General features: G+C 45.7%; 2 protein-coding genes across 2 annotated transcripts; both read left to right on the plus strand.

The window, feature by feature from the left end:
* The first annotated feature begins 25,031 nt into the window (after positions 1 to 25,031).
* Positions 25,032 to 39,231, plus strand: tlcd4b (TLC domain containing 4b). Its single transcript, XM_034539421.1, has 7 exons — positions 25,032 to 25,459; positions 28,328 to 28,480; positions 30,381 to 30,470; positions 33,940 to 33,998; positions 34,511 to 34,605; positions 34,696 to 34,769; positions 34,866 to 39,231. The coding sequence occupies exons 2-7, from the start codon at positions 28,335 to 28,337 to the stop codon at positions 35,212 to 35,214; spliced, it is 813 nt and encodes a 270-aa protein (XP_034395312.1). The 5' UTR covers positions 25,032 to 25,459; positions 28,328 to 28,334; the 3' UTR covers positions 35,215 to 39,231.
* Positions 39,232 to 44,473: 5,242 nt separating this feature from the next.
* cnn1b (calponin 1, basic, smooth muscle, b) lies at positions 44,474 to 51,606 on the plus strand. Its single transcript, XM_034539458.1, has 7 exons — positions 44,474 to 44,753; positions 47,777 to 47,898; positions 48,025 to 48,091; positions 49,170 to 49,307; positions 49,414 to 49,530; positions 49,812 to 49,958; positions 50,470 to 51,606. The coding sequence occupies exons 1-7, from the start codon at positions 44,550 to 44,552 to the stop codon at positions 50,710 to 50,712; spliced, it is 1,038 nt and encodes a 345-aa protein (XP_034395349.1). The 5' UTR covers positions 44,474 to 44,549; the 3' UTR covers positions 50,713 to 51,606.
* Positions 51,607 to 52,757: the final 1,151 nt, after the last annotated feature.

A 52,757-nucleotide genomic window follows, 5' to 3' on the forward strand; every position in this document is an offset into this window, starting at 1 on the left:
GTGTCTCTCTATCTGTGTGCCCAAAATACCAGCGTAATGCCTTGTTACCAACTGGTATTGCTAACGATGGCTAAAAAGGGCGTAGCCTTTTATGGAATTTAATGCAATGCAGCGCATGACATGAAAAAGAGCCATGAGTGTATCTCCCGTATCCACAGATCCATCCACACATATCCTACATAACCTATATAAGCACATAGATATGCATGCACCAATACACTCATCATAATCCACATATTCTGTACATCTAAGTGTTTACACTCAAATAAAACCATTTTGAATTTGCACATGCATTGCATACATGGCAGAAAGCCCCTGTATGAAACATACAAAACAAAAGGCATTACATCATAATTACATTTTTAGATGTCGTGTGTACATTTTATATGTTACAAAGGTTTTGTCGCTACGGCTTTACAAACACCCATATTTCCAAATTCAGCTTGTTTCCCCCCAGTAGAAATAATGTACACCGTTACAATAAAAATAACAATTTGTGTTGTAAAACCTTCTACAATGCACAAGCATCTTTATTTTAAGACAACGCAACATTGTCCCCGTCAGCTCGTTTTCCCAATTTCTCCCGTTTTGCTACTTGAAATGACTTAGTTACAGTTACAGAGTGTGGTTTATTTTCTAGTCTGTCTTAAACACTTCCTGTCTCGTCTTTTTGCCCTTTACTTACATATTTGTCCTGGTGCAGGTACCCAGTATGTATTTTAGTCATGCTCTATAGTATATACGATGAAGTTACAGAAGAATTATTGTCTTTTCCTCCTGCACTGGAACATTTATTTCTACATAGAAACCGAAGTAGAAACTGTGAGCACCCTGTACTGATGTCGTCAGATATTGCATATTATATATTGTTGGACGACACTTGTGGAAAGTCTTTATCTAGTTGACGGGTGGAGCGCGCTCGATTTATTCAACGGCTAATTTGTCTATTTTCAAAGCTATTTCAGGGGGCCGAATATACAAAGTGCACCTCAGCTCATTTGAAATTATTTTTAAATATGTCAACCAGGAAATGTGTTCATTACACAACTGCGCCCGGCCAATTCTTCCAACCACGTTTTCACTTGTCTGGGTCTGAAATGCCACTCGGATGTAATAGACAATTCAAAAGCAGTTATGTGGAGATTGTTTTGTCCTTTTGTTTTTTGATGGGATAAGTCACCTTTATGAATCACGCAATCATCGGACAGTAACTGTCACTGTTTGCATTCAAAATATCGACCAAGCACGTGGTCGTAAGCCTCAGACTTTTGCACATGAAGCAGTTAGGCAAGTTCAAGCTCTCAAATTAATTAATTATTACAAGACCTTAAGGGGGTTGCAACAGGACAAATTAAGGACTGATGTTAATGTTCTTTTTTTGGTCATTGGTTTCCTGGGGCAGACGGTAGAATTAACCATCTTGCTTCCTGGGATTTCTTTGATTTCATTGCGCTGATCAGATACGGTGTCAATTCCTTCATTCGGTTGAACGTTTGATCCAATCAGCCTCAGTTGTTCAAAGTGACGCAGGTGAGTCTTAAGTCTGCCTACACGTGTGTTAAGATGAAACCTGCTGCGACGCTGAACAGGAAAAAAGGCTAAGGAGCATTTAATAACCCAGGACTGTTCTATGATGTGAGCTGACGGGTATATTTAAAGCTCGGGGAAGTAATGTATTCGAGAAACATGTTGGTCATCATCAAATGCTCTCACAAAACTAAAATAAATGTGTTACTTTCATTGGAAAAGAATTAGCAACATTTTGCTGGTTATCCAGCATACGTGCCCGAGCGTTTACCTCTGTAAGTAAGCCATCGCAGTTCAAAGGTCACGTTAGCGGCTCTGTCCTGCTCTACATTAGATTTGTATAAGATTACGTTACTGCAGAAACACAGTGATTAGTCGTCATCGTAGACCGGTTGGTGGACTGACATTTTGAAGCCTTGTTCCGTTCTCGTCGCCATCTTGTTTTTTTCCCCACATCCAAGAAACAGAAGTTACCATATTTGAGATGTGGAAGAGTTACGTAGTGGCGCCGTATTCAGTCTGGTAGCGGCAGCAATCTGTAGACATGCCCGCTCTAATGCACACCCTGCTTTATGGTCTACTTGACATCATGCTCTATTGTCGAAGACTTGAAACTAGAGGTTGAGACCATAAACTCATGTTTACAATGTTTACTGAGGGAATAAATCAAGAGAAAGTAGAGTCACTTTCTCATAGACTTCTATACAATCAGACTTATTTTTACAACTAAAGGAGTGCTCCCTGCTGGTCAGTAGAGAGAATGCAAGTTTAAGCCACTTCTGCATTGGCTTCACTCGGCAGAACAAGAGGTTGCCGCCTGGTCGTCATCCTAAAACCCTTCAATTTGAACAGTAAAAGTTAAAAAAAATACTGTTTAAAAACACGAAAGTATAAATTGACAATCCATACACATGCAATGAAATAACAATGCTGCTCTTCTACATGGACGACATCATACCCATAGCCGTCGTTTGCATATGTAAAAGCATTTTAAAATACTATGGCTGAAAACAGCTGAAAACATGGAAAAAGTCTATTAGAAACGTAGCAACAGTAAAATATAGCAAACGGTCAATTAAATAGCGGCGTTGCTATGCCTCCAGGCCGCCGCCCTCACAGCCTGCTGCCGGACCAGATGAGACCAGGCAGCGTGAGTGGGGGTGCATCACACCTCTCCTACAGCTCTGCGGACTCCCCATGTGTCCTTACATGTACAGTGGTGTGTAATGTATGTGCCTTTCACTTTAATCTCCACTGTCACTTCAGCCCGGGGCAGACTTTGAGCAAAAGGGAGATTTCTATTCTCAATTCGTCTCCTGTGCGAATGGCTCCTTTTTTCTTTCTTCTTTCCTATTTTCCAGTCCCCTCCCTCCCGCCAAGCCCCATATTCTTGTCGCCCGGAGAGGAAGGTACGGGGGGCCGCGACCCTGTCCTTATTCCCCCTCTCTCTCTCTCTCTCTCTCTCTCTCACTCTCTCTCTCTCTCTCTCTCTCTCTCTCTCAAACATTGCACATTCAGAGTGTGTGGGGCAACAGAGTGAAGTAGGCCCATTGAGCCGCGGTGCTCCTCCCTGCATGAATGTGTGCGTTTTTCGGAGTGAATTGAGCTTGACTTTGAGTCCCCACGAACCCCCCCACCCCCCAAACCCCACACCCCCTCCCTTTCCATAGCAGGTGGCGCCACTGGCAGCGGGGCAGAGAGAGGGCTTTGATTCATAAGCCAGTGGGCTCAGTGCATATTCAAACCAGGGCCTTTTGTTTGTGTTGCCGCGGAGGCCCGAGTCAGACTTGCATGCAGAGAATACAAATCAGACCTTTGACAGGAGCAGTTAACCTGCCGCTAAATATAGCTGCCCTGGGTCTGAAAGAGATGGAGGGAGCACGGAGAGAGAGCAAGAGAGAGAGAGAGATGGAGGGAGGGAGCGCAGAGGGCGGGAGCGATGTAGAGAGCGAACAAAGGGAGAGATGAGGTAGGGCGAAGAGAGAAGTGAGCATGGAACATAAAGAGCAGAGAAATGAGGAGTCTCTCTCTCTCTCTCTCTCTCTCTCTCTCTGCGTCCTTTTGGTTTCCTCCACTACAGAGAGCGTGGCGGCTACAGGCGGAAGCTGTGAAGTATACACAGCCCAGAGACGCCTGCTGAGGGACGCGTCGACGTATACGTAAGAGCCTGTGCGATGTGATGTGTGTTGAGGAGGGCGAGAAAAAAAAGAAAAAAAATGAAAGGAGAATAAATAAAAGAGAAACACAGGGCGGGGGGAGCACAGTGGGGAGAGTGGCAAATGAAAGATAGGGAGAGTCTGTTTAATAAAGCAGCAATCTTTGAGGGAGCGAGGGCGAGGGAGAGAAGGAGAGGGAATGAGAAATGTGCTCATACCAGGGGGGATCTGAGCAGACTGCAAATGAGGGAGGTGGGGGGGGGGGGGGGGGGGGGGACATAGGAAAGGAGCCAGGAAACAGGACTTACAACCATCCTGTCTGGGATCTGCGCTCAGTCTCCGATTACTTGGGATCATGAAAAAACCACCACCTGACCACTGGGGTCATCTCGGCTCAACAACAAGAAGGACCTCGGCGGTGAGGCCCATTCATTCGCCTCACGCCCACGTGGGAGACGATTCGCGGAGCGCGTATCAAAGAAGCCAACGTGATGCATCATCATCCAAGTTCGTCCCCAAAGAAATAACGATCCGCTTTTCCTACCATCACGCCATTGGAGCTACGGGATATCTCCAACATCGGCAACAAAAACATTTGCGTTCCTGCTGTCGCGTCGACACGGCAACAAAAAAACTGGACTAACAACTGGGAAACTAAAAACTGGACCTTGGAAAAAAGAGCGGTTGCCGTGCACCACGCGCGCATTGTGATGTGAAATCGAACCGTCTGACTGATTGACGGGTCAGCATGCAGCAGTATTATGTAATACTACAGCTGTGTCAGCCGCAGAGTGATAGATGGCCAGATATGGTGTGTGTCTGTCGGTCCAGTATAAGAACCCTGCATCCTGATGCCGTTTGACAAATAATAAAACCATGATGAATGTTGGCGCAGTCCCACAATGAGCCCACCTCGTCAGTTAAACCGAGCCATTATTCAATGATGGAGCAACACCAGCACCACTAACACTACTACTCCTCCTGGAGTACACACTACCCCGATACTTCCACCGATACCCAGGGAGCTGAGCTGTGTAATCCCGGGCGGATAAGGCGAGGTTTGGGGGAGATTTGGGAAGCAAAGATCCCGCTGAATCTGCCAGTCCTCTGCTGTGGAAATCCCACGGGATTGGATTAGGATGGATATAGAGCCAGCCACTGAGAAGTTGCTGTCAGGGAGCTGCAGTGCTCACAATGGGGGCCGCGCTATACACACACACACACACACACACTGTGTGCTCATGAATGGGCAGGCGGGTGAGACTTCCTTTACTTGTGCACCAGGCAGTAATGCACTCGACCGTCTGTCCATCAGCCCCCATTATGCGCCGCCGATGGAATTTTTTAAGGGGGGAGGGGGGTTTAAAGGGAAAAGAAAGACGCTCGAAGGGCCCTAATTCTATATGCACAATGATGATTTTGTATAAGGAGGTAGCCCCCCCCTCGGAATTAATAACAGAAAAAAAGAAGAAAAAATGTCCATCATTCCGCCCCAGAATTTAGATGCGGGACCATCTGTAATTTTGAAAAGTTAATTAGCCTGACGCGCAGCGCGGTCATGTTCGGGGCAAACGGCTCAAAGCAGCGCTCTCCAGGCAGCCTGCCACCGCCTAATGAGGCGTCTCCCGGTGCGCAGGTTTATCATCTGAACACTTTGCTGAAGGTTACATTTGAATCATTTCCAAGCCTTTAGTTAGAGACTATTGTTTAATGTGTTATTATAGCCTAATGTGATTAAGACGTGGGGGACAAAAAAAGGGGGGGGGGGGGGGGGGGGGGGGGGGTAGAGTCCCAGGGACCACAAATACATAAATAGAGCCAAGTTCAACATCTTTTATTTTGCGATTCCCATTATTAATATTATTATTATTATTAATAATAATAATAATTAATAATAATAATACACCCGAGGTGCCACTGCGTCCCGATCAGCGTAGCGCCGCCACCATCACCGCGATGATGTGTGAGCCCGAATCTGCTTCACTGTGAATCCTGAATCGTTGAGTCGCCTCCGCCGCGCCCCTTTGACCACGCTTGATTCGCAACAATGGGAGGACAGGAGGAGAGAGAGAGAGAGAGAGAGAGAGGATGAGAGGGAGAGAGAGGGAGAGAGAGAGAGAGAGAGAGAGAGAGAGAGCGATGAGGGCAGAAGCAGAGCCAGAGATTCCAGGATCTAAAGGGAGGATAAAGGGTGTAGAGTGTCTGCTGCCTCTCGGATCTTTTCTTTTTTTTCCACTCTTGTTCTTTCTTCTTCTCTTTCTCCCCTTTTACCTTCATTTTTTCTTCTTCTTTCCTTCAAGGGAGAGGCTTTTTTTTTTAGGTGTAGGGGTCGGGCGGGGGGGGGGGGGGGGGGGGGAACGCCCCCCCTCTCTATAACTCTCCTTTTCTCTACTCTCTCTCGCCCCCCCGCCGCCCGCTTCGCATCAGTATGATTTCCAGATATTGCCAATACACACTATCGTCGACCTGAGTTGCACGCGAAGCCGGAATTGACCGACTTCAGCACGCATGTGAGTATATGGAGTCACACCCTCCGGAGGGCGACGCCGCTGCCTTTCTTCTCTCCTCATCCGCTTGACTTCTAAAATGAATTCAAAAAAATTAAATGCTGTGTAATAGAATTAACACATATAGAACGCGAGTCACGCGCTCCAAACATGGCCACAGTGCGCGAGGAGCTGGCGGCTTCGTCAGTGGGCTTCTTTCATTTTTTTATGTTTGACAACCGTGTAGAAATGGAACTGCTCGTTGTGGTGGTGGTGTGTGTGTGTGGGGGGGGGGGGGGGGGGGCACGCGCTCACTGTATTAGAGTCGCATTAAAAAAAAAGATTAAATTCAATCTTCTCCTCACGTAGTATTTTCCAACTTGCGCCGGAGCCCCCCCCCCCCCTTTCTTTCCCCCCCCTCTTCCTTCTTCTTTCTCTCCGCCAGACTGAAGTGAGATAAAAGAGTTGGACGTGACTTCGCTTGTTGCTCGCGACCACTTCCCCTTCTCCGTTTCCCAGCGAACGGCCCCGCGCCGGTGCGCGTGACTTTCAATACCGATAAAGACTCAAAAATAACACGTTGGGAAAAGTGCGGGGCAAAAAAAAAAAAGACAAACAAATGTATTAATTTCAACAACAACACAAAGAGATGTGGGCTTCAAACGACGCCGCAAAAACCGCGTATCACCTGCAGGCGTCAATGTGCGCGTGGACGCCTCACGTCCGGCTCGCGGGGCCCTCGTTCGTTCCGCGTTCTCTTTTCATCTGGGCCGCAGCGAGTCTCGTGCGACTTCTCTTCTACTAAACGCTGCACTTTTTTCCTCCGCGTCTGTGACACGAGGGCTCACGTAACGGAATGGCCTCTCCAATGTACCTTCATTAAATATTCAAGCTTTCTCCTATAGACCCCCGCCCCCACCCCGTGAGCTGTAAAATTCAATAATATGTGAATTCTTATTAAAATCCGCATCAAAGCTAATTCTGCACATATAGGTCCAAGATCGATTGAATTTAAAGCATTTGCAATCTAACTGCCAGCTTGTGTGTGTGTGCGTGCGTGTGCCATGAAGAGAAAACGTTCATTTGAATGAGTGTGTCCATGTGTGTGTGTGTGTGTGTGTGTGTGCACGCCTCCCTGCTTTGCCTCTCGGTGTGCATGTGCTCGGCCCCTCAGGCACATTGGCAAGCATGAACTCCCTGAACTCAACTCTTGTCCATTAAATTCCTATTGATCAAGCAGCAGAGAGAGAGACATAAAGTTCCATCTCCCCGGTTTCATGTGCCCCCCCCCCCCTTCTCCATCAAAAGAGGGGAGGAAGAAGAGGCAAAGAAGAAGAGGAAGAATATGATTGGAGGAGGAGAAGAGAGAAAGGAAGGAAGGAAAAGCCTGGGGAATCCATTAGGAGAGATGGATGAAGAGGGGAAACAGGAATGAGCTAGCAGTTGATTGCTAAAGCGCAGTTAGCACTTCGGACAAGGATGCTGAGATGTACGTGTGTTTGTTTGTGTGTGTGTGCGTGTGTGATTGCAACATGTGTATGCGTGCGTTTGAACGCATCTGATTGCAGCCTGCGTCTCCTGCTCGCATATGCACGAGCGTGTCCGTTTGGTTGTGTATCTTTGTGTGTGTTTGTGTGTGTGTGTGTGTCCATTTAGTAACGCAGCAAAGCAGCACATATTTCTCCGCTGGGAGCTGTCCTTGGTTCTGATCCGTGGCCCTAAAACTCCTCCGCCTGCTAACCCCTCAGCACATACACATGCTTGAGCGTACACACACACACACACATTTGCCCCCCGCCCCCCCACCATGTTGATTGACATCCACATGCTCTCCATTTGGCTCGCTAAAGGCTGCCTGTGCGTATGTGCATACATGCGTGTGCACCTCAGCTGGTGTGACTTGGTGGAGGGGTGTTTTTTTTTTTTTTCTCTCTTCTTTTTTTCTCTTGTGGTTTTTTCCGGTGTGGTGCGGGGGAGGGTCTGGGCCATCCTCAAGAGGGCCTTGAGCAGAGAGGATGCTGGGTAAAAAAACACACACACAAAAAAGCAAGGAGTGAGAGGAGGAAAAACAAAACATCTGTGTGGTAATTGGGCTCCCCTTAGTATTGTAACGCATACATTGACATCTGTTTGATAATTGGCTACCCTTGGCTCTGCGGCACGCGCGTGTCACGCTAAATGCCGGTTTGGTGGGGAAGAAAGAGGCAAGAATGGAACGGGGAGGGTGGGGGTGAGTGTGCACATGCATTTGTGTACCAATGGGTGGGGGGCTTTTTTTTGGCATTGTGAAAGCTCCACAGGTCTCCCGTGCATGCGCGGTACTAGCATGCTTCCGCGATTTTGTTCATTTGACGGCACATATCTCCCCCCTTTTCAACATATGTGAAAGGGGGGAGAGGCCCGTCAAATTGCATAGATAAATATGTTGAATAATTGATGCGCCGCCAAGCGGGGAGTTGTTCGGGGGAGCACACCAGAGACTGCCAACAAAGTCTATCAGTTTTAGACCAAAGCTGCGGCTCCACCCTCGCAGGGTCTTGCATTGATCCTCAGCGCGTGGGTCCGAGCTAGGCTCCTCGGCGACGGGGCACATCCGAACATGCACACACACTTGCGTCAGGAGGATCCATTGCTTTCAAACTTCCTTTCACTGGACTTGTTTTTTGACGGTTTAAGCCGCTACTTAGAAAAACTAATTCCTAGGTATAATACCTTATAATTCCTATTCTATAATCCAGATCTTTACAGGGGCTTCACTAGCAATGGGTAAGAGATGCATTTAGGTTCTCCCGTTCTCTCAGATGACTCAACGGGAGGTGGTTGGCTGGAGTCAGGGGTGTGGGGGTGGAGGAGGGGGGCGGACAGGCCCACCGGGAATGTTTAGAGTTGAGATGTGAGGTCCCCGGAGGAGCCGGGTCGCAAGGGGGGGAGAATTGCTTTCCCTCGCTCCGTCTCCCTCCCCTAATGCCGTCTAATGTGAGAGCTTAAACCGGGCGGAGGAGGAAGAAAGAGTTGTAAAGACATGGGGATTTTGAGATTGAACCCCCCCCCCCCCCCCCCCCCCCACACACACACACACACACACACACACACACACACACACACACACACACAAATCCCCCTTCAGAACCGCAAGGCAACTATCCTGCTACAACCTACCCGTGAAATAATCATTTCTCTTTTGTTCGTCTTTCTGCCACTTTTATTCTATCCTTTTTTGTGTTTACATTTTCCTTCTAACCCCCCCCAATCTTTTTTGAAAAAAGAAAATGTGTGGTATTTGACATACAGAGGTGTTTAGTATAATAGCAGGAATGGCTCCTTTCATGCTTTTCAGCACAGGGGAGCGCACAGCGGCCTTGAAGATGCGAGGGCGGGGGCGGGGGGGGGTGGGGGTGGGGTGGTGAAGACTGCATATCTCTTCCTGACACAGCCAATCATGTCATAGAATGACAGTCCGAGGCCCAGCTGATACCCAACCCAAACCACCACCACCTCTCAGTCCTTCACACACAAACACACTCCCTCCTGCTCTCCATCGGGTTCTCCTCTTAAAAATGGCACACACTCCTTCCCTCCTTCTCTGCTGCTCTCCTGATATTTCCTTTACTCCCGTCTCACTCTTCTCCTCCTTTCTCCTCTGTATTGTCACCCCCCCAGCCCTCCCCACCCCTGTCTCCTCCTGGTCCCCTCTCATGTGTGCGGCATGGGGGGGCTTGAGTTCGCAGCACTGGAGGGGGGCTCTCCCGGTTAGATGTACGCATGCAACTGTGGTGCTCGACGATAAACACTGGGGCTTGGCAGAGCTCACATCTCCCACTTCCTTGCATCGAGCTCAGTGAGGGGTTCCAAGAATTGAAAAACTAAAACAAAAAGCCCAAACTTCGCATCAACTTCGTGCCAACTTCGCGCTCTCTTCGCGCTTTCTTCGCGCTCTCTTCGAGCTCTCTTCGAGCTCTCTTCGAGCTCTCTTCTCTTTGTGCTCTCTTCGAGCTCTCTTCTAACTCTTCGCGTTCTTGTTCTTGTTCTCTGTCTGCTGCTGCGGATCCAGTCAATTCAACCCACGTGGCGTCCCGTGAAAATGTAGCTGTGATATATCCATGTGGTGTCCATGGTAACGTTCTGCCTTAAGAGCCGAAGCGATTACTTGATTACTTGGTTGACGGGAAAAATAACCACTTCCATAACTGACCAGTTCCAATTTATGTTTTTACGAGCGACAGTGAAGAATGGGAAACGTGTTGTATTCGCTGCTGCTCTTTGTCGTCATTGTGAACTGATCGTCTTGGGGTTTCCGTCCAAACAAAAAAGGCATTGTGAGACGTCACCTGGTGCTCTGGGAAGCTGCTAATCATTTCATCAACAATGAAACAAATAAAGTGGAGATTAATCGATGTGGAGAAAAAAAGATAATTAGTCGCAGGCCTAATTGTTTCATGAATCAGTCCCACAACAGTTGTGTTTTCTTTGTTTGCTTGTTTTCCTTTGCAGGAACCTGGACAGTTTCAGCAGCTTATGAAATCACCACCCTTCCCTCCAGCTCTCTCCCGCTGTATAGCGTTCAAACAAGGGGAAAAAAAGAAACGGGGAAGAGAAGGTGGAGGGGAGCGACGGGTGGCGTGACCGTTTGCTCCCGTCTCGACCACGGGTATTCTTGGGTTGATAATACAGATGTCGATGTATTGCTTGAGAATACGCGTAGCTGAGCGGAAGCCATTAACACCGCCGCCTGCAAACGGATGTTAACAGACGCAGAGAATTTGGCGTGGAGAGAACACTCGGCCTGCGACGGCAGCGGGAGTTCCTGTCCTCGAGTCCTTGCTTGTGGTTGCCGAGACTCCGCCCGGCGCCCTCTCGGCCCCCTCTGCAGGAAGTAAGATCCTTCCAAGCGTGCATCACACACCTTTTTAGCCCTGATTGTTCATCCGCTTGACAGATGCCCTTATCCGACTGCGTGGTTGAAGAGGGGAATCCAATAAGTGCACACGGTGGATGAGTTGGGAGGCATGGGGGGGTGGGTGTGTTGAGGGTTGGTTGGGGAGAGGGTAGACACGACTGCACGGCAGGACAGAAGGTCCAGCAGTCGCAGCACGAGCTCCCCGTGGCTCGCCGCGTATAAGGTCACAGCCAAGAGCAAATCCAATATCTAGACTGGCTGGCGGGCAGACAGGCAGGTAGGGGCACGGGGCGGGAACGCATCTGGAGAGTCAGAGATAAATCTCTGTCTCCTCTCAGCCGTCTCCTCCGAGCCGCCCCCAGAGGGAAGGGACGGGTGAAGAAAGGAGGCAAGGAGACAGAGAGTAACAGCGCCGGGTGGCTGCGCCCTCGTAGCGGTGCAGGAAGCGATGGTGGATAGTACCGCGTTCTTTTGGTACACTTTCGGAGCTACTCGTTATCGACGCTCCATTCTCCCACTACTTTATGCTTCTAGTCCACTGCATTTTAAAGGTGATGTTGGTGGTCTTGAGTTCGATCCAACCGAGAAAAAAAAAAAAAACAGCCCAGTGTCGCCAAACTATTTTCCAATGAAAGTAGCTAGCAGCACTGGCTGCGAAAGTCGCTAAATCTAGCATACAATTATTGGACGGGATAATTACAGCACTAAGAGACCATAATAAAAATTAAAAATTAATGAAATTAATTGATGAATAGTTTCCACGAAGACATCACAAATATTTCCGCAGAAGATTACCAAACCCACATTAAATAGTAGACAACTTTTTTTTACTAAAATATGTATTTAGGACTCAATTAAAGACAGAAATATAATTATTATAAATAAATACCCGCGGTTTGGATAGTTAAAAGAAGCTCTGCCTCGACCGTCCTTACACACCGAAGTGCAACTGATAATGAACAAATTGTACTAAGCTGTGGTATTGCTACTTTTACTAAAAGGAAAGGATGTGAGGGATCAAATCACCAGTCCAAGTCATTGTGCTGTTATTACTACTATATAAAGTCAATAATATTTCTTATTCCCCCACCACCCCACGACTCATGTGCTCTGCAGGGTGGTCAGAATTGTCAATTCCCCCTCTGTGGTATAGTGTTGCGGGTCATTGGATCATATTAGTGTTATTGTAATGGGATGTAATAAGATTATTCAAATCCCTCTATTTCTGGGGCTCATCCATGTAAAAGGGCCCTTTGACAGAAAACTGTGTCTGTGTGCTAAACCTGGAAATTCCCAGCCAAGAGGATTCTCCACGCCCACTCCCTAGAGACTCACTCACATCAGCACCACTGTCTCTCTGTCACTGTGCATGCAAGCTCCCGTGTGTGTGTGTGTGTGTGTGTGTATGTGTGTGCATTTGCAATTTTTCTGTCTCTTCCTCCACACAGCAATTAAAGATCCAATTGATTTCCCTGCCTACACTGATTACCTGCTTCACTAGTTTTTTTTTTTCCATGATATCTGATTAATACTAAAGATGGGGAGCTGACACAATACCACGAGCACCTCGCGTTATAATCCAACGACGGCATGAGAAATTAACCCGTTTATGGAGCTGAAACAATGAATCGATTAGTCCGTCCACAGGAAATGTGCATCAACCGTTTTGAAAATTATGAGTCTTTTTTTGTTGTTTTGGGGTAAAACACACGTTTCGCTCTGGGACCTTCCATTGGACAGTTTGAAAACTGTTATTGTAGTAGATTAAATCAATAATAAAAAAAACAATCATGGGTCGCAGCCCCAACCATGTACTACTTTTTCTTTGACAGTTTTTTGTGGAGATGCCCTGTGTTTAAATCTTCTTTTATCGGAACCAAAAACTGAGGTGGTACCAACACCAAGTACCTTGTACTAACCACAACTTTTGGCAATGGAAAACCAAAAAGTAAAAGCTCAGAGCGAGTCGGGTCAAACCGTGCCACAGCGGTGCTTTGAGCTCAAATGCTCACACGTCTTCTTCATGTGTGTTAGCATGCTACCATTAGCTAATTAGCTGAAGGCGGGGGATCGTCCAAGATGTTACAGTTCCCCCCCGACAGGGAGCATGAACGTCTGTGACAAATTTGAACAGTAAGCCGTCAAATAGTTCTCGAGAAGTTTCCCTCAAAAACCTCAAATGTCAGTCTGCACGACGGCATAGAGGGAAGGTTGGGGGACCAGCAAAGTCAGTGGGGTTCATCCTCTGGTAACCATGAAATGTCGTGCATCCATTGAGCAGACTGACATATTTCTACAGGATAGTGGAGTGAAAACTATGACCTGCCTGTTGCCACAACAGGAAAAGTGAGGGGGAGGATATATTTCCGCAGAAGATAGAAATTGTTAACATGTTAATGACGCTGAATAGAAAAGTCAGAGGGAAACCAGAGTGGGTGGGATTCATCCTCTGTCAACCATGAATACCTGAGCAAAATGTCATCCTTATTAAACAATAATCCAATAGCGCCATTTCTGGAGCACTTAAGCGTGCTTGGCTAAATATGTATATATATATATATATATATATATATATATATATATATATATATATATATACATACATACACAGTATATCCCCAGTACACTTTGATCTGTAGCAAGTATTTCTGGCATATGTTTCCACAGAATATTGTGTTGCTCCGAACACACAGCTGCTCTGCCTCTGCAGCACGGTGTAATCTGCCGACATGGCCACCACTCAAGTCACCGATACGTCTTCATTCACCGTCGGGTTGACGACCATAAACATGATTAATCTGTCGTGTTCTCTGCTCAACGGCGAGCCACCTCTCAGCAGGAATGCGGCGAAACACGGGGCTGGCTGGGGGGGGGGGGGGGGGGGCTGACATAAAAGACCCCCCTCAACCTGGTCAACTGAACCCTCTCCTCCTCCGCTCCAACCCTGAATGACTGAGCGCGTCTTGGATGTGAACATGCGGTAAAAAGCGGCAATTTCCCCCTTGATGGGTCACTCTGTTGCAATTACCCTGTAATATTTATCCAGACAAACAAAGGCGTTGTGCGCGCGGGGAGTGGCTGCGGGGATCCGATGGGTAGTAGGATGGAGAGAGATAGAGAGAGGATGCTGCAGGTATAGAGGAGGATGGATACGGAGAGGAGGGGGGGAGGAGGATGGGGGGGATCACAGTGCAATAAGAGCCCTCTCATTAGGGCCTGTCTTCATCACTGTGCAGCTCCTGTGAGACGTGGCAGATGAGAGGAGGGAACAGAAGGCAATGAGGAGAGAGGAGCTCAGATCAGGATCCTTATTGCTGTGGTGATCACTGTTTGTTATCCAGTGTGCACGTTTCACACCTGTGGTAAATGCAGATGAGTTACTCAGTTAGCGCCAGGGTCATGTAAGCCGGCGTGTGTGTGTGTGTGTGTGTTTCTGCATTTGTGTTTTTTCAAGAGAGGAAAAAGAAAGATAACAGTCACGTAGCGTGCATGTGAGAGAGAAAAGAGTGTGAGATGAACTGTGATAACAGCGCGTGTATGTGCGTGTGTGGTTTGTGTGTGTGTGTGTGTGTTGCACATGCGTGTGTATTTCTGGCGCATGGAGAGGAGCGCGCGCGCATGTGACCGGCGAGTGCGGACGCATTTAGAATGAACAAATAGATAAAGATGGAATTAAATAAATAAGTAACAATCGCAGCATTGCTCTCCAGTGCCTGGCAACCGGATCCCTCCGTTGCCTTGGAAACAGTTGCTACTGAATGTGAGGTGATTGGCAACCGTGACAACGAGGAGGGAATAACATTTGACCCCGCTTGTGCTGACGAGGGGGAGGCTAGTTTGTGGTGGTGGTGGTGGGAGGGGGGGGGGGGGGGGGGGGGAATATGGAGAGAATAGTAGATGCAGGATGATATCTGAGATAGATTTGTATGTGTCCTCTGAAGCTGATTCACTCTCCTTCCTTAAACACACAGCCTCACCCCCCCCCGCCCCCCCTCGGCTCACGCACACACCACACAGTCATTATCACCGATACTGTAGCACCATGTATTCAACACTGCGCTCTGAGCTTTAACATACCAGCGCTCGTGCCAACTCAATTCACACTCTGCCACCCACGACCACACAAACACACACATACACAACACACACACACACACACACACACTCACACAGTTCTCTTAAGGACCCAGCACATTACACACTAAATCTACACTTCCTCCGTCAAGTCAAGTCTGCACAGGGCGCATTTTGAAAATTGCACCAGAATGTGCTGCATGCAAGTGTGTGTGTGTTCGACACCATGCAAACACACACACACACACACACACACACACACACACACACACACGTATTAATCAGGGAGGCATTGTTTTCACTCCTCAAGCTACGCTATGTGAGACAGAATGCAGTGTGAAATTGCAGCCTGCTCCAGAGGAGAACCCCCCCCCCCACCACCCCCCTCCTATCTTCCTCCTCCTCCCCGTTTCCCATCCGATTGTGCACTCTCCCTTCCGCCTCTATCCAGCCCTCTCTCTCCACTCTTCCCCTCTCCTCTGCCTGGCTAAACTAATAAGGGGTGATTAATGGTCCACTAATTGCTGTAATCTCGGTTAATTAGAGTTGAGATTCTCAGCGGTTGGAGTGCTGAGGGAGAGATGCACATGGCTACTGATCAGGAAAGGCGCACAACTGGCAACAGTCCACAAAGGCAGGAGAAGGAGTAGTGCGGCGTGTACTTGTCTCACTCCAAGGCTCCTTATTACACTTCTAGGCACACACACGCACGCAGGCATGAACACACACACACACACAGGAGTGTTTCTGCAACAGTGAGCAGGCAGATGTCTCACATACTGTACTACGGTGCACTGCATCTTGTTTGGTTGTCATAGAAATCCTCTTCGTTCGCAATGAAGCCGATTACGTATAATTAAAATGAGTATTTCCTCTATTAAATCAAAAGATTTGTTTTCTTCTTTTGTTTTGTCATGAGAAAATGTCGACGCTCATCTGTCCGACCAACTGTCCAAAACCCACATCTATTCAGTTCAATCTGACAGAGGACGAAGAATAACAGCTACCAATATTCTCATTTCAGATGCTGAAAGCGGTGAATTGTTTTTGGGACATTTTGCTTTAAAATAATATGAATCTGTAATGAGAAAAATGATCCTCCCCCAAATTTCCCCAAAAATAATCAGACTGCCCTCCTTTCAGGACAAAGAAAAACATAACCGTGCCTCCTTTTCTGACCCCTAGCTCGCTCTAATAATGTCCATACTGTCCCTAACGTACATCGATATAGATGTACGCGTTTAAAGTGGGCGTTTTCTCTCATACATTTACATCCTTCTCAATCACAGATTGTAATGGTCCATCCCCTCATTTTCATTGATCCAGACACGTAGAAAGAAATCAATAACCTCTTCAGTTGCCATTTTTTTTACAAATGCACGCATTTTCTAAACGTATAAAAAGAATTCCAAAGTTAAACACTGATGGAAATATAAGAAAAACGTTCACTTTGTGTTAAATGTGTACGAGGTGATCCATTATAACGTTTCTGTGCGATCGTGCAGTTAAAACTTAAATTAAAATTTAAGGAGAATATTGGGAGTTTAAATGTAACGGCGACAATCTCTTGAATCTCATTTTCTCCTCAAATGTAATCTTTCTTTAAATGTGTGTTTGTATTTGGGAGAGCTTGAAGATCTTCCTTCTGGACTGTGACCCACATACTCTGTTCCCGGTGTGTCTTTCCAACTGAGAGGTGTGAAGACTGGAGCCTCAGCCCCGAGGACACGCATGTACCCAGTGTCACACGCACACACACACCACACATACATATATATACGGATTCTCACTTGTGCACAAACACGTATATGCGTACACGCTCTGATAAGCATTCCCAGTCTCTCTCTCTCACACACACAGAGATGTGGCAGTGTGGATGCACACGTATATCGCTGGTGTCTCGCCTCTTATCGGGGAGGTGGGCTCCAGGTAACCCGGAGTGACAGGTAAGTCTGCAGGATGTGTGAGGAGTGGGACAGCTGGACCGCCTCCCAGATGTGGCAGAATTCGTCAAGCGCGCACCCCCTAAACACGCACACACACACACACACACCAGATGTGGCAGCAGGAGTCACAACACAGGAGGCCCCAGCTGTTCACATGTCAAAAAAAAGAAGAATAAGAAGAAAACAACTATCACTTCTCGTCTGGTGGCGCTCGTCTAACCTCCCGGAGACGGGGGACAAGCGGGGTTGTATCCCACTGACAATAGTGTTGTCAGATATGGCGTGTGAATTCAGGCGCCATGTCTGCACATGTTCCACTCGCCAGGAGCTCTTCTCTCTGCGTTTTGTTAGTTGCTGCAGTAGTTAGTTGAGTTGCGTGGGCAGAATGGAATAGATAGCGCATGGCACCATACAAACTTATGGCACCCTGCACCCTCCCCCCCTCTCCGACGCCTCCACACACACACACACCCCACGCACAAACTGGGCCCTGGCATAGTTAGAGCCCAACTGCTTTACATTAGTACCATTAGTATTACGAAGCTGTGTTATACTCGGCCTCGCAAAGGAGACAGGCGGTGTCCAGTGGGATTTGGGAAGTTTTAAAAATCTCTCTCTCTCTTGCTCTCTCTCTCTACTTTTCTAAGAAACGCAGGGCCGTCGGGTGGAGGATGGCGCTGATGTAACAGTCATTGAGTGAAATAGAAAACTGATGCGCCACTCCTGGATGGACAGAAACAAGTGCACCATCTTGTGCCCACTGTCGGAATAACAACGACTTAGGATCAATTGGTGGTGGAACATTGCAGTCACTCTCTCCATCATCACAGTGTTCCCTTCACTTGTTCGTGTCCCACTGTCGTTCTTAGGGTCCAAAGGGGGAACATATATGTGTGTGTGTATATATATATATAATTCATACACTCTGTTGTCCACAGGTAACCAACTGCAACCAAGACACTTTGAAGTTAGCAGCGTTAGAAGTTAGTGATTTCTTCTTCTGATGCGCATATTGTTTGCATACGTTGCAAAATATTTTGTATTACCAAATTGTACCAACCTAATACTCTTATGTTATTTTTCATCTTTTTCCTGACTGAAGGGGAGGGCCCAAAGAGGTTCAGCCCAACCCCCCACAAATAGTTGTTGTACAGTCCCTTTTACAACAATGCTTTGAACAGCAATATTCAAGTTTATTTTTCATTTTTTTAAATACTATACTGTACATTTAAAATACCATACATGCAAAAAAACATTATAAAATAACCAGAGCTGGGACACGAGGTCCCCCACTGGGCATATCAATAGCTCCACTATATGTCCGATTCTAAAGCACTTCATATCACACGTGGTGGTTTAGCAGCATTTTTGAACCCTTAATTCCTTGAGCCGAAAGAAATCTATTAAGCCTAAACATCTGAAAGGATTTAACGTCATTTACATTTTTTTTTCAAAGCCGAGTAGTAAGGGACACATTATTATTGCTAGAATAATATCTGGGAGCGTGAGTTCTGCGGTTGAAATGCCTTGCTCTATATACATATATATATATAGATATATAGATATTTGATATACTGTATTTATAAACACCAACAAACCCTTCTTTTACTGCTAAAACACGACCGTGAAACTACATTTAAATTGCGCGTTTATTTGTTTGAATAATGGCTGTTTTTGTATCACTACCTGCTATAAAGTGCCAATTAGTCTCCTCCTGAGATAATTAAATATTCGGAGCCTTGGTAAGTTCAAACATTACTCATGGCGGCCCAAGGGAGGTTAATAATTACTGTAATTGACTAAAGACGGCAGCACAATGACTCATTCTGCCAAGCGTTTTCTTGGGACTGCAGCTAATGTTTTGTTTGATAATTGTTTGATAAAGGCCGCGTTCTACAAAGCGTTGGGGAAAAACGCAGCATTAACATATTAATACGGTGCATGAACATGACTTGGATTATACTGTCACACTGACGGAGATGCATATGTATTTCTGCGTGTGTGTGCATACTAGAATATATAAATCATCAGCACATCCACCTAAGAGTCCCACAAATAATAACACAGAACACATATTAGAGGTTCCTGCTGCATAAATACAAGCAACATTAAAATATTTAGGTGTCTGCTTTGGGCAGTTCACACAGTATTTCCTGTTCTCAAACATTCTGGTATGTCTTCTCTTTTCTTTCCTTTTTTACTGGAACATATGGTTCAGTATTTTCTCATTTTTCAGTATATCCTGTCAAATGCAGTTCTCAGTAAGCATTCATCACTTCTCTCTGATTTATGCGTGCTATTCAGATAATTTCATTATCCTCTGTGGCCTTCTCCCGGGGCCTGATTGTGTTTTATAGGTTATCTGAGAAAAGATCCAATCAAGGGCCCAAATGCCCGCGACCTCGGGGCAGAGCCTTGACCTTTCCTGAGCGTCTGGAGCTCCATCTCTTCCATTTCTACCGAGGCAAACAAAGCAAAGAAGATTTAACCACTGTTACATCTGCGACGGAATCAAAACTACCGTCCTTGTGATGGGAAACACGATAGCACGACGCCAAACTGCGGGGCGGGGGGGTACGACTACACACTCCTGTAAAGTTGCGTAACTGCACCTTCCCACGGTTGCGAACACTGTCCTGCTGATGAAAATCGAACACCTGGCAACTTCCTCACATTTTGCTATGATGACTCACACACACACACACACACACAATACTGAATAAGTGGAAGTAATACCAGCATTGCTGTCCTGGCTAGAAATCATGTAAATTCCCAAGAACCTTTCAATAGCTAGCTCATGAGTTCAGTCCCCTGAAGGCAACTCCCACCTAAACACATTAAAGACAGCCTGTAAAAATACAAAAATAGTCAAAAAATAGTAATAGAATAAACAAATACAAAGACCTTTAATTGTTTATTTCTGTCCAAAAGTAGTAAAATATGAATATACTGCTAGTTAAGGAGTACTGTAATCAGACCATAAAATATTCACCTTATATACAAGTTTATATCGTATAATGTAAATTAAAACCCTGCCTTTTGCCAACTGTTGTGTTATAAAATGATAACGGTCTCTTAACACATTTCATCAGCTAATTCAGCTAGTGTTAGCTCCATGTCCCCAGCTGACTGTAATATTTCCCGCTGACTCGTTGTAAAACAAGAAACCTGGAAACGTTTTTTCAATATTGCTTTCAAGCTAAAAGGCTAAGGGGCTAAGTGCTAAAGGCCAAGGGGATAAGAATTAAATGCCATGGGGCTAAGAGACTAAGTGCTAAGGACTAAAGGCCAAGGAGATAAGGATTAAATGCCAAGGGGCTAAGGGGATAAGGACTAAAGGCTAAGGGGATAAGGACTGAATGCCAATGGGCTAAGGACAAGGCCAAGGGGCTAAGGGGATAAGGTCTAAAGGCCAAGGGGCTAAGATCTAAATGCCAAGGGGCTAATGGGATAAGGATTAAAGGCCAAGGGGCTAAGGGGATAAGGACTAAAGGTCAAGGGGCTAATGGGATAAGGACTGAAGGCCAAGGGGCTAAGGGGATAAGGACTAAAGGCCAAGGGGCTAAGGACTGAAGGCCAAGGGGCTAAGGGAATAAGGACTAAAGGCCAAGGGGATAAGGACTAAAGGCCAAGGGGCTAATGGGATAAGGACTAAAGGCCAAGGGGCTAATGGGATAAGGACTAAAGGCCAAGGGGCTAAGGGGATAAGGACTGAAGGCCAAGGGGATAAGGACTAAAGGCCAAGGGCTAAGGGGATAAGGACTGAAGGCCAAGGGGCTAAGGGAATAAGGACTAAAGGCCAAGGGGCTAATGGGATAAGGACTAAAGGCCAAGGGGCTAAGGGGATAAGGACAAAAGGCCAAGGGGCTAAGGAGTAAAGACCAAAGGGATAAGAGGATAAGGGCTAAAGACAAGGGCTAAGGGGCAAAGTGTCAGGGCACAAAGGTCAGCATTCCTCCCCAATGCAACATGGAAATAAAGAAACAGCACAGTTATTGCAATGTAGAGTACAGCTAGTTGGCCTTACGCCGCGTTCACACCAAAACATCACAAGGCGAAGAGGACCGATGTGCTCGGGGAATACGTAACATTATCGGAGATGGCAAGTTTGGCCTCGCTTGCTGGAGTGAAGAAACTTCCCCAAATCTGGTAGAGCAGGACAGACGTGAGGCTGCACTCTGATTAGCATATATACTACTAGTCTAGTTAAGGAGTACTATAATTACACTATAACATATTTTAACCATAGATAAGGTTGTAAATCGTATAATGTAAACTAAAAACCCCCAAACTGACTTAAATTTAGTGCTACCTATTTATCTATAATTGCTTCATTAAATTAAGTGTCAATACTTGAAGTGCTTTCCTGTGTTATTTGTCAACTACTGTATTTCTCTAATATGTATTATAGGATGCCTACAGGTTGGAATCAACACCAGCCCGTCGGACAGGTTGTGGACTCCTCATTCAGGTTTTAGGAGACTTTCCTACTCAGGATGCTCGTACATACAATGCAGCATGGACAACGAAACACATTCTGAATTTATATTTATATTACAGTGAATAAAGCTTTTAGGGGGTTTGGTGGTCCTCCCTCAAGAACATTGAAGATTTCTGACTTAAAACTATCCAATTAAATCATTCATGGACCATTATTATTACAACACATGAAAGCTTTGAGACAAAACTTGCTATAGTTGAATACTTATCTTGTCATTCACACACATCACAGCCTTTTGTCCGAACATTTGATCCAGATTTGGAAAACTTTAAATAATGTGTCATTAAAAAAGGAAGAAAGGTTTACGACGAGGACAGGAACATTGTATTGAGGAAAACGAGTATAATGTAGTAGCGGCCCACTTTATGCCGTATAAAAACACATGTATATACCCTTCTGCTGGCATGTGCCACTTTGTCCTGGGCGACAGGCCAACAACCTTCCTCTTTCCAGCAATTGTTTTCAGGGTTGAAAGAAAAAGACACATCCACATTCACACAGCCTTCATTCTTTGTTTAAATTGAACCAACAGGGATGGCACTGCCCCAGAGGACTCAGCGGCCCTGCTGTGGCCTGCCCTTCGTCCTAACTTACAGAGCAGAGCGGCCCTCTAGCATGCAGTGAGATTAAGTAGCCCGCTGTATTAAATTACTCTCCTAATGGAATAAACTGCATTGTTGTTGTTTAATTATCATCATTACAGGTTAATTACAGTAAATCATTGGGACACGAAATCTCCATGCTTGAGAATGTAAATTAAGGATTTGTTTAGTGAGTCTGACCTCAATTAGTTAAATTCGCTGGGTAAGTAAAAACTTTTAAAATTCAGTTTTTTAAATGATTTAATAGAGAGACCTCCTGTTTTTGTTTGCAGATTATTCATTGTGGTTATAGTGCATTACCGCGACGTCCTGTCCTGAAACATTTGCTTCATTTTCACACAAACTGCCAGGAATGGAAAATGTAACATTCGTGTACTATGACAAACTCAGGAATAGTTTGACATTTTGGGAAAGACGTTTATTTGCTTTCTTTGTTTGAGAGTTAGCGAGAAGATTAATACCACTCTCATTTCTGTCGCAGCTGGTTAGCCTAGCTTAGCATAATGATGGGACATAGCTAACGTATCTAAATGTGGCTAGCTGCACCTCTAAAAATTGTGTGTGCCTTTGTTTAACCCGTACAAATCTAAAACTCAAGAAAGTTAGCATGACTTGACCGACAAATAGTCAAACAATATATAACCCCCACTGATTTTGGACACTGCAGGCTAGCTGCTTCCCACTGTTTCCAGTCTTTGTGCTATGCTAAGCTAACCAGTCTCTTGGCTTCAACTTCATATGAGAGCAGCAATCGATCTTCCCTTCTAACTTTTGGGAGGAAAGTCAATATTGCCAAAGTATCAAACTATTCCTTTTAACATGTTTTTTTTTTTTTAAAGGGCCAGTTCAAAGTTGCAAAAAAACCTTGCAAAAAGCCTAACCTATTTTTACAGAACAGATTCCAAAGACTTTACTTTATTTCCCACTGCCGCTCCTGTGACCGTCATCTGGTCTGCTGTATAGCAGCTGATGTTTGGTAAATCTGCGAGGCCTTTCGTTGTTGAAGAAGGGATTAGATGCATCCCGTCTCGACCCACTACTTTCAATGTGACGCAGATATCACCTACCCATCTCTCACACCCGCCGTCGGCCGATCACGACGGCAATTCTCATTCCCTCTCTGCTAGACTGGCGAGGAGATATGAAACACATTTGGATTTCTATCTCTCTCTCTTTAAGAGAATGAAACCAAACTCAGTGATTCATTTTCCATCATAAAACCAATATCTTTGCATCCTCATTCCTAATCAGATACTGCGTCTCTATCAACCTTTGCGCCCAGTGCCCGCTGAGCTCTTCTTGGTGCCACACCAATGTAAGCCCAAGGCTAAGCCACTAACTGGGGTGAAAAAATGAAAGAAAAAAAAGATTAATTTTTCTATGCGGGCCAGTTTGTGAGCATGAGAAAACAATTCCTCCTTCCCCTGGACGTGCGGTGGAACCAGAAGCTGGCAGTTCAGAAAAAAGAACAAAACCCCTCCAAAATAAAATATAACAACTTATTAGAAGGCTGTAAAGACCAGCAAGTCAACTTGTGTCAGTATTCTGCATTTTAATTCTCCAGGTTACTCCAGTGTTCACTTTTTCCCTGCAGGTGTGCCCCGTTTCCTCACACATTACCACATCTTATTGGTGACTGATGGTGTTCTCCGTGTCTGTGAAAAGGCCGGACCCAACTGCATCCATATCTACCTTTCAAGTCAAGACAAAGGATAATAACCTCCTCGGCTGTCAAGCTGTTATTCTCTTTGATCCCGTGTGCTCATCCTGTGTGCTGCATGGACGGGTTCTCTGTCTTTCAAAGGACCACGTCGCTGTATTTGTGAGAGGCCAAGTTGAAATGACTTATTTACTCTGTAACCAACGCCGCAAAACCCAAAAGTACTCGGTTTATGATGATACGAAGCAGACGAAAGCTGCAAATCCTCTCCCAAGAAAAGCTGGAAGCAGATAATGCGCAACATATTTATCTCAAATAATGAATCGATATTATATATTTGCCCATTATTTGCTTTGTTGTACTTTTTATTTATTTGCGTGCGCACAGACACACACAGTGTGTTTGAAGGTTTGAACATTGTTGTACAGGAGAGATTGGAAGCCATACCTTATTATTAGATATCAATAGACATTATTAAAAGAAAACGAAAAAATAAAAAGGATGTCATACTGTTCTTATATAACAATCTTAATAATAAAATTGTGTATTTTTGTATTTGTATTCTCTGGCAGCATTTTTTTTTTTTTAAACATTCATGTCAATTAAGCCACATTGTATTGAATTGCATGAAAAGATCAAAAACAAAGATTGCATAATTTATAATTTATAGAACCTGGAGATGGATCACATTATGTATTCTCATTTGTTTTCACTTTGCAGGCTGTTATTGGTTAGCGGTCATTGCATGCACGTGACTCCAACTTGAACTCTATCATCAATCACAGAGACCACAAGGCGTTACAATTGTGTGGTTGTATGATGATGATGATGACGATGATGATGCAGTTACAGTGCCAATTGATTTGAAAAAAAAAGAAGAAGGTTGGGCTGTGTTGCCACATTATGATTATATAACTTGATAAGAATGTAACTCACGCAGGTTTCCAGAGTCTATTTAAAGATTTTCATATCGTATGGGTGTAAATGGACACCACCGGATGCCTGGAAGAGTAGAAAGTGAATTAAAAGTCATTAGACACAGCCGCGTGATCTGCGTTATTAATCATAATGCCAAATCGTGATTTGCGGTATTATGTCTTAAAGTCTGCACTATCTACGACCGGTGCGTGTTATCATCATAAGGCCTTTGTTCCCCGTAGGTGTAGCCTCGGTTGGAGCGGAGAGGGGAGGAGGGTGCGCGAGGGGGTGGGTACATGTCGACGTCACCGGTCAGTCTTTACCGAGAACGCCAAAATAAAACGGTAAAAAAATAAATAATTAAAAACTTTTCTGTCGGACTCATAAACGGGAGACACATGGCAGTCGGGACACGGAGCTGCGAAGGGAAGCCGTCGTTTCTTCTCCGGGTTGTCGTGCTTGGTCGGCACGCGCCATTGTTCGCGTAGCGGTAGAGGCTTTTTTTTTTCTCTCTCTCTCTCTCTCTCTCTCTCTCTCTCTCCTTCCAGGGGTCGCGCGGAGCGAGAGCCAGCGGGCTGTGTCACTTTAGCCGACCTGCTAGCTAAACAAGTCGAGCCGTGAGAAAGTGGAGCAGACGGCGGCGGCTAACCGGGAGCGGACCCGCCGACATAGACCTATGCGACGGACAGCAGGTAACCGAGCCGTGCCTCCCCGCCTCGCTCCACAGAGAGCCGTGCTCGTTAGCCTCTCACACGAGTCCGACGTGTTTTTAGCCGCGACATATCTTGGGACGGGGCGACCGCTCTGCGCCCCCTCGTCCTCGGCAGACAGCATACGTAGCCTTCCCGTTTTAGCTTCCTTGTGCCCCCTGGATCTCAAGGGGGGTCGCGTCTTAACCCGCCGGGGCTCGACGTCTTGTTACAACCGGCTCGACATCGGGCCCCACTTGTATTTTTCATTTTTTTTAAAGCTGTGATTGGTAACGTGGCCGCTGCATATTGATACGCTATTGTGGAGAAAGAATAGGAGGAGGAGGAGGAGGAGGAGGAGGAAGGGGGCCCGGGGAGCGTCTACCTACTGTAAGGGTCTGCGTGCTAACCGCAAACATCTGCCCGGTTATGACGCGGCAATGACCGACCGTCGGTGTTTCTGTCACGACCCGATCGGGATGTGTGAGGCCGAGGTTTGCTGCCTCGAGAGCCGCTAACAGAGAGAGTCAAAGCCGTCGGTGTGGTGTAGCAAGGCGGTAGACAGGGGGGGTGGGAGGCGGTTTAGATTTCCTACAGGAAAGGTGGAGGGGGGCATTATTTATGTTTGGTCAATATGTCACGGGGGGGGGGGGGGGGGGCCCGGTTTGCTGACGGCGGCAAGATCGGCCCCGCGGAACAAGGTCAGGCGTAGGCGGCGGAGCGCCTCTCCCGTGCGAGGCTGTCCTCCGCAGTGAGGAGGCTCTCTGCACGCTCCTCCTCCCCCCCCATGGGGCAGTGTGAACCAGCCTGCCAGGTGAAGATTGGCACTGAATTATTCAGGCACATGCTGCAGACGATCAGCGTGGCCCAGGAAGGTGCATAGCTGGTGTTGGGGACAATAATGGGGACAATGAGAGAGGCTCTCAAGAGTCGTGTGGCTTCCCGGAGAGGCCGCCTCTGTTCAACGTTTTGTAGAGTGGGACACTGGAAAGCGTAATGATGTAGGTGCTTTGATTTGTGGGAAATCCGTCTAAAAATGTATCTATTTTTTTATGCTTTTTTACATTTTTTTTTTTAATGGTTTGTTTGGTTTTCTAAAGATCAAGCGGAAAATAGTTGTGAAGATTGCCTGTGGTGGCTCTGAGCGAAGATGTAATCTCCAATGGTAGTGTTTTGAATTGAGGGGATTCGCTCATGGCGCTTGTTTTTCTTCAACAGCTCATTGTTTTCTTCTGCTTTTGTGTCCTTGTGCGTTTTTGCTAAAATAGTCTGCACGCCATGTTTTCAGGTAGAAATGGGACATCATGTCATCCAATGTACTGTAAAGGAGCAGCCTTCACAAACACCTACAGTACATGAGGTTTCCACCTTTCTACGACTGGCAGTAATCTTTACCTCCCACACTCCTAATCGCCACCTCTCCTGCAATAAGTGGGTTTATAAACCCTTGCATAATTTCTGTAAGTTCACAATGTGAATGCATTCTTGAGGCCGGAGTCCAGACCAGCATGAGCCCAGTATGTCGTAACAAGAGAGGGGGTCACGATGACGACATGACGGCATTTCATTCAGCGTCCGCTGTGACCTTTTTTTAAGGTTTATGGACAAATTATGCCACCCTTGTGGTTATGACACTAAGCCAGGTGATGATTTTTGTCTGCTGCAAAAAAGTAAAAATGGAAATGAGGAAGAGGCGGTCACAAACTGCCAGCGATGACAGCAGGATTTCTAGTCCCCAGTCCAAGTTGAGGGCTCCATGTTGCTAGGACCAATGTACTTGGTCCTAATTTGGTCTATTTTAGGAATGAAGCGCGGGAGTTGTTGACCCCGGCGGTTCAGAACACGGTCCGAATTTATTTTGCTCTGGATCTCGAGCAACTCTGTAAAACCGTCACGTCTTCACCAGCACCCCTATTCACCGGCACCCCTATTCACCAGGATTGTATTCACAACTTCCTTTTTTGTCATTTAGCTGGGCCGGGAAAAAAAGGAAAAATTAGCGGCGCTATTTCAGGCCATCTCCACTGATCCTTTGTTGACCCAAGAAGGAGCGAGTAAACAGATCTCTTCAGTTAGCATGTGTTTACATACAGCTGCTCGCACGTCTACATCCTGTGTGTTGTCCTCATTAGTTCCAATATGTATCTTTTTGTTACTGGTCTGATACTTCCAAAACCACGAAATACTTCATACTTAAATCGGCATAATGGAAATAAACCAACTGTCTAGTGTGCAGATGATTTAAACAGAATAAAGGGCCTTCTTGAAGTAGAATAGAGCCTAAACGAGTTCCAACGCTTCTGATTTGAACCTGTTTCTCCATCTTGGCAATCCTCTTTTCTTTCCCCCCTGCTCAGGCTTTGTTTTCTTCAGCAGGCCTAAGCAACTCACTGTAATCCCCTTGCAAAATATGCATATAAATGGAGACCCTTTTAATCTGAAATGCTGTGCACTGTATTCACCCAATAATTTTTTTTTTGTTCTCCCTCCTGTTTTTTTGCCACTCTGTTATTTTTCCCTCTGCTGCCCTCAACTTCTCCCACCCTTCTATGAACTTACCCGCTTGTCTGAAGCTCTCATGTCACGTGCATTAGACAGCCCATGTCTTTGGCTTTTATATATAAATATATATCCCTTCCCCCCCTCCTTTTTTCTGTCTCTTTCCTTTTCTTCTTTTATTTGTGGACTGGATAAACCACACAGGGTGCCGCTTCACCCTCTCGCTCCCGCCGCCACCTCAGTTTTTCTCCTGGCACCGCCCAGGATGACTGACAGTCATCGATTGAACCTGTCCATGTATCACCCTCCCTGTCTCCTGCTCCCCGCCTCCCCCCCTCCCTTGCTCTCCTCCTCCTCTTCCTTGTGTTTTAGGTGAGTGATGGAGACGAGAGAGTTGACCGTGTTAGCTGGCAGCTTCGTGGGTTTCCAGCTTCTCTTCTCGGTGGTCAGCCCACGTCTCTCCATTGTCATCACACCGGGTTACGGACGGCTGCCCGCCACTAAGCTCACGGAGTGGAACTCCAGGTGTGCCACTATTTTTCTTCTTATTTATTATTTTCTACTTATTTTATCTGTTGAAATAACATGCAAGGCCAGCCGGGCTCTGAAGGAAACAAACTCCACCTACCAGCACCAGTCTGCTAACATAACGAGCCCCATCTTTATGTTGATTAAACGAGAGGGTACTTTCCAAAAGTGTAGAACAATAAATTAAAAAAAAAGAAGTATAATCTCGCACCAGCCGAGGCTTGTTGTGACGTTCAAACACACAATAGTAAACAGCAATTTAATTATATCCCACGGAAAGATGGGAACGTTTTTAACAGACAACATGGGGATCTTGTGAGTTTTAAGGATTTCACGCTGGATGTCAATGTTTTTAAAGCGAATACTTTTTCTTACGATGTCAGAATATACAAAAAGTAACACTCCTGTATTGGATCTGACAGACTTTAGGGGAGACAATACACATTATCTTTTTGCCGTTTCTAGTTTCTTTTTGACAAGCACACTTATACAAAAACGTGTCGTTGTGTAACGTTCCAACGTCGTGACCTCCCGACAAAGCTGACTCGTGTTGAGCAAACGCTGGTGTTTTTATTTTTCTTGGGGGGGGGGGGGGATGCAGCTCCGTTTGGGGGGGGAGGGGGGGCGGCCCCTGATGTGCCTCTGGCCGCGACTCATCGCCATTCCATGCAACTGCAGTTGTGATGTAGACCGCAGTGGTTTTAGGTTTCAAGCTTGAAGCTTCAGGGGTGAAGTTCAGAGGACAATCATTCTTAGTTGCATAACTCCCTCCCCCCCCTTCACTCTTTTTATCTCTTTTGCATCCTGCCAGTTACTCACAAATAGGCATTCATTTATGTGGCTAGAATTTGCATTCGCCTTTCTGTCCTCATGTGAAAAGTGCAGGGTGTATTCACCAATGAACAGTCCAAAACAACCGAGGCAAAGGCCAGGCACTGATGCCCCACGTCAGAGTATCCTGCTGTTGCATAACAGCCAGCTCTCAGTTTGTCAGCGTGTTGTTTATGTAACCACGACTTAAGTGCAAGGAGAAGAGAGGGAGGGAGCTGGGCCAGCTCTCTGGTATTGAAGCGCAGCGGCTCAATCGAGGAGACTGCTGGTGATATCTGTGTCTTTTCGCTTTTCTTTTCAATGAAGCGTTTCTTCACAGTCCAAATTGGAAACTCCTCACTGCAAATGCTAGAGATCGCCTGCGAGAGATTCGCGTCAAGTCCCTCACAGACTGCTTTGCCAAGTTCCTCCACTGGTGTTCCATTTTTAGACACTTCACTGTGTTCAGCGGTAATAATAATCTCGTCCAGTCGCGGTGGCCCATCTGCAGAGCCAGCCTTTTGGCGGGGGCCTCGGGCCAGCAGCTGCGGCCCTCCGTTGACGGGGACTGCTGTTCCACCTCGGGGCTGCGTGACGACAGTGGGGGTGGGGACTGTGGTCGGGGCCATCGGACCTGAAGTATCTCTTAGTCCAACAGATAGCCAACAGATACTCCAAAGGTCAGGGGGCGATACTGTATCAGGCCTGATAAAGAAGAAGTAACCGCCCCGTGGACTCTGGGACTCTTATAGGATAACGGAGATGTAATCAAATGCATACTGTATGCAAGCACTGGAGACATAATCCGCCTCTGATCGACGCTCTGGGTTCGATCCTTGGTCTGGGCAGGGCCTTTTCTTGGTTGCGTAAAAAAACAATCTCAAAACAATGATGCAGATCATAAAATCTGATTTCCATACGGGATCAGTTGAGGCTGGATGGAGTATTCAATGGAACTAATGATCCAATGTGGCAAATCCCCCCACCCCCTAACGGGAACAGCCAAAAATAATACTAAGAAAAAAACGACTAATTTCGTCCGTCATCATGTTTACCACTTTGTTCTTCTTTGTGTGTGCGTCCCCAGGTTGGTGTCGACTGTGCACGCTCTGATTGTGGGGTTGTTCTGTCTGTACATCCTGTGGTTCGATGACGTCGTCAACGCCGATCCCGTCTGGTAAGAGGAACAGCAAGCAGGGCACCAGCCTCGTCTGGTTTTGACATCACCAATGAAGTATTAATTCATTTTGTTTAGTGGTAGCCACTGATGGCAACGAAAGGCCAAGAATTGGTTTCTTAAAACGGTTGTCACGGGCAACCCGGCAACGCTTACTGTTCAGCCCTGAAATGTTTAATTCATAAATAAAATGTCCAACGACACTATAATGTAATGAAATAAAGTTCTGCAGCACTCGCATGGAGAGGGGAAAAAAAGGCAAGACCACCAACACATTATGCCGTGTCATTTTGGCAGACGTCGATCTAATGTGTCAATGGAGTCTCCTGAGAGCTGTGGATTCAGTGAATTTAGCCTTTGATTGTTCCCTTTACTGTCTTCTCTCAGTCTTTTTCTCTCTGCTACTGCCGACTGCTTTATTTGCATCAATGACTTCCGAAAAAGAGAAATGGTAACCCCCCCCCCCCACCCACCCAATTATCTCTCTCCTCTCCAATATCTCAATCTTAATTTTTTAAGATTTTTTTTAAAGAAAAGTTAAAAAGCATTTCTCCTTAGCTCTCCGTCTCTCACCACATTATATTCTTACAACACTCTTTCTCTCTTTTCCTTTTCCCCTCTGTTTCGCTTCCTCTGGCTCTTGAGCAGACTCGACAAGAATCCCTCCTTGTTATAGCAAACAGCAGCCTAGTGCTCTAACCCCCTCCGCTCTCTTCATATGGACACCCCTCCTCTCCCCAGTTTGCCATGACCATGCGTATCCCCCCCTCTCTTCTCTTGCTACACTTCCTCTCGACTCCTAGCCTGATCCCCAGCAGTATCACTCATGCCTCACAAGCTTCTCTTGTTGCCAGCAGAGTGGCGCAAGCAATAATTCTCCCGTCAATCTGATTTGGATTACAGGATAATTAAGACCCGTCACAAGGCGTCATTGTTCTCACCCGGCTGCTCTGCTCTGGTAGGACCAGAGCCTGACTGCAAAGAAAACCAACATGACAAGAACCCTGCATTGTTATTATAACTCACTCAGGTTAACGAGTCTGCCCCGCCCTCTGATTGGTTTATCTGGACCCGACACCAACGAGCGCACAGCCATCTGAGCAGAACGAGAGTTCAAAGAGTTTTAGGGTCGCCCTGACTTGAAGTCGAGCTGGTTTATATAATATAGATATATATCTATATAATATTTAACCTCCAATATTCCAGCATGTTTTCATCCCGCTCCTGGATTAGGGTTAGAAGACATTGCGCCGCACGCAGCAAACGTTTTTCATTTGATCTTTTTCTTCTTATGTTGTGTTATGATTCATGCCACCTGTTCTTTAATGGCTGTGAGTCTGTGATCATTGGCATGGAAGTGTGACCCAAAAGCAAAAAGACAACACAAGAAGTGAGCACATGGAGACCAAACTAATTGGGTTTCTTCCGACCGTGGTCGTAGCAGCAGCAGCACCAGTGAGCATCTGCGAGCCGTCATTGGTCACCGACGCTCCAAATGGTCTGCTGGTGTGGACGCGTCTCACAGTCCGGAGACTTTTACCCTGTATTTCTTGTCACGGTTGTCAACTTTTGGTCTCAGACAGCCCCCCCCCCCCCCCCCCCCCCCTAAAAAAAAAAAAGCCCACAGCCATAACTGAGATGTGAGGCCGTTAAGGAACAGAGTACAGGACGTTACAGGTGACACTCCACTGAACAACCGGTGTACAGACTGAGGCGCAGCTGTTGCAGGGTCAGCATTTCCCGAGAGCCTACTTATTGAATTACTTCCGCGTTGATTAAAAAAAAAAATCATGCTTATAGAAAAAATGAAGTAAATTAACACATCAAACTGATACGTTACACTATTTTGCAGATTAAGGCTTTATAATTCTTACATGCTTTTTTTTCCTTCTTATTGTCCCCCTGCAGAGAAAAGTCGTGCCCACTTTAAGGTTCTGGTTGCGGTAGACCAGCGACTCCCGGTGGAGTCTGGTGTCTTTTGAAGAGAGCGTAGAGAACGGCTTCAACCAAATGTCCTGAATAGAGCGGGACACCTAGACTGATATTGATTGTCTGATTGGCCGCCATGCTGCTTCTCCAAACTGGGGATGTGAGACACCCATGTACTGGAGATGGAGAAGTACCTCATACACAAAAAATGTGAACCGAATGCGTGAATGCGACATGTTCATATTATTATTTTAGTAATATTAATACTTATTTTATTTATGTAGCACCTTTCAACCTTGAGTAAAACCACGTCGAAATATTTACCAACAAAAAAATACAATCTGAAACCCCAGCCTCCCCCATACAACATACATCCCATTTAAAACCGGTAAAATGCCAGTGAAAGAATACAGCTGGCTCTCTCTCTTTATCTCTCTCTTTCTACCTATGGCTCTCTGCCAAACACCAGCCAGTCAACCACACGGTGAGAGGTGGATTTACTGTCCACCTAATTAACTGAAGCTGGCTGATGTGATCATCACAAGGCCTTTGGACTCTGATAGGTGGAGAGAGGGAAAATGGGTTATCCAATCATATATTTGCCCGTTGCATTTCAAGTACAGAGGTAAAGTGATACAACTGATCTGTTAATGGCAGGGAAAGATACGATATTACTTTATTCATCCCCAGGGGGAAATTTCTTGAAGCAGCAGCAAACATGTACACAATAAAATAGCAGGGCAGGACATATTACATTTAAGAATTTTAATAATAAAGGAAATGAAAGTGTATTCAGTGTATCTAAAGTATGAAGTGAAAGCAGTGCATGGTTTATTGATGTTCAATTTGAGGAGGATCTGGCCAGAGGTGATTTATTATAAAGTCTAATAGAAGTTGGCAGGAATGTTCTCCTGTATCTGTCCTTGTGACAGCGGAGCTGAAGCAGTCTGGTGGAGAACGTGCTCCGCTGTCCCTGCAGTAGGTGGAGAGGGTGGTCCAGGTTATCCAACATGGACAATCATTTCTTCAGTGTCCTCCTCTCCACCACCTGTTCTGGAAAGTCCAGTTTGCAACCAATGATGGAGCCGGCCTTCCTCACCAGTTTAGTGAGTCGTTTATGCATGTTTGTGGGCATCCTGTTGCACACATTCGCCATGCGCTACATTGTGACTGAGGGCGGGATCGGATGTCTGTCGGGGCAGAGGCGCCTCCTCCATTGTCGTCTCGAACAGATATTGTTTGCGCTGATTGTTTTAAAGATCTGCTTGACTCGTTATGTACACGCCACATACGAAGCCTTCAATCCAATCCGGACCTCACCGTGTATCACAGTAAGCTGTCAGCCCCCCGAGTGAGCGCTCTGCTGGCGGTGCAGTCACATGAAGCCGCTTGCAAAGCTGCACCGTGTTCCCCTCGCAGATTATCGATCAGAGGCAGCACGCTACTCCCATACTTTTCTGGGAATAGCGACTCCCCCGTCCTCTCGCCTCTGTTTGTTTGAACGCACCTTTTTCACATCGTGTTCTCTGCCTCTCCACAGGGGTGACCCCAGTCTCGTCAAACTAAACGTGGCCATAACCTGTGGTTACCTCCTTTACGGTGAGCTATTTCTGTTTGTTCTCCTGTTGATCATTTCTCCTTGTGTGCAGTCTGTGTGTGTGTGTGTGTGTGTGTGTGTGTGTGTGTGTGTGTGTCTGTTTGTGTGTGTGTGTCTGTGTTGTTAAGCTGCAAAAGAACGGGACTTTAAACTGGCTTTAGATTGAAGTTGTGCATTGATCTAAAAAGCGCCTTTTTAGGTTGATGACCACTTTAGATGTATTTTGTATGCCTTCTTCTTTGTCTACAATCTGCACTACCATGTGACCTTTTCAAAGAAAAACACCCATTGATGCGTCCAAAGGAGCGATACCTGGGGCGTGTTTTGCCTCCCGCTGTATGCTTTACTTCCGACTGGGAATTTTTTTTTTTTTATAGAAGGTGAAGGTCACGTTCACCGTCCCGGTCTTGAATGCGTCCCACGTTGCTCCGCTCCTGCCCCCCTCATGTGCTTTTGGTGCTTTTTCACGGCGTGACCATAACCGTTGTGACCGGCATGTCTCTCTGTCCTCCAGACCTCGTGCTGCTGGCCTGTAACTGGAGCACTATGGGGGACGGCTTTTTTGTCTGTCACCACTTGGCGGCGCTCTATGCATATGGATACGTGCTGGTGAGTCATCGCTCCTCCAGGGGGTCCCAGAGAGTTTACACACCTGGTTATTCTTATATAGTGATGCATTTGTCTCTCTTTGCTCTGCAGACGCGAGGCGTGCTTCCCTACTTCGCCAATTTCCGCCTCATTTCAGAGTTGTCCACGCCGTTTGTGAACCAAAGGTGAGTCTGAATAATCCCCCCCCCCCCACACACCTCCTGTTTTTAGTTTTACTAAGCGACATATGATCATTTCTAACCATCGCCTTCTCCCTCCAGGTGGTTCTTCGAGTCGTTAAAGTACCCGCGCTCGCACCGCCTGGTGGTGCTCAACGGCGTCGCCATGGCAGCGGCGTTCTTCCTGGTGCGCACCGCCGTCATGCCGTCGTACTGGTTCAGCGTCTTCGCCACCTTTGGCACCGAGGCGTTCGATAGGCTGGGCCTGGGCGCCCAGGTGGCCTGGATCTCCTCCTGCATCGCCCTGGACATCTTGAACACTATCTGGATGTACAAGATCGCCCGCGGCTGCTACAAGGTGCTGACTGGGCGAGGCGGGCGAAAGCCCAAGGACACCGTGGAGATGGAGGCCTCGTCGGAGGGGAAGCGCGTCAACAACCACGCGGACTAAAGAGAGAGACGATGGGATGCGTGGACACAGACATGAGTGGGTGGGGTGAGGCTGGACATCCAGGAACCCTTGCAGCCTCTCTCTCTCTCTCTCTCGCTCTGTCGCTCTAGCCTCAGCGTTCCTCCCACCCACACTCTCCAATCCACCAATCTCAGCCCTTGATTCTCCTTGTCGCCGGCTAGTGGACCGGGCTGACAGGTCCTGATCCCCGACACGAGACAGAGACCGCCCCCGGACTCCCTCCCAGCGTCGGCCTTTTTGCGGCCTCCGTGTCAGCTTGCCAGGTGACAGCTCGCCGGTCGCAGGCGACGAGGTAGAGCTCGCAAGCACCTTTTTTTTTTTTTTTTAACACCACCCCCACCGTTTTATCTCACCGGTCCTCTCTTCTCATGCTTCGACTTCAGCCAAAGCTCGTTCCTCTGAAGTGTCTGCGGAAGACAGGAAAAGCAATAAAATGCGGAGGAAATGAGCTTGCAAAAGTCAAAGGGGGGGTGGGGCAATTTCAGAAGAAGACCACCTCCCGCTCTGCCCACTGCTCCCGAAAGGCCGGAGGCTCCTCCCGTCCCGCCTGCGGGGCATCTTCCCTTCATCCGATCCATACGGCGTGTTGTGAATCTACAGGGCTCTTGTCTTTAAAAATCATCAGACCTCACAAGAAAGAAAAAAAAAAAGGAAAAAAAAGAGACAGAAACACCATAATGCCTCTTCTACAGTATCACCTGCTGTGGCCTCCGTGTAACAAGTGGCGCATGCCTATATCACCAGCCATGCCCCTCGAAAACCCCTCACAATCTGGATTTATATATATATAAAAATACTCCAACATCCTCAGCTCCTCACAGGACAATTTTGCCTTTTCAGTATTCATCGTGTCGGCATCACTGCAGTGAATTCACATTGCATCCATGGCAACCCTCCGCCTGTCTGGAACAGGGCTCCAGTGTTTTTTATGTTCTACCTCTCCCCCGCCTTACAGAGATCTGTCAATCAACTTTTTGTTGTTTTCTTTCTACTGTAAAGAGTGTTTTTATTTAGTTTTCTGTAACTTTTAAGACGTTAACTGTTGTGATGTCACTGATTCAGAGGGACGTCTTCCTCCCTCCTTCGCTCCTTTCTTTTTTTCACCTGCTTGGCTGATGCTCTGGAACACGGGGTGTTTCTCACCCCTAGAGGCTTTTACACTTCCTCTTATCTCCTTTTGTTCTCAGTGATTATGAGACTCTAATTTAGGAAAGAAAGAAAGGGGAGGTGGGGGGGTACAGTTTACAAACTATTCACTGTATCTAACGCCCTTCTAAAACACTTGCATGGTGCTTTTCTTTTTCCTTTTTTTCCCCTTTGCAAATGTCAGCAGGAGGAATACTAGCAATATGACATTTTTCTAGTATCGAATTCATTAATTGGGACATACCAATCCGTGACAGTCGAGCGCAATGGGGTAATCTGCATGTCTTTGTTTTGTTTCTTTACTGTATAAACTGTAAATCATCACTACACAGCATGGTAAGATTGACATATTTCTGAGAAGCCTTAGCGAATAGTCAAGATAGATGAGTAACATCTAAATATTAATTAATCTAATTCTTAAACGGGGTGGGGGGATGTTTGTCTTCCAGAACTGTTGGTGCATTTGCCCCTCGGAGCGCTCTGCATGCATGCGTGTTGTTTTTGATTCCTTTCTCCCCTCCCTGCCTGTACAGTATCTACACATGTCGGGCGCCTCCCGCACGCCGCGCGGCTCGACACGAATCATTACCACGTTCTCCGCACGCCACTCGGGTTCTAATGAATTCGCGAGCTCTCGGCGGACGCTCGCGCCGACGTCGACGACACAGCTGATGTCGCGACGGACAGAGATACAAGAGGATGTTTCAGGTACACGCACAATGTGCTGGCACGTGTGTACTCCTGTTTTTCCATTTCTTTACTTAAAGGTGCGCTCCACTGATTTTTCCTCCTCAACGTTGGGGGAATTGCGATCGACTGTTTTTTTAACTATGATAATTGACACATGGTAGCCAAGTTTCCGTCCAAATGCAGTGCGAAAATGTTTTCGCGCCAATTGTCTGCAAGAACATGCGAATGAATGCGTGTGAAAATCGGGAGACGCCGCAGAAGAACGGGCTGCGGCAATGTGGCGTGATCTTATTTATCTTTTTAAAGAGTGCCGGAGCAAAATGAAGTTTTGTTCCATGTATGGATTTAAGGAAGGTTACAGTCTCCTCATCGCTTCACTTTGTCACACATGTCCACCAAAGCCGAATGTAAAAACCTTTTTTTTTTTAGTTGTTTTCGTTTCTTCAGATGGATTGAAAAACACTTTTTTTTCATGCTCTCTACAACCTACATTACCCACAATGCAACCCCACCGCTGGAAGAGGCTAACGTAGCGCTGAGGCCCCCCCCCCCACACACACGCACACACATTATCGATGTGTCAAATCGGTGGAGTTCCCCTTAAGTCTTTGTATCTGTAGCCGGATCGATGGTAGTCTGAGAACTACAAAGCACACTTCCTGTGGAGCAATGACTCGGCGATCTCCTGTATTTCTGTCTGTCATCGCAGGGGGCGGGGCTACAGTATCTCGTGCCTTTCCTTTGACCCAACACGGTGGACGCGATGCAGTTTGGATCCGCATGACTTTCTAATGTAATATCCTGTGATGTGTCCCACATGTATACTCTTTGTATATATTTTTATAATCTGCCTGCACAACGATTAATCCGGCCAAGTATTATAGTCCAAAACTGAGCCCTCTCTCGGGGAGTTTTGGGCGGGGGGCACGTTTTTTTTTAGTGGCATTAAGATGGGCCCGCAGTGCCCGAGGCGATTAGTTTTTGGGAGAATATACAGGTAGTCGAACGGGGAAAGGCAAGCATCTCTCAACGTGTGTTCGTTCCTAAACTCAAAAGCTGTGAATAGTTGTAGAAAACAAACACTGGTCACGTGACTCTGATTTGTGGGAGGTTTCTTCCTGCGGCAGCATCCTGCTCACTGGACCCAGGGCTCGTGCACAAAGCTTAAAGAAAACCAAACTGCGTACGTTAAACATTTGCGGTGTACGCCGTCCCCGGGCGGCCGCGGACTGAACACACCGAGAGTTGGTTTTTTTTGTATTTGTCAGGGTTTTCTACGGAGTTAATCTCAAGACCCCGATGCGTGTGCTGTATCTCGCGCCCTGGGGACGCTCGGATGAATCCACAGAACGAGTTGATGACGAGGCTGCTATTGTAAGACCGTGATCTGTATCAGGTTAGAACAACCACATTGCCTTTGTTTCTTTGGGGAGGCCAACGTTCATTATGTATTATAATGAATATATTTAAATATATATACATATATTATAATGGTATATACACATCTGTATATATCCGTGATCAAGTATTGAAACCATGATGCACACTGTACTAATTAAAACTTCCGTTCTGGCCATGTTTTGTTTCCCGTTTGGATGGCGGGGCGTCTCTCTTCTCTCTTAGGTACATTATAACAGAGCTGCATCAGAATCTGGTACTTAAATAATGTACATACACTCTGTCGGTCTTCTCAAGGTCACACAAGGTACTTTGGTAACCTTTCTTTTTGCCCCCCGTTTCTGTCTTTTCAATGTCACGTTTGATCCGAGGCGTCCGATGAACAATGACGGGTTGCATTTCAGTGCCATCGACTATTGACGGCATTTGCGTGATTATTATGAATGACTGGAAGAATTGCAGACAAACTGATGGCAAATACCTTCTCTTTTTTTTTCGCCACCCCCTCCCACACTACCCATTCTGTCTGTTTTTATTTGGTCTTTTTTAATGCAATTTCTTGTTATGATCCGTCTTTTTTTCTGGAGATTTTAAATGTGAAACGGCTTACACACACGTAGGCCTTTTGTTTGGTCTGAGCATTACCTTGTGACTCGGATCGTTGTCGTCCACATTGACCACCACTAATGATCATGTAATTGTAGTGCTGAAAGCTGAGACTTACTTGAAAGTGTTGCTCTTCAATAAAGTTGAAGGCAAGAGGAAAAAAGGTTGACTCGACTTTCATTTTGACTTAACTAATGTTTAACCACTTCCTTTTTTATTTATTTTTTGCCTATTTACTTTTTATTCCAACTGATCAGATTCTTCGCTTCGTAGAGCGATGATGTCATCATGGGAATAGCTGTCCTGTGTTCGGTGTAAATCCTCCCGACAGCTGAGCCGGTCCAGTCATCCGTCGGCTGGTGGTACGACTCTTCTGCGATAGGCCGGGCCAAGACCCGCTACTGAGAGCTGGCAACACTGCGCCATGTTGCTCTTTTCTTTTAAGTTGTTTGTGTGAGATATTTAACACAAAAAGGGAAAAGGTCAAGCACAGGCATGAGACATTCAAAACGAGATGAAAGGGTGAAACGAGAGGATTAGAAGGAGCGTGAAAAGGGAGAGATTTGGAGATGTGTGTGTGTGTGTGTGTGTGTGTGTGTGTGTGTGTGTGTGTGTGTGTGTGTGTGTGTGTGGGGGGGGGAGTTCAGAGACCGTGCCTGAGGAGCTTTACCAAACATGGTCACATAACAGGAGACTCAATGAAACTGTTCCTCCTGCACATATTCTCGGTGTGGGCTCGCGGTTGTACTTCACTCACCCAGAGAGGGGGAGGGGCGTGCACATCATCACCTGCGTAGATACAGAACACACACCTGCGGGTTACAGAAACACACACCGGCTGTCATCGACCTTCCCCTCCGCTGTGTTGGAGACGCTTTAACTTGGTGAACTCGCATCCCTGGATGTCGAGTCTCTCCTCCAATGTCCCCGCTTTTAGTTTGTGCCGTGTGAGTTGTAGTTATGTTTTTAAAAAAAGATTAGATTTTTAGGGATATTCCTATTTCAGGAGGTATTTCTACTGAAGACTGTTCCCAGACTTGGGGAAACAAAAACATACCAAAAAAAATCAACATACCAGACTTTTGGAGAGGCTTTAAACGGAGCCAATTTTACAAGGTGCTTAAAGCCTCGGCCAGAGTCGATTGTAACGGACTTCAAACCAGTTTGTTAACGAGCAGCACCAAACTGGGACCAGCTTCCTCGGCCAAAGATGTCACGAGGCGGTCCTCGTAAAGCCCCTCGGCCCTGTGAGTGAGGGCCGAGGGGCTTTACGACTCCACAGAGTGGAGGGATGAGTGACATGTTCTCCAGCTAGCCCTGACTAGAAGAGGCCAAATTGGTTAAAAGGTTTTTGTTTTAGTGGAAGTGCTGACTGAAGCTCGAGGACTGAAAGGAGTCGAACCGTCAGTCCACGCATCGGCCATGAATTGAGCAGGAAGTGTTGGCTGTGGAAGTCCTGTGTTGAAGTGGAAGCCGCGTGTGAGTTTTGGGAGCCAGAAGAGTTGAGGAAGAATGATCTTGTTCAACCTTTTGGGTAAAAAGAAGTCATTGAAGTGTGAGCACTGAAGGAAGTGGAAATAGCAGCGGACGAGAATTGTGTTTGAACAAAAGGGGTTTGTTGAAGTTTAATTCCAGCCAACCTTTTGTTGAGCGGAGAAGGCCTGAGACCGTGTCCCACATATGACCGTGGTGAGAGAATGAGAGGCGAAAGCAGTGAAAGAGTTGGAAGATTAGTGCCGTTTTAAAAGTCAGTCGACATGAACGCGCCGAAGCGTGAGGACCGGGCATGTCGGTTTGAGAAGGAAGTAGTTGGAGTGAGTCGGAGTCGTTGAGACGTGGACACATGGACATGCGGCGGGGTGGAGGTGGTGGAAGTGTCAGCCCGGCTCCTCCTCTGTCGTGACAGAACTGAGTTGACGCTCGCGGTTCTGTTGACCGATGAGCCAGCTTTGTTTGACGCTCGCTTGTCCAACTGTAGCCACACGGTTGGAATTATGATGCCGTGGACTATCGTGAGGACTTCAACCATAAATAGCCAGACAGGAGTCAGAGGGGGGTGCTCACTGTGGAAATGCCCATCTGAGTTTCTGAAACAACACTAATCTCTGACTCCATCTCCCTCCCTCCTTCCCCCTGTCTGTGTTTTTGCATCTTGCTTCCTAAAAAGTTTGAGTCCTTGAACTCTGATACATCACGGTCGTCTCCAGTCCCCGTCCTATTATCCCATTGTTATTAAGCTTTATTAGGAAATTGTAAAAGCACCAAACGGTTGAACTGCTCCATTTGCCACCTGAGCCAAGCTCTGAAGTAACGTGCATTTCAATTGTTAATACAATGCACATCATCACAGGCTTCCACCCTCCACTTAATAAAAGACATGTAACCCCCCCCCCCCCCCCCCCCCCCCCCCCCCCCCCCCCACACACACACACACACACACACACACACACACCTTTTACTCATTGGCTGCCATCCACATGACGTTTTGCAACACAATAATGTATCTGGAGGCGTCCTCACAGCCAGACGTCAGACAAATGTGTGGCCAACGTAAACAGCAGAAGCCCACCGCGTAAATATCGGACTGTCGTCTCTTATTTTTAGTGAGAGTGATTCCTCCTTCGCAGGACGTTACATCTCTATCGCTCAGTCAACTTAGGCCCCTCCCTTCTCCCATCATGCCCAAATAAAGTGTCCAAATTCCATTTGTGTGCTTCTTCTCCTCCTCCGTGAAATGTTTATAAGACTGTGTGTGTGAGAGAGAGAGAGAGAGCATGACTTTTAATATTTTATGCTTTGATAAAATATTATAATCTTGGTTCATTATAAAATACAAAAAGAAAAGTTAAAGGTTGTACTTTGTTGCAATGGCATGAGGAGGGAGATTAACCAGTTTACGAGGTCTAGTGCGATGTTGCTGTATTTTAAAAAGAAAATTTAATTTGAACTTTAACTTGGATATTAGCCGGTTATTGGTGCTCTGAGCTCATCGGGGCCATAAAAAGACTGAGATCATCTGTCCAAATTCCAACTGTGCAACAGCATAAGAACATCTTTTCTCCTTTTCGTCATCAGTTTGACCGTTCGGTCATACTCTCTTCTTTACACACTGCCGGGAGGTCATTCTGGTGGAGAAACACTCAATTCTTTTTTTTTTTTTTTTTTTTTTTTTGCATATATATTTCTGGGGTTTTTTAATAGAAGGGAAAGAAATGTACAATTCTAAGATATTTAGTCATAAAAATGTCTAAATCCCCACCCTGAGTTCACAGCGCCCCGGTGCTTCGACAAATGGAAGGGATGGATTCAATGAAGACTTTCAGAAAAATGTTGACATGCTTTCAGGACTTTCAACTGCAATTCCCATCTCCCGAGCAAACGATTCGTATTTTATTTAAGCTGCAGCTGCAGTGAAACATGTCAATGAAACATGTCAGTGAAACATGGTGCACATAGAAAGGCCCTTTGCATTGCCGCTGGCAGACAGTGTGTCCAGTGATCTCTCACTGTCGGTCGCCACCAGCACCGCCTCATATGGATCCCTGTCTCATCCGGCCCTGGCCTTTCTGGAGTGTTCCTCTCTGACATGCCTGCCATGTGTCTGGAAGTGACACACATGCACACACAAACAAACCCACAAATAGGGAAAGCAGGGGTTGACTCAGCCCCCCGACACTCCACAGACCCCCTAAATCTGATGCATTCTTTTCCTTGTCATCCTTGGGAAGCAACGCACGGAAATAAAACAGGAAAACCACCTCATTGCTCCCAGAGTCACGTCAGGCGCTCTCCAGAAGCTTCTACGCACACTCACACCAATGAGAAATATGCTGCGTCAGTCCCGCAGCAGTATATTTGTGTAAATATAGATAGATCGAGAGAGAGAGAGATCTCAGTATATAGATCTATATATATATATATATATATATATATATATATATATATATATATATATATATATATATATATATATAATGTGTGTGTGTGTGTATATATATATATATATGTACATGGATATGTATCATATTAATATAATACATATATGATATATAAATATATATATTGATATTTATATTATATTGATTGTTATATGGATGTTTATATATATATCATATTATATATATCATTATATATAAATATATATCATAATATATATATATATATTTATATAATATGATATATATAATATGATATGTATATATATATCATATATATATATATATATATATACGTATATATATATTTATATATATATCGAAAATCTCCAAATGGACCTTGTGGTCAGAACGTGTGATCGCTGCCGTCCCTTTGCTTCTTGGAAGAGTGGCCATTTGACGACGTGCGACTCCATCTGCTGAGGAGCATGGAGACGGGGTGCATACTCAACCAACGTGACCCCCTCTCTCTAGACTTGATGTGAAAGTTGAAATGTTCAAAGCAATCTGCAGTGGAAATGCAATCAAAGGACACACATATATATATATATATATATATATATATATATATATATATATATATATATATATATATATATATATATATATTATGTATATATTTTTGTTTGTTGCCATACTGGTGGCTACATTTTCTATGTTAGGGATGTCATGCCAGAGATAATATGCAACAAAATCCAACGCAGGATGTGTCGGCTGCCGAGGCCTCGGAATCGGCAGCTCAAAGTGTTTCTTATTTATTAAAATGGTGATCTCCCTGACTTCTCAACTTGTGCCACAATTAATAAGTTGTTTTTGTTGGTGCTCAGTTAATTGTTTTGAATATTGACATTGTTATCAACTATTTGATAAACATTTTGAAATTGAAAATCTACAACAGATACCCAGAGAATGCATTCAAATGACTTTTCTCATTAACTTTTCATCTTGTCAAATCATCAGGTCCAACTTAAATGTGGTTCATCAGTAATGATCGTTATTGCTGTAACTACTATTTTTACACCCATTATTACAATTATTAGCATATTAAAATTGTATACTTTTTTAAAAACATTTTATAGAATTGTACTACTCTTAGGTTTATTGTCATATTGAATAGATCATATACTAGAATTGTGTTATTGTTATTGGTTGTGAATCGCATTTCAAGGCCATGACCGAAAAGCATCGGAACATGCCGATGACATAACCCCCGCAAAGTGCATCTGAACCCCGGTGAACAGCAACCCCGACCGACCCGAGTGAAGGTGGAAAAAGTGACACTGATTAAATCTAATACCCGAGCGGTGACATCACAGACCCGCACTCCCACTTCTCTCCCCCACCCACCTCATCCCAAAAAAAAGAGAGAGGAGGCCGCGTCCGGATTGGACGGCGGCCGCGGGCCAATCAGAGAGCGCACACATGGGAAGAGTTTAAAAAAGATTCAGGAAAGTGTCGGAGAGTTGTCTCTGAAGCCTCCCGAGCAGGTCCCTCCCGAGCACTACCGCGACGAGCACTTATTATTATTTTATTTATTTGATGAAACCTCCCCCACCCCAAAAAACAGCAAACGGAATTGTTCGGGACTTATTTTTTTTGGTAGTATTTCTGAGCGTTTTTCCCCCCGCATCTCCATTTTTAAAGCTCCTCCTCGGCTCCACTGTAAATAGACGAAGCGGCAGAATGACGACACATTTCAGGAGCGGACCAGCCTTCGGTCTCTCTGCCGAGGTCAAGAGTAAGGTAGGCTCCCCGGTCTGTGTGAAGAGTAACGGTGTTCATGTGGAAGAGTATTGTGGGGGTCAAGGGTCACCGCAGGCTAGCCTTAGCACGATGACGCTCACTGTAGAGACTCCCTGTGGCCCTTTTTTATTATTTTATTTTGACGTCTTGTTCATAAATTATACCGACATTAAAGAGGAAGTTTTATATGGGGGTGGGTTGTGGGCAAATGGCTGTTGCTAGGATATATAAGTCCTTATATGGAGATGGTACGAGATATTGCTGGATGAAAAGATTGGCGCATGCTAGTTGTAGTTCAACAGGTTAGAAAGGACACAAAAAGGGGGGGGGGGTGACTTCCTCCACTCTGTATGTGTGTGTGTTACATGGGGTCAATAATGGAAAAAGCACCACAATGTAAAACAAAATAAAAGACTGCATAACAAGTGAAGCGCCTTCATTCAAAATGTACAGTAAAGTGGAGAAATATGAATATCAAAGTGCACATGTTTCATGTATCATAGTGTTGGATTGTTATCTTTGTTGTAAGCAGCGTCTTGATGTCACCAGGAGTTGAGCTGGAGCTCATTTAAACTTCACATGCTCTGAACAATTTAAATATCGATCCATGAAGTACTACAGTTACATTGAAGTACAACAGTGAAGTAATACAGTGTGAAGCGGCAATAGAAAGTAGAAACACCTCATATTTGGACTTAAGTGCTCGAGTAAACGTGCTTGTAGTTGCATTCCATCACAGTGTGTCGTGCCAGACAAAGTGCAGACGCACAGCACAGTATTTCCCAGCATTCCCGGCGTTCGCAGTCGTGAACAGGAAGTGTCAATACAGCTATTGTCCGTATAATGTAGTTCTGTTCTGTGTTGTGACAGTAGTGACTGTGTGCGGTGGGGTGAGTCAGAATTGCCGACAGTCTTGTCAGGAGGAGAAAGGTCAGCATGTGAGTGTTCCGAATCTCAGATCATCACCATCATCTTCATCCTCATCATCATCATCGTTTCGCTTCGGTCCCACACATTCCTTTCATCACTGCTACTCGGCACTCGGTCACAGTCAGAGGTTTTTTTTAGGGGGTTTAAATGAATGTTCTTCTTCTTGGTTTTGAGTCTTCAGCGGGTCATAGCGGCTGATGGTCGGTCCAATCGTGATGTCAGAGGCGCAGCAGAGAGACTTGACAGGTACAATCGGCGTAATCTAATGGCCTTTTAAGGACTGGCCGAGCGCTCTGCGCTTGGAACTGGAGAAGGTGTCCTTTCTCTAAACAGTTTACATCGCAGTCCAGCATGACAGAACGCAGGTGTGTGTGTGTGTGTGGGGGGGGGGGGGGGGTGAATGGCGCATGCCGAAGCCGTGCGATGGACCGCCGCTGCACGGGGAGAAGACACAATGTCAGCGGGGGTCCTTTTTTATTTATTTGTGTGCGAAGGAACTTCTGTGTCAAACAGACAGGTGGATGTATTCATTCAGTTGAACCCCACAGGGTAATGTGCAATACTTCACAATGGCCTGTGACATTCGGCATAGGCTGTGTGGACCAATGTTGCATTCTTTCTCTTACACATTCATAATCCACAAACCCGCCATTACTCGGTACACTCAGGTGGCAATGTTAAGCCAATGAAGTGCCGTTACTTGCATTCTCTCTAATGTCCATCAGGGGGCAACTTCTCTGGTTGTCTGATTGTATAGAAGTCTGTGAGAAAATGACTCTACTCCATTTATTCCCTCAGTAAACATGAGTTTATGGCATGAGTATGCTTTAGGGCGTGGCTACCTTGCAATTGACAGGTATTCCAGGTCCAATTATGGTCACTTCCATTCACTGGTTGCAAAAAAAAAAAGAAGCCAAAATGTCGACGGCCAAATCGCTGAACTTGAGGTTCTCAAAACCGTCCGTCCACAAACCAGTGAGTGTTGTCACGGTAACCACGTCCACTTCTATTATAAGGTCTATGGGTGTGGCTAATGCTAGCTGATCTTTGCCATATTTCCATAGATGTACCTGTGTAACTGACGTTCCACGACATTACTGAAAGTTCACTGACTTTGAGTCTTCTCTACTTACAACGCATCTTACTACAACAACAACAACAACCTGTCGATCCTACTGTTAAGGAAACCACAGCTGACCCAATGTTAGACTTAGTGGCGTTTTTTCCAATACCTCACTTAAAGGATTATAGATATGTAATTCAACACAATAACTTCGAACAATAGGAATACAGCTGAAAATATACATGCATACATACACGGATTAAACAGCCTCTGCGTTACAAAAAAAAAAAAAGCAGATTGTAGGAATACAATTTTTGGACCGTGGTTATGAATGAATATGGCTCAGAAAACAAGTCACTCTGATTGCATCTTACAACAACAACAACAACCTGTCTCCTTTCCCATCTCTCTATCAGACTCTGTTTGTCTGAGCACTCGACTCGCTGTAGAAGGGCAGATTGTGGAAAACCCAGTGGGAGAGAGAAATACGAGCCGGGCCGATCGGAGAAGACAGTCGGTCAGAGGGGGAGAAAGGAGTGTGGTGGGGGGGGAGCCAGAGCCGTTTCTCCCAAGTTTGGTGTGATGGCCTGGAAGCTCCGCGATCCCTGCTGCTTTGAAATAATTGTTTGTGTTGGCTGCCGATTCCAGACTGTGACTGACTTATCGGCAGAACATTCAGGAAAGTGTGTGTGCGCAGTGAGAGGGGGAGGGGGGGGGCTCAAGCAGCCTTAAACCCCAATGCCAGAATTCAAAGTATTAGGGGCAACGTGCTTGTGCCAATAAGGAAATGCATGGAGAGAAGAGAGAGTGGCGGCGCGTTTCCCCATGCAGGAATGTCCACAGGGCTTTTTGTTTTCTCTCTCTTCCCCCTCATCTCAGGGTATCTTTTATTATGCAGTAAGACTTCCAGAGACGACACAGATTGAAAAGTGTGTGAAACTGGGGTTCATTTTAGTTCTTGAAAAGCTGGCATGAAAGAAGTATTGTATTGAGCTCTACCCCAATCCCCCCACCCCCCTTCCCCCTTCAGCTGGCAGGGAAGTACGACCACCAGAAGGAAGAGGAGCTGAGGCTGTGGATTGAGGATGTGACGGGCAAAAAGGTTGGGGACGGCTTCATGGAGAGTCTGAAGAACGGGGTCCTGTTGTGCGAGTGAGTGAATCGAGACTGTGATACATTAAATCATCCTCTTTACTAAAACTGATTTCTTTATTATTATTATTATTATTATTATTATTATTAGAGGTTTCTTCTTCTCTTCATTTCCTTTCTTTGTAGACTCATTAATGTGCTCCGGCCGGGTTCTGTGAGAAGGATCAACAGCTCCGTTCAAAACTGGCACCAGGTAATGCAGAAGCTCCATAGAAGACGTTGTTATTATTATTATTATTATTACTGAAAAACAAAACAAGCTTTTTAAAGGCTTGATTGAAGCCCTTTACAAAAATTCCCACTGTAATATTAACACGTGATAATGAACAAAGGAATGCACACCGAGTTAGTCAATATTTACTGGTTGATGAAGACCAGGGCCCTATTTCTCGTACCTGGATCAACAAAGTCAAGCAAATGTCCTATTAGCGAGCTAAAATTAACAAGATGATTGACATCAGGCTATCCCGGTTTCTCAAAGGCTGATCCGCCCTCAAACCATCTTGTGCATTTGAGCCAGACGTCAGTTCACAGGATAGTTGCGCGTGCCCGTCCGACTTCAAAAGGGGGAAGCGTCGATCACAGAAACCATGATTTACTAACAGCACAAAGGCAAATAAAACTCAAAGGAAGAGCCTCTTTTTCTCCGCTGAGGAGCAGGAGATGATCATGAACGTATATGAGGAATTCCAGACCATAATCATGGCAAAATCTAATCAATTCATTAACTTCACTCGCGCTTGAGGGGGCGTGGCTTATCTCCAAGGAAACATTTATAACTTCCGCCATTCACCATGGATTAAAAAATAAAAAACTATTTCTGCTTTATACTTGTTGTGGAAATCCCACAAACGTCGGAACATCTAATGCCCTCGTGTTTGGGTTCATAACATTAATATCATAATCGTACATTGTGGTACATTGTTCTAGTGTCGGCGATGCAGACACTGTAGAACAATGTACCACAATGTACCACAATGTACCACACTGTACAATAAATAGAAATAGGGGCCAGATCCGTCTGTTTGAGACAGTATCGGTGCATCTCTGCTCAGGACGTTACGTCAGAAACCAAAATGTTCTTTTAAAAAAAATAAAGTTCTCGCTGCGGGGACACCCTGAATAATTAAATGTAAAATAACATGTGCAATGTATGACTGTGTACTCTGTGCTTTTGAGAATAAACATAATTTACAAAAAAAAAATGGATGCTCTTCTCAACAAGCTCTATTGTCTCTTTCTTTTTTTTCATCTTTCTTTTCCTCCCCCAGCTGGAAAACATAGGGAATTTTGTCCGCGGCATCACAGAGTACGGCCTGAGGCCAGATGACATCTTCGAGGCCAACGATCTGTTTGAGAATGTCAACCACACTCAGGTCCAGAGCACGCTCATCGCTCTGGCTGGACTGGTGAGGGCGGCGCCACACACACACACATACCAACCTACCTTACCCTACCTACCTACCCACCCACCCACAAACAATGCACTCTTATTACCACCTCTCTCTCTCTCAGGCCAAGTCCAAAGGTTTCCACTCCAAGTACGACTTGGGAGTGAAGTACGCTGAGAAGCAGCAGCGGCGCTTCGCCCCGGAGAAGCTCTTGGAGGGACGCAACGTCATCGGCCTGCAGGTCAGAGCAGCTGAAATAAATGGACAAACCTGGGATCATTTTAGGGCCGCGCTTTCTGGGTTGTAGATGCATGTGTCCAGAGGGCGCAAGGGCCTGGAAAACCTTTAAAATCAAGGCAGAAAAAAATATATAAAAGCAAAAACAATTGTACACCACTAACCCCTTTCAGTCTTTCACACTCAACATCCGATAAGCAAGGGTTTAAGCCTTTAGGAGGGTGGGGGTGGGCATAACGGTGTGTTTTCAGCTCGGTAACTCACTGCATTTTGCTGCGTCTCCAGATGGGCACCAACAAGTTGGCCAGCCAAAAGGGCATGACCTCTTATGGCACACGGCGCCACCTGTATGACTCCAAGATGGCCATGGAAAACCCACTGGACCAATCCACCATCAGCCTACAGATGGGCACCAACAAGGGAGCCAGCCAGGTGAGCAGACGCTTGTCCTTTTACACTACGAGGTGAATTGATTTAATTACATTTTTAAAGGGCGAGGCTTCTGTTCTATAATGTTGTTGTCAACACGCCGTGGTGCGGTTGAGAGTGCATGCAAAGTATAATACGCACGCAAAGCAGAGATTAGTCCAAACAGTTGGTTGACATAGTTGGCGAGCATTAATACACACTGTTGAAAAGTATTGAATACATTGATGGAAGGGATGGCAAAGAATAATAACAGTTGAAGTGTGTCGGAAAAGAACTAAAAGCACAAAGATCCCTCATTAAGAATAGAAGAAATCCCTAGTCATTGGTAGAAGGAATTGGTTCTTTTTGTGAGTGTAAAATGCACAATAATGTGACTTAAAACAAGTGGGAATATAAGCAGGTGTGTCGCTTTTTAGCAGAACTCTTCTTCAAACTTCAAAAAGGTGTTAAGACATCGACCGTTGAGGCCCAAACTATTTCCAATGTAAATAACACATATGTTGCCCCTACCCAGGCCGGCATGACAGCCCCGGGGACCAGGAGGCACATCTTTGACAAAAAGCTGGACCTGGAGCACTGCGACACCACCACCATCTCCCTGCAGATGGGCACCAACAAAGTGGCCTCGCAGCAGGGCATGACCACCTACGGGCTGCCCCGCCAGGTCTACGACAACAAGTACTGCACCAACGCCACCGAGGCCTGCTTCAACAACGGGAGCGAGGCGGAGTTCGATGGCTACCAGTACTCCGACTAAGAGGACGGCAGCCTCCATCATTCACCCCCCCCTCCCCTTCTCCCACTTCCTGCTTTAACTTCAGACAACCAATCGCAGCTGTCTTTGTGACGAGCAAAAACCAAGCGGACTGTTATTTAACGCCGACCGTCGTCCTCGTCCCGCGTCTCTTTCTAAACGTGCTTTTACTCTTCGGAATTCCTCGTTTGTCTTTCCGGGAGTAAAAGTAAAAAGAGTGTTCAAAATAGTGTTTGCACTGACCTCGCGTCAGAGATTTCATGGGGCGGCCGACCTCTGTGTCTCATTGCTCTGATGGACTTTGTCACTGCTAAAAAAGAACAACATAAAAGCAACACTCCGATTTAATGATATTTGCTATTTATAGAATATTTTTTTTGCTACAGTCTTTTATACCGTCATTGTAATTAGAGATTTATTTTTACTGTTGACCCCGCCCCCCCTTGCCTCACCTCCCGACCCTTCCAATCACGTTTGAGCACTGAAGAAGCAGAATTTTCCAGTTTTTCCTGAAGGGAAAAACAAGTGGCCGAGTTGGTGCTATTGAACCTTTTTAACCTGAGTCCATGTCCACATGGGAGCGCCGCAGGGATTAATGCACCTGTGGACCGGGGGGGGGGGGGGGGAGGGGAGAGAGAGTAGTGTGTGTCCACAGACTGAGCCGAGGGGCCGGCGACGCAGGAGGGCCCCGCAGCTTCGTGCGGGCATCGCTTTGTTTGAGAGCACCCGCGCTGTCATGTTCACGAGCTGCCAAATGACCCACCGTGCCGCTTTCTTTCTTTAACAAGTTTTTGTGTGCATGTGCACATTTTTAAGGAAGTATTGTGTGGGGGGAAGAGAGCAAATGTAGGTGTTGTGATATATAGTTTGACGTTTGAGTAAACTTAGTCACCAGTAGTCTTTGTCCTGTTGTTTCTTTTGTTTTTGCGCTGCTCACCTTGAGCTCCGTCGGGACTCAGCGTATTTTCTATTTGATGCCACTTGGATGATTATTTTGTGCTTTTTTTTTTTTTACTCCACAGCACTTATTTGTCAGTTAGAGGAACTTTACAATTTTACAAATGAGGTTATAATAATAATATATAAAATAGTGTAATACTCACAGGGGCCTCTTTTGCCAAAGTAACATTTCTTGGGCTGGACCGAACAATTTGATGCTTCATTACTGACGCTGACATTCAAGGCTACACTGATAATATTAGAAATATACTATTTGTCATGGTAGCTGTGTAGGATTGTGTCCGACTCCTCTCATCCAATCATTTCCTGTCACTCCAGAGTTGAGTCAAAGTCAAAATTTACTGGAAAAAAAAGATGGAATTAATTATTTACAAAATTCACATAATTAACCATATAAATATTCTACTTTTTAATTCCTATTTGTTGGCGTTTAGCTTTCAAAAATATTGTCCCCCCCCTGCTTGCTGCGCACAAAGGGAGGCCCACGCTGACGAGTTCTGGAAATTTAGGGTGATGACATCATTAAATGACAGACTTTCAATAACTTCTAATAGAAGCTTCAAATATAAAGATTAAAAAAAACATTTGGTGCTGCCCTAAACATTTCAAATATAGGACTTGTAATGGGGTGATTTTTATGGTATGGCATACTCAAGTAAAGTAAGAGTACTTCATCAACCACTGTCAGTAACTATCAATTTCAAAGTAAACACTTTTGCTAAGTAAATCATGCCAAGATGACATTTTTTTAAATGTTCTGTTGACCCAATCGAATGTTTGAATGTAATGCTCCTGGAGGGTAGATATGATTCATTTCCAACCCCATTAGAACGCAGTAATGTGCATTCATAAATATCCAGTCTCGGGTCCAGTGCTTCACAACACAACCTCCGGAACTCCTTTGCGAACTCTTCCAGATGTGCTGGCTTTTAATTTCTGTCCGAATTAGGTGTTAAATAGGCTTCATGTTTGTGTTCATGTGCTGAACGGGTGGCAGATTGGAGCTCTTGACATGTAGCGGTGTGCCATCTAGTGGAGGGAACAAGCACATGTACACACTAGTTTTCAATCCATCCAACATCTAAACA

The sequence above is a fragment of the Cyclopterus lumpus genome, chromosome 8 (genome assembly GCF_009769545.1).
Source record: "Cyclopterus lumpus isolate fCycLum1 chromosome 8, fCycLum1.pri, whole genome shotgun sequence".
Classification (NCBI taxonomy): Eukaryota; Metazoa; Chordata; class Actinopteri; order Perciformes; family Cyclopteridae; genus Cyclopterus; species Cyclopterus lumpus.

What these genes read in the sequence shown, in the direction of transcription:
- tlcd4b (XM_034539421.1), top strand. Translation starts at nt 28,335, where the DNA reads ATGGAGACGAGAGAGTTGACCGTGTTAGCTGGCAGCTTCGTGGGTTTC. An exon ending in GTCAACGCCGATCCCGTCTG is followed by an intron (nt 30,471 to 33,939) that starts GTAAGAGGAACA and finishes GCCTCTCCACAG; the next exon opens with GGGTGACCCCAGTCTCGTCA. An exon ending in ACGCCGTTTGTGAACCAAAG is followed by an intron (nt 34,770 to 34,865) that starts GTGAGTCTGAAT and finishes TTCTCCCTCCAG; the next exon opens with GTGGTTCTTCGAGTCGTTAA.
- cnn1b (XM_034539458.1), top strand. Translation starts at nt 44,550, where the DNA reads ATGAAACCTCCCCCACCCCAAAAAACAGCAAACGGAATTGTTCGGGAC. An exon ending in CCGTTCAAAACTGGCACCAG is followed by an intron (nt 48,092 to 49,169) that starts GTAATGCAGAAG and finishes TTCCTCCCCCAG; the next exon opens with CTGGAAAACATAGGGAATTT. An exon ending in CCAACAAGGGAGCCAGCCAG is followed by an intron (nt 49,959 to 50,469) that starts GTGAGCAGACGC and finishes GCCCCTACCCAG; the next exon opens with GCCGGCATGACAGCCCCGGG.